The sequence below is a fragment of the Emydura macquarii genome, unplaced genomic scaffold (genome assembly GCF_026122565.2).
Source record: "Emydura macquarii macquarii isolate MOO-44397 ecotype Brisbane River unplaced genomic scaffold, CSIRO-AGI_Emac_v2 contig_3240, whole genome shotgun sequence".
NCBI lineage: Eukaryota > Metazoa > Chordata > Testudines > Chelidae > Emydura > Emydura macquarii.
The window spans coordinates 6,227,255-6,299,343 of NW_027133377.1; the positions used below are offsets into that span (position 1 = coordinate 6,227,255).

The following is a 72,089-nucleotide window of genomic DNA, read 5'->3' on the forward strand; positions in this document are numbered from 1 at the left end:
GCTCGTAATGCAAGGATGTGGAAATCAACAGCTCTAGTGCTTAATTCTATTTTGCTTCTTTTGTTCACACTGATACTGGAGTGCAACAAACTTGCACCCCCTGCTGTCTGCCCTGCCATAATAACAGCCCTTTGATGGGCCAAATTGACACTTTATCCTGTTAGTTTTTGCATTTGTTGTAACTATCAGATTACTACTGTGACAAATGGCAATTGGTTTGTGTAGACTGCATTCTGGAAGGCTTTTGTATTCACATTTCTCCTAGTTCTGCGCCAACATTCCCACGCAGAGTATTTAACAGAGATTATTTTTTATGCAAAGCAACAATATCCTATTTGCAAAGCTTGCTTCTGCAGTGATTGCTTTTGACATTATCTTACAGGCAGCTAAAGTTCAAATGAGAAACAAATTGTCTTGGGAAACAGGTGGAGGAGGAATAGAGTTCAGCAAGACAACTATAAACAAATGTTGATTAGGGGTGGGGGAGGAAACCACCATATTACACTAAGGTTATGACCTTGGTTGAAATGTTTGGATTAAATGGCTATTACATGAACAAATAACTCTACTGCAGTTAAACTAATCCTAGCTCACCAGAGTTAAATACTTTCCAAGGATTTAATCTTCATCATTCATATTGGTAAATGGTTGTAGCATATAAATATTATTACATCTGGAATCATATCTGGCTCCAGGCTGCACTTTACACAGGGTTTCAGTAACTCTGTGTGTGCCCCCTGTTTACATTATTGTCAACCGCGAGTTTTTAAAACTCATGAAACAGGGCCCAAAATTATGAGATGGGCTAAAATTCATGAGATTTGTTAAAATAATATTTGGGGTTCTTCTTACTTGCTTTGTTTGTGAGCCTTTAGCTTTCACATTTTCTCTGCAGCCATGAGCAATAGAAACTTTTTAAATAAAAACAGAGATTGTCATGTAATATCATAATTCCAGCAGCTAGGGCTTTAAGAAAAATAGTGTGACTCACAATAAAATCACAAGAGTTAGCAATACTGTGTTTAATGCTTGTTTCTAGCTCAATGTGGAATCACTGTGAGGTGCCCGGTTCAGAGCAGCTTTAAAAATATTCCAACCAAGAAGATTTAATGCAAATAAGACTTAAATCAAACGTTTCCCTGACAGCAAGTTTAAACTCAAGTCAGTGCTAATACTCACTCTAAATTTTAATGAAGGTATCATAAAAATTACCTTCCACACAGGGGTGTTTGTGAGTCTCAATGATGTCTTAAGAGCTCCCTAGAAGAGTTGTTATAAGCACTAGGTCTTATTATCCTTACTATCATTACTCAGCTTGGAACTGCTTAAATGCAGCTAGAGAAGTGTCTTCACTGAAAACTCTACAACAGTGTAGTGGCACCATTGGAGTGTTAAGTGTAGACTTGCCCTGAGTGTAGAATCGTAGTACAGATAGGGCCTGATCCCAAGCCCCTTAGATGGGATTTGGATCATGCCCTTAAAAAGGATAGTTTTAAGTGGGGAGATCTGTAAGGATATGAGTTACTGACGCCTGTGTTGCAGAACTCAGTATTAAAACATCTGTTCTATATGGGTTCTTATACCCAGGCAGGCTTCTAACAGGAATTCAGTTGTTCTTTTTAATGCTAAACAATAATTTTGGACTTTATTTGGGAGACCTGGTCTCAGGTCCTCACCCTCTAAATGTTTTCACTGTTAGCATGCACACAGCATAACTATACATAACATATGCACATAGTTTGGTAAGGACCCCTCTGCTTTTTCCAACTTGGCCAGACTTGCATAAGAAGTAGGTTTTCCACACTTTCTAATGGCTGACAGGTTTTAAAGGGACCTGTACACTATTGTTATACCAACAGCATATAGGGTACAAGTGGTATATGGATGAAAAGCCTGAAATAAATGATATTTCCAGATGAATTATGGCCTTTGGCCTGAAAGATTTGGGGAGGGCTCTCACACAAAAAATTATTTTAAGAAAAGAGATTCTGGAATAAGAAAATCTACATACCTACTCCCACACTTTTTTGAGAAAGAAAGTCAAGTGAAAACCCACGAAAAACTAGATGGGCAAATACTACACAAATATGTCTGAGTATTCATTCAAATGTAAACATGAATCTATCTTGGGCAAACTTGTATCACATAAGAGCATTTGCATGAGGAGTGATATCTTTTATATGAGATGGAACATGTTTATTGTTTCATATTGATGCTAGAATCATAGAATATTAGAGTTGGAAGGGACCTCAGGAGGTCATCTAGTCCAAGCCCCTGCGCAAAGCAGGACTAACTTCAGCTATATCATCCCAGCCAGGGCTTTGTCAAGCCTCAGCTTAAAAACCTCCAAAGATGGAGATTCCACCACCTCTCTAGGTAACCCATTCCAGTGCTTCACCCCCCTCCTAGTGAAAAACTTTTTCCCCTAATGTCCAACCTAGACCTCCCGCCCTGCAACTTGAGACCGTTGCTCCTTGTTCTGTCATCTGCCACCACCAAGAACAGCCTAGCTCCATCCTCCCTGGAACCCACTTTCAGGTAGTTAAAGGCCGCTATCAAATCCCTCCTCACTCTTCTCTTCTGCAGACTAAATAAGCCTAGTTCCCTCAGCCTCTCCTCATAAGTCATATGCTCCAGCCCCCTAATCATTTTTGTTGCCCTCCGCTGGACTCTCTGCAACTTGTCCAATCCTCTTTGTAGTGGGGGGCCCAAAACTGGACACAATATTCTAAATGCGGCCTCACCAATGCCGAATAGAGGGGAATAATCACTTCCCGCGTCCTGCTGGCAATGCCCCTCCTAATGCAGCCCAATATGCTATTAGCCTTCTTGACAACCAGGGCACACTGCTGACTCATATCCAGCTTCTTATCCACTGTTACCCCCAGGTCCTTTTCTGCAGAACTGCTGCCTAGCTCGTCGGTCCCCAGTCTATAGCTGTGCATGGGATTCTTCCTTCCTAAGTGGAGGACTCTGCACTTTTCTTTGTTGAACCTCATTAGATTTCTTTTGGCCCAATCCTCCAGTTTGTTTAGGTCACTCTGTATCCTATTCCTACCTTCCAGGGTATCTACCACTCCCCCCAGCTTAGTGTCATCCGCAAACTTGCTGAGGGTGCAATCTACCCCATCCTCCAGATCATTAATAAAGATGTTGAACAAAACCGGCCCGAGGACCGACCCCTGGGGAACTCCACTTGTGACCGGTTGCCAGCTAGACATGGAGCCATTGATCACTACTCGTTGAGCCCTATGCTCTAGCCAGTTCTCTATCTATTTTATAGTCCATTCATCCAACCCATACTTCTTTAACTTGCTGATAAGAATACTGTGAGAGACAGTATCAAAAGCTTTGCTAAACTCAAGGTATATCACATACACCGCCTTCCCTACATCCACAGAGCCAGTCACCTCATCATAGAAAGCAATCAGGTTGGTCAGGCATGACTTTCCCTTGGTGAATCCGTGTTGACTGTTCCTGATCACCCTCCTCTCTTCCAAGTGCCTTAAAATGGATTCCTTAAGGACCTGCTCCATGATTTTTCCAGGGATTGAAGTGAGGCTGACCGTCTGTAGTTCCCTGGATCCTCTTTCCTCCCTTTTTGAAGATGGGCACTATATTTGCTTTTTTTCCAGTCCTCAGGGACCTCCCCTGTTGCCACGAGCTTTCAAAGATAATAGCCAATGGCTCTGAAATCACCTCAGCCGATTCCCTCAGCACCCTCGGGTGCATTGCATCCGGCCCCATGGACTTGTGTACGTCTAATCCTTCTAAATAGTCATGGACCTGTTTCTTCAGCACTGCGGGATGTTCGCCTCCTTCCCATTCTGTGCCACCCAGTACAGCAGTCTGGGAGCTGATCTTGTCTGTGAAGACAGAGGCAAAAAAGGCATTGAGTACCTCAGCTTTCTCCACATCTTCTGTCACTAGGTTGCCTCCATGATTCTATAAGGGGCCCACACTTTCCCTAATCTTCCTCTTGTTGGCAACATGCCTGTAGAAACCCTTTTTGTTCCCCTTCATGTCCCTTGCTAGCTGCAACTCCAATTGCGCTTTGGCCTTCCTGATTTTATTCCTGCATGTTCGAGCAGTGTTTTTATAATCCTCCCTAGTCATCTGACCAAGCTTCTACTTCTTGTAAGCTTCTTTTTTGCATTTAAGTTCGCCAAAGACTTCTTTGTTAAGCCAAGCTGGACGCCTACCATATTTGCTATTCTTTCTGCACATCTATAGATTATAAAATCCTCTAAATTAGGAGCAGGTCTCCTCTTTGGTTATGGACAGTGCTTAGTTCTGTTCTGCATAGATGCCTGGAGCCTTTTCCTTCTACTTACAGTCAGAGAAGTACTGACTGAGAGTTTTGCTCTAATGAAGGAAAGCTTTTTCAAAGGAAAGGGTCAATTGAAAAAGAAAGCTCCGGCTTACAGAGAAACCATACTTATTCAATTAAAAATAGCCTGGGCCTTTCATCCAAACTGCTACCTGAGTAAGTTAAACTTATCACTAACATAACTCACATTACAGCCATTTGTAAGATTCTCTCTTTTGCTGCTGAATAAGAGTGTTTAACCAGAAATGGACACAATCAGTTTTTACAATAACTTTATCTGAAATCCTCCACTACCAGCCCTGCTGCTATAGAATGTGAAGTCATGCAATTTTCCCATTGTTTTTGCAAAAAGAGTGCCAAATATTGGATGCAGTCCTGCAGTGATTGCACAACATGGACTTCAGTGGGAGCTTTGGGCCAGAAGTATGCCTTTCCTGCCTCTTTCTGTCTTGTCTGCTGATTAATCAATTTTCTTAATCAATGTGATCCACTGTTGAATATGCAAACATTGTTTAAATTATCTTCTGGAAACACACAAAGAAAAATGGCCACAGAGGTCTGTGTTCAGGGAAGGAATGGCAATTGCCAGAGATAGCTGTTGTCTGGAGTGAGCTCTGTATTGAGAATGAAACAAAATGACAACTCAGCAATAAAAAAAATGCAGTTAAATCTAGGGTGTGTAAAAAAGAAGTTTTCTAGGAATCCCCAGTGCACAAAAAAATGCAAGCTTGCCCCAGCCCATATACTAACATGGCCAGCAAAAAGCTTCAGAGAATTAAGTGCGTAATGGGAGCTGCAAAGTCCAGGTGGAAATTCACATATAAATTCTACCTTGCTTATTACTAAAATACTTTTTATTATTAATTAAGGCTTACAAACGCAGAGAAGATCTCTACTCAGGACAAGATCATGCTTAGTACTTGAGTGTATGTGCAGCCTTCCCACCCTGCACATCCATGCAGGGGCTGGTTAGCGTATGCTGCTTACATCCTTTGAGTACCGAGGGAAGGGGGCAGACTTCCTGCTGACCCTGCTGGCTAATGTGGAAGGGAATTGACACTGTGTCCTGGAAATGGTGATGCTGTGACTGTGTTCCCTTGCACATTCCGAATTCTGGAAGGCATAGTTCCTAGGCCAGGTACAATGCCCTCTATGCTATTGTACTTTGTGCCCCGCCCGCCTCCCCCTATGCAGGGCTGTTATTCAAATGCCTCAGTTTGATTTCAGCAGGAGTTTTGCCATGGTAAAATCTGATGAAAACCTTGAGGATTTGAAGCACTGTTAAAAGTAGAACATTTAATGCCAAAAATATTGCCTGAAGCCCCTATGGTGTTTTAACTCAGTCCTCATTAGAGCAAAACTCTCAGTTAGTACTCCTCTGACTGTGCTTGAATGTAGGTACAGGGAAAAGGCTCCATCCATCTGTTGAAAAACAGGGCAAGGTACTTTCACTAAGTGGGCTGTCATTGATTTTCGTATGTTCATAGATGTTAGAGATGGAAAAGGCCTATTAAATCATCTAGTCCATGTATCCAGTGCAAGACATTTCCCTACTGGACATTTACTGGTGGTTTGTCAAATCTAATTCAGGAAATTGAGGTGAAATGTCCAGTGTAATGGATCCTGAATTTCCATTTAATATCAATTTTCTTTGACTTCCGCTTTTATATTAATGCATTGATATACTTTGTATTGACTGACTTTCCCTGGAGCAATAAGAACAAAATGCCATATATTCTTTAAGTAATTTATATCAGACGAGCTCCTACCAAGGTAATTACATAAGAGATACATTAGATAGATAAGTATAGAATGTAGATTAGATAGATAATTCTGTAAATGTCTTCATTTATTTCAAAATAATGATACAAAAGAATAAAATAACAAACTGTAGGCAAGCAATGAACAAATGTTTTACCAAGCCAAACTCCTAGGTACTACCCCATTCATTTCCATCACATCTTCCTAGAGATCTCATGTATCTTTTACACTCACAACTGTCTCCATTTAAAGATAGAAAATATTCCCAGAATCACATGAAACTCGTCAAATCTGCCATTAATCCTGAGGTTCTTACTCAGTCCTAACACAGGAAAATGTCCCACTGAAGACAGTTGGACTTTGCTTGAGGGAAGGACTGAGGGAAAACTAAAAGACCTGTTCTGCTACTCTTCCTAATATTTAGTAATACCTCATTGCTAACAGTCGCATAGATTCAGTGAAGTAAGAGAGCATGCACTGTAAGTACAGACGACAGAATTAGGTCTTGAGTAAAGACCCCAGGTTTTGGACCCTCCTAAATAAAATGCTGACATTTTAATATGAAAAATGCACTTAGTACACTACATCTGCCCAATATCATGTTCCTATAAATATATTTAGAATTTTAATGCAGTCCAACTATTCTACAAATGTTGCCAAACTGTTAATCACTGAAAAAGCTGTGTGTCTGTAGTGTGCAGATGTTGAATGGTGTATATTATAATGTAAAGCTGCCAAAATGCAGTTAAAATCATTGTGTTTTCTAAGCAACATACCATTGGAAACCTTAAAATGATAATCTAAATTCATTTTTCTAACCTGTTTTGTCAGGGGAAATCAAATTAAAATTATTACGTTGTGATAAGCCATCCCTTCCAATGGACTTTAGATATACTTATCTCTCACTTTTTGTCTAGATAGACAAGGCACTATGCACCACCAGCCATGCACCTGATAAGACAACATAAGATGCTCACATTGATTTCGGGATCTCAGATAAGGATTTAAATATTCAACCAAAGAACGTATAATTCTGTGCATAACATTTTGCATTAATAGTTGAGCACTTTCCATCTATGGGTGGAAACCAGAAAGTGTTAGGAAACTAGGGGCCAAATTCGGCTGCCATTTACATTTACACCACCCCACCCCACCCCATCCCCAACCAACACAGTGAGGCAGTAGTGTAACTGAGAGCCGAATATGGCTCTCTGGGTCCAAATGGAATTTTTCAATTGTGTTTGTGCAGAAGCCATTAGATCTAGCAAATCATGGCCTATGGTAAATTAGATTTGGCAAAAAAAAAAATATTGCATGAAAAATATGCTCAGTACAGTTTGCTAAAATTCCTCTAAGGGTATGTCTACACTGTCATAAAAAACCCGTGGCACTGAGTCTCAAAACCCAAATCAGACCTATTCCCCCGACAGGATCTCAGAGACTAGGCCCAGCCCAAGTCTAACTTTGACACTGCAATTTTCTAGCCTTGTAGCCCAAGCCCTGCAAACCCTAGTCCCCAGCTGTGTCACAAGTCTTGTACTGCAGTATAGATACATCATAACAGTTTGGATTAGAGAAAGAAGACCCTTGCTGCATGCTTTTTTATGCCATCTGACAATATTTGATCCTACAAGAAGATATAGTCGTTATTTATCATGAATTCACACAGAGACATGTTTTTCTGTTTGTACTATGCCTAGCACAATGAGGTCCTGGTCCATGACTCAGCCTCCTAGGCACTATGATAATAATATTATCATACTCTCTCTCTCTCCATGTGGTCTGCTATGTTGTATGTAACAGACCATAAGAGAGAGTTATCAGCAAAGTTCAGTTTTGCCCCAAATATCTCCATTGTGTTCCAACAAAAAAAAAAAAGCTATGAAAAATTCAGTAAAAGGGCTTTACTTTAACCCTATCATTACCAACAGATTTGTTGGTGTTATGAGCCAAATAAAGCTAACTGGAGAAGGACATCTTCACAAGGAAGCTAAAATGTGCTCATCCTGCTAGAAATAGGAATATCATCAATGTATCAGGTGAAGAACAAGAAACATTTCCCATGCCTTCTGGCTGTTTCCCTGGAAAGGTATCAAAGACTGAGCTAATGAAAATGTGGTTGTGAGCACAGCTAAGTCCCACTCACTACCTTCCAGAGATAATTACAATATTTACATATGGATGCTTTCCAGATAAAACAAATCTAACCATGCTTCCTCCATCCATCTTGCCTCATTCCAGATGTAATTCATAAATAACCTCCCAACTACCTTATATTATCATAGTAAAGCACCTTCAGCTCTCTGTACATTGAGATGGACAAATCATGTTGGGAAAGTTCAGGTATCTCTGACCATGTAGAGACCCAGCTTAGGGAGTACATAGGCTAGAATAGCAGCCTCTTCTCCCTACATGTCCTCTAAGCAGGAGGTTTTGGCATGTGCTTAGTTGCATATACAGTAGCCACCCTCTCCAGTCCCCAAGTCTAGATCCGCTCTACAATGGCTCTGAATAGGCTCTTTCCAAGGTGTGCATGGGCTGCTCCAGCCCACTACAAATATACTTTCAAGTAACTCTCACTTGCCCAAACCCATTGCAAGGTTTGTGGAAAACCTCTACCACAATGATGTTCAAACTGGACTATACATACACCTAGGGGTACGCGCACTCTCATCAGGGGGTATGCGAGAAAAATCCTGTAATGGAGGACAACACATTTTATTTAGTAAAACTTGACAATCTAATCATAGGTATTCAGGGACCCTATTTCAGATGGGGGTATGCAGTAGCCGACATTATTTGGAAAGGGGCACACAGCCTAAAAAGTTTGAAAACCACTGCTCTACCAGGTTCAGTGGTGCAGCTGGCTCTGTTCTGCCCTGTACACCAGAGTGAATTTCATTCTCAGTACAAAGGAAATGTATTATTTTTGTTCAAAGATCTTTGTACATGATTTTTTTTTCATTCTGATCACTTGTTATTGTGATTTACCTTTCAAGGGCAAAAAGTTCATTATTTAAAGTAGTTTGTTTCTTCTGCAGTAGTTGTTGCTTATTTGGTTAAGTGGCTCTTATTATATTACATCAAATGACTCCTTTGAAATGTTATCTGATGTGTGAAAATGAAATCTGTGCCTTGCATAAATACTGGTAAGTTCTCTGAAGTATGAAAAATAACAGGAAAAATAAGTAGAGATGATTTTTTAAAATTAAAAAGTTTTAAATGCCTTTGAAAAATATAAACTGCCCATGCTCCTTTTTTTTTTTTTTTTGAACAATTCTTAACTTCATACAGTAAGTCCAAAAGCAAGGGTTAGCATGGACATTTCTCTTTGAATTATAAATTAGCAATGGAGAGCAAAATGTTAGGTTATCTAGTCTGTCTCTTTGCCAATACAGGATGGTTCCCTATTATATAGTAACTAGTATTTTGTCCAGCCTAATATTATTCTGGAATATTATTCAATTATCCTTAAATTTTTTTGATTAACAATGACAATCTGTGCATCAAAGGAGTTGGAGGGCCATGTGATGGCAGAGCATCAGCAGATCAGGGAGGGGCATAGCCAGAGGATTTGCTTCTCTGGGGATCCTCTTATTTCCCTTCCCCATCCTGTGGAAAGGAGCTGTGTAAGGGACTACAGAGGCTATCTCAGCCACTGGGCTGCAAGTAGCCTTCACAAAGAGACTTCAGAATGGGTCTACAGCTTGGGAAAGAGAGTTTCTTTCTCCCTTTCTCTGAGCATGCTCAGATACTATATTTAGTATCTTCCCCTTAATGCTTTGATCCTCTGTATTCTCTGCCATGATTGGCATAATGCATAACTCAAATGTTCATATACCATTCCTTGTACAAGTTAGGCAAGTTATGCAACTCTTCCATATAACTCAGGGGCCCCCTGTCCACAAGTTGATGAATATCTAAGATAGACTTTTTACTGTTGCCAAGGTGTCCAGCCTTAGGAAGAATGTAAGAATCTGAGCAAACTGAGCTGTACAAATATAATCTCCTCTTCTAAAACCTAAGCATCAGCAGAAATGTCAGATATGTAAATTAAACCTTTCCCTGGGCTGTGGGAGTTCCCTGATAATATTCTGCACAAACTACTGGCTCATTTGGGACAGGCCTATTCATTACATCATGGAATGAATATGAAATAGAAAGTGGTTTCACAACACATAAAATAAGATGGAATACAAATCAGTGGATGGTAGGGAATGATACTTAGTCATTATTATGCAAGGGTAGAAGTGAAACAAGATAAGCAAAGATTACTAATGTGTTTGGGGATGCCATGTTAAGTAACCATTTGGCAGGCATGCATTTCATTGGAATAGGGGCCCTCTTTTGAAATATACAGGCATGTTAATATTTTTCTCATAGTTCAACTGTAACTGGATTCAGACAGGCAATAAATGGCAGCTCCTCAGACTCACTGCTGCAAAATGCGGCTCAGCATCACCTGGTTATTCACTAGCATCTCTGGAGCACTGTAAGGGGTTCTCTGAACACACTGCTGGGAATGCAACCAGGTGTTATTAGCAAATCCTGCACTTGTACATATGTCCTACTTTATTTAATTAGACACATGGATTCTATTCAGTAAAAGTTAATATTACCTGCTTTTCCATGGGTAGGGTGATTTTTAGGATAACTAGTCCTGGTGCACAGGCTAAATTCCAGCTCAAGTATTTAAATACCCTCTGTACCATACTTGCAACTGGTTAAGTTATTATTCATGTTCCCTTCAAAAACACTATTGTGTAGTGTTGTTGGAACAGAATGGCTGCATGTTTCCACCTCAGAGATGACTGCATGATAGTGGAAGATGATGTGAACTTTCTATCTGTAATCTATGAAGTACTACAGGATCTTTCTGGCTTAAAGCAGCTATATAAAAGCAAAATGTTGTTATACATTATAATAACTCTAAGGTGCCTATATGATTATATATGCATGAACTTCCCAGATCAAGACTGTCTTTTATTGTGGGTGAGGGGAGTGGGAAGTCTCCTGAATTTGAGCTTTGGTCAATGTTGCTCACTTGAGGTGCTGGACAGCGCCAGGCTACAGCCTGTGAGTTTAACCCTTGTTCCCCCTGGCTGGTGAAGGCTAGCAGGGAGCACTAGTTCCCTTGTTGTTAGGAACTGTCAGCATTTTTCCATTTAAAAAACACATGATGGGGAAAGTATTGCTAAAACTTTCGGGGGGAAGATCACAGAGATGGCTGTGGTGAAGCAACTCTGGCATTTTCTTGAGTCCACTGATTCCCTTGATGCAAGACTTTTTGACCCTCGAAAACTGGGTAATAGCTCTGGTTATGGGATAGAAACCGCACGGGCTGCATTAGCTGATAATCTCTTAACAATGGATGAAGAGAAAATGGTCATGCTGTTTTCTTTAAGATCAATAATCAGTTTTTAATACAGCCAACTGTGAGGTTTTGTAGAGGCATCTGTGGACTTCAGCTTGGGTGAATAGAGTCATTCTTTAGAGGTTCCAGTCCTATCTTTCTGAAGATGAATACAGTTGTAGTATATAGACCATTACTGGGGACAGAATGCAGTCAGCAGAAATTAAGGGGGCAGCTCACTGTAGCAAGCCCTGCACTCAGTAGTGTTTGTGAGCTCGGGGCCTTAACTTGTTATAGATTAAGGAAAAAGCTATTATCACTTTGCAGCTCTTGAATTCCTTCTATGGATTTTTTTAGATCAGTGATTCATGGAATATCTATTTTGTGCTCACATAATTATTCTTTTAAGATTCAGACCTGTTCTACCCTTAAAAGTATTGCTAGCATAGCTATGTTGGAAGTGTGAAAAAAATCACACGTCTGACTGACCTAGCTATTCCAGCAAAAATCCTGATGTGGACACAGTTATACCAGCCCAAAAGTCCTTTTGCTGGTACAGCTTATGTAGTTCAGGGAACTGGTATAATAAGCTATACTAGCAAAAGAACTATTTTGCTGGTATCAGCTGTATTTTCACTAAGAGGTTGACTGGTATAGCTATACCTGAAATCCTTTCTAGTGTAGACAAGGCGTAAATTATAAAGAACCAAATTCCACACATTCCACTCGTGATTTTCAAAGGGTTAGTAAGCACTATGTATATACCCCATTTATATCACAATGTCTTTCAACAGAAATAAAAAGAAATAGCACTAGACTGCCAACCCACTTGCCCTTGCAATATTTTTGTTGCTTAAAAAACAGAGTATGTAAAATTGTTAATGAGAGATAACAGAATAATAATAATAATTTTATTGCTAATAATTTCTCCCGGCCAAATCATTTAGCATTCTGTCTGAATAAGAAATACTCCTCCCACTGAGCTTGCTCAACAGTGTCAGATCATCGTGCTCCTCTCATCTGTTGATAGAAAACTGATCTCTCATTTTTGTCTGCTCTGTAGCAATGCACACAGAACATTTTTCCTTAAGTGGCTGCTATTCAGTCTATTCATACCAGGCAATTTAATCCATCATCTTTTTTACAATGTCAAATATTTAATTTAATTTCTTTCACCACTGCTGCTTATCCATTTTGATTTAGTATCTTCCGTCTCAGTTGTTCTATTTGAACTCCCTCCTTTCAGTTCAGTTCTAAACATATCCAACATTAGCTGAAGTGATGTTAGTGGTGGGGGTTGTCTGGTGTATCTCTTTAACCTGAAAATCTTTTAACCAGAAAGCACATGGCACCACAAACCATTTTATGAACTCCCGCACTTCTTTTTATTTTCTTTTTGTGGTTCAATGCAACACCCTTCTCTTTTTCTCGGTGAAAAGAAATGTTAGGGTGTGTAGAAGAGGTGATACATTTGGACTCTTGAGAGTGGGAGTTGGTTTAGGGTAACTAACTTTCTGCCTCTTAGCCCCACCCTGTTCTTCCTCTTGGCCCCGCACCCTTTTCATGTTCCACCTTCCCCCCAGTCACTCACTGCTCTCTCCACCTCCTTCCCTCCCTCTGCCAGCTGAGCAGGGTTCTTGGGGTGATATGGTGACGGGGGCAGGATGGGGGAGAGAGAGCCATGCTCCAGGGGCATAGGGGTGACTAGGGCAGGACGGGGGCTAGCATCTGGGGGGTGAGGCACAGATGAGGCTGAGAAAGGGGCCTGGGCAGCAAGCCCAGCCACCAGTCCCACTCCTCAAACACCACGTGCTTCAGGATCCCTCCCCCTGGGCACTGGGACCTCTCTCTGCCGGAGCTGGGCAGTTCCTGAGTGTTCCTCCAGCTCCAGCACCAGCCGCCCTTCCCAGTTCCCACCCTCCTGGCCATGGAATGGAAGCCAATTGCAGACAATTACTCAGATAACCGGACTTTTCGTGTTCAGTCACCCCTTTGACCAGACTTTCTGGTCGAAAACTGGACACCTGGCAACCCTAAGCTGGCCGCACTGCTCCTGAACAGCTAGCTATAACCTGCTGGGAAGGACAAGAATGCTGTTCAGAGTTCCTCAGCAAGTGAGACATAGTTATGGTTATAGCAGTATTTTTATCCTAATTTTTTGTGGAGCCAGGGTCCATAGCTTTGTCACAACAGAAGTCAGAGCACAGTAATAAAGCGGATGGAAAAAGCCTGGATCTTGCCAGGGCCTCTCCTCTCTACATTAAAATGTAAACACATGTTGTGACAGAGGGCAGGGAGTTAATAAGTGAAATTGCACTCTGATCATTCTGCCACCAATTAGTTCCCCAGAGAAGGCTGACTGGGATAATTTAAGTTAATTATCTAATGGTGGTTGGAGGGGGGGCTGGGTGCAATAAAGAGCCAATTAGCCCATGAACTCAAGACTGATAAGAAGGGCACAGGAAAGACTTGGAAGAGTAAGAAAAAGAATGAATGAATAGGGATTTTTTTAGTTCAGTCTTATAGAGCTCTTGGAGAAGAGAAATCTCTGCTTCTTTTAAGCTGTGGGGAAGTGGCTGAGCACAGAGGAGACTAAATAGTATTGCTGTATGGGAGTGTAAAGGTGTTGGTAGAAGGAACCTAAATAAACAGCATGGTGTGGCTATCCAACCAATGGAGGCTGAGCAGGTTTCTGTGGTGTGAAAAGGTAGGAACAGATTTGCCCTGCTATGCATGTAAAAAGAGTATGTGTCTGTTAATGTAATCTTAGGTGAATCTCATGTCCCCAGTATCGCTAACCCCAAATGTTCAAAAAATCATGTGATTGGCCTTAAAATCATGAGCCTATGTAAAAATAATAGATTTGGTGTTCTTTTTATTTGCCTTCTGCTTTTTGAGCCTTTAGTGTGCCAGGCGCCTCAAGTTGAAACTTTTTCCAGAGCCACAAGGGCTAGAAACTTGTTCTTTAATAATGAAGGCTGAAATCATCATCATCATCATCATCATCCATTTGACTCCAGGAGCTGGGGCTTTAAGGAAAACAATAATTATCATAACGAGAGTTCTGTGGCACCTTTAAAGCCTAACACATTTATTTGGGCATAAGCTTTCGTGGGTGGAAACTTTTGTTGCATTTGACGAAGTGGGTTTCTGCCCACAAAAGCTTATGCCCAAATAAATGTGTTAGTCTTTAAGGTGCTCCAGAACGCTCATTGTTTTGCTGAGAACAGACTAACACGGCTACCCCTCTGGAACTCAATAATTATCATGAGGCTCATGACAAAATCATGAGAGTTGGCAACACCCTTCACTCCTTTTCCCAGAGCTGTTAGGGATTTTTTTTTTTTTTTTTTTTTTTTTTGCAAGTTATGTGGGGAAACCTTGCTTATTGTCCCTCTTGCCCTATCTCTTGCTCCCTGTCTCATGCTGACTTTGTGTCTCTGGCACATTTTAGTTTTAACCTTATGTGCTACAAATAGACCAAAACATGGAGATTGAAAATGGAGCTTCAGGATTAATTTCAATGCCCTTTTATACCTCTTCAAAAGTGGGAGAGGAAATTAATGCTATGGAGCTACTTAAAAAGTAGTGATATAAGGCAGGGGAAAGCAGTATTTACCATATGGTCGTGTATGAAGCAAGTGGCTAAAGTCAAGAGGCTATTGGCGGAAATGTTAACTGGCTAGTCTGATAACTTGCCAAAGACAGTTACTTTAAACTCAGTAGAGATTTAAAGCGAAGATTAGATATATATAGGATAAACATTGTGTAAAATCTTCCCTATTTGATACAAAAGATGAGACTAGGTGGCCCCTAAGTCCATTCCAGTCCTGTTGTCTTTGCCTCTTTAATTGTTGTTTGTCTCTGAATTTTAGGTTACACTTATTCTTAGCTTTACTATAGTAAGAATAGTAATTAACCTATTTGTGTATGAAGAGAAATGGTGGCAGCTGAAACGATAATAAGATGTCTTTGGACGTGGAACAGTGTCTTGAGAGAAGTGATGGAAGCTCCATTAAGGCACTTGAAACTGGACCGGGCAGAAGTATACAAAAATATACCACATTTGGAGGGAAATGGACTGCAAGATAAATAAATCCTCTCAATCTCTAACTACTGTGATTGGATTTGAGGGTATTTTGCATCTCTTTTTAGCTTTTGTTTTGTGCAGGTTAAAAGGAACTGAGTCTAAGGGATTAAAAGGGAGGGGAATCCTGTGATTTACAGTAGCGCAACAAGAGATGCTGCTTATACTGCAGATATCTAGAGAATGCATGTGTGCATGGAGTGTCATCTGATTACCTTGAAATTGGAATTATTGCTTTTGAGAGCCAAGTTGTCTTTGGGTAACATTCAGCAAAATAAAAGGATTCAAGAGCGAAGCAATTACATGACCACACCAAAAACAGCATGGTGTTGCATACATTATTTTGAGTGTGGTGGATTAATAATTATGACTTGGATTTTATATATAATGTATTATGTATCTTAGGGAGATTTGAGTTTCTGTTATAAGGACTTTATGCTGAAGCTGATGCAAGTAGGACAAAAGGCATTCCTCGGATTGACTTTACTGGGCTTTGGATCAAACCCAATGGAAAGATTCCCATTGCTCTAATGGCTGCAAAACTAGGACCATAGGGCCTGATCCTGAGATGCTAAGCTTGTAGAATCATAGGACTGGAAGGCACCTCGCAAATTCATCTAGTCCAGTCCTGTGCACTTATGCAGGACTAAGTATTATCTAGACCATCCCTGACACGTGTTTGCCTAATCTGCTCTTAAAAATCTCCAATGATGGAGATTCCACAACCTCCCTAGGCAATTAATTCCAGTGCCCAAGTACTCTGGCAGTTAGGAAGTTTTTTCCTAATGTCCAACCTAAACTGCCCTTGCTACAATTTAAGCTCATTGCTTCTTGTCCTAGCCTCAAAGATTAACAAGAAAAATCTTTCTCCTTCATCTTTGTAACAACTTTTTATGTACTTGAAAACTGTTACGTTCCCTTTCAGTCTCCTCTTCTCCAGACTAAACAAACCCAATTTTTTTCAATCTTCCCTCATAGGTCATGTTTTCTAGACCTTTAATTACTTTTTTTGCTTTCCTCTGGACTTTCTTCAGTTTGTCCACATCTTTCCTGAAATGTGGCACGCAGAATTGGACACCGTACTCCAGCTGAGGCCTAATCAGCGTGGAGTAGAATGGAAGAATTGCTTCTCATGGCTTGCTTACAACACTCCTGCTAATAGATCTCAGAATGATGCTTGCTTTTTTTGCAACACTGTTACACTGTTGACTCTCATTTAGCTTGCGATCCACTATGCCCCCCAGCTCACTTTCTGCAGAATTCTTTCCTAGGAAGTAATTTCCCATTTTGCATGCGTGCAACTGATTGTTCCTTCCTAAGTCCTTTTTGTCCTTAGGAAGAAATTTAATATTTACTTCAGACCATTTGTCCAGATAATTTTGAATTTTAATCCTATCCTCCAAAGCATTTGCAACCCTTCCCAACTTGGTATCATTTGCAAAGTTTGTGTACTCTCTATGCCATTATCTAAATCCTTGATGAAAATATTGAACAGAACTGACCAGAGAGCTGATCTCTGCAGGATCCCACTCAGTATGCCCTTCCATCTTAACTGATGTTAGCCCACTGATAACTATTCTCTGGGAATGGTTTTCCAACCAGATATGCACCCACCTTTATAGTAGCTCAAACTAGGCTGTATTTTCCTAGTTTATGAGAAGATCATGTGAGACAGTATCAAAAGCCTTACTAAAGTCAAGATATACCACATTTACTGTCCCCCCGTCCCCGCCTTCCATCCACAAGGCTTGTTACCCTGTCAAAGGAAGCTATCAGGCTGTTTGACATGATTTGTTCTTGACAAATCCATACTGTTACTTATCACCTTGTTATCTTCTAGGTGTTTGCAAATTGATTGCTGAATTATTTGCCCCATTATCTTTCCAGGTACTGAAGCTAAGGTGAGTGGTCTGTAATTTCCTGGATTGTCCTTATTTTCCTTTTTATAGATTGGCACTATATTTTCCCTTTTCCGGTCCCCTGGAAATCAGAGTGCAACTCAGTGTGAGTTGCAAATGCTCAGCACCTCACTTGGACTGGTAGGCCCCCTATGCTGCAACCTACTTATGCCCCTGGTTAACTTTCTGCACCTGAATATAAAGTTAAGCACTTGTGTAAACGTTTTACATGATCAGAAACTTAAGGTAACATTTCCAAAAGCACCTAAGTCCCATTGTTCATTTCAAGTCCTTATTTTCAAGGATTTGCAAGGACTTTTTATGAAAAGTAATTCTGGGTGACAATCAACACTATACAGAAGACAAACAGCACTTAAGTGGTGCATACACCTTGTCCTAGCTTTCTGTACAGAGTGAATATCCATCTCTGAGCTGAATTGTGACACACGTTCAGGGGTACTGGAATAATTTTTATAGTGGGGGTGCTGAGAGAACCAAACTGTAAAACTGTGTATATAATGAAAACCACTTCAAGCCAGGGGAATTTTAGCACCTATTCACACGTTCTCAATCAGGGAACACATTTATTAAAAATTCTGGAGAAATTGGTTTTGTTTTTAAATTGGACAGATGCAAACTGATAGGAATTTCACATCTGCACTTATTATTCAAATACAATTTGGCAAATTAGAATGTAAGATCTAATTACTATTGGCCTTGGGGGGAGCATATCAAACCAGTTGCAGCACGGTATATACATACAATATTTTTACCATCAAATTTCTTAAACCCTTTTACTATAGGCAGTGCACATTCCATATGTGTAACTACAAAACAGAGCAGAGAGAAATGAGACCCTGATCAGACAAATGACATCCTTTTATTAAAAACAAACCCTTAATGCAGCTATCTGACTGAACACTTAAACAATCTTAATGCAAATCTTCCCGACAAACAAGGGCCCAATCCTACAAGCACATAAGAACGTGAGAAATCCTGTGCATCTGAATAGTCTCTTCTCATGCATGTTTACGGGATCAGAATAGGGAGTCTGGACAGTGCGGGAGAAGATTGCATTGCTTGTGCACATGCTAGATCTGTCCTGGGACCTATCATGTAATTCGTTTACCATCTGCCTTCTGAAGTTTATGGAGTTTGACCTGTGTGCAGATGGCATGATCTTAACAAAAGAAGTACTCAGCTTCTAGTACTGTCAGTTCCTTCAACAAGCACTAGAAGGGTTACCCCAAAACGCAGCATCCTTGGCCAGGGCAGCCTTAGATAAATACTGTAGAAAAGTGTATTTTCAATGTTTAAAATTCATTTTAAATTGGGCCTTTTTATAATTTCTAACCTATGCAAAACAATCAAGGTATAATATGTATGGATATAAAAATATGATTTTCCTTTCCTTGGTTGTTACATAGATGACTAATATTCAGAAAGTGGATTAATCATATTGTGGTGCAGTGAATACAGGTGATGCAGGAATTAAGTAAAGTTGCAGAGCTCAGTTAAGACATCTGGCTACACCCAGAGGATGGGCCAGCTCAAACTAATATTGAGTAGCCTCTGATAGAGGAGCTGGGTGGTTATAGTTTAAAAAGAGGAAGTCTCGAGCCGTAAGGGACTGAAGGATGAAAGAGAAGAATTCGTGTCTTGGAAGAAGCGGGTGGGTGCAGCGGGAGCTGATGGTGAAGGTTGTGATGGAACTGGCCAAAGCAAAGGAACCCTGATGGATAGAAGGATCATGTGAGATCCTGCGGTAAAGTGGAAAGAACCAGCTCAACCAAGGGGAGAGGCTGACCCCAAGAGCAGGAAGGTGGTCCTGCAAGAGCTCGGCAGGAGTAGGACTTGCAGGCAGAGACACCTGCAGTGGACCGCTGTTGGGAACCTGCTCATAGGAGTCCTAATATGAGGGTTGCGGTGCATTCCAAGGGCAGGCACTGGGATCTAGGGAGAATCCCTGGGAAGCATGGTTCATCACAAGAGCCTGAGGTGAGAGCCTGAAGAAAGGCTATGGTAGGAAAGAGTCCAGGAAGGCAGCAGCAAGGAGTTGGGTGGAGTGCACTTTGGCTGCTAGTTACAGGATCCCTGGACTGGAAACTGGCATAGTAGGACCCTAGGGATAAAAATCACTGGGCCAAGGATTGGATGCTGGAGACCTGATGAGGTCTTGAAATTATTCAGACTTTCTGTTATGGTGGGAGAGAGGACTAAATCATGATCTCACTGGAAGGTCAAAGTGACAAGAAGAGGCTGATACTGTGAGAGCAGAGCAACCGTCAGCAGGGGGCTCTAGACAGGAGAGCTGCTATGCCTAGCCACGAGGAGACACACTAGCCATGAATCCACTCTTCTACAATTATATATCTGCATTAACTCTGCTGGGTTGGTGTATAATATACCTACATATCTGACCAAAAATTGGCCCAGTCTTAGTCCTATTGAAATCAATGTGAAAACTCCTGGGAGCATGGGACCGGAACTGAGGGAATGAGCGCACACGCGTGCGCGCATATACAATGGAGCGATGTGGATTTATGCTATTTTAAGATTGGGCCCTATATATTTCTAAAAGGGACTCATTTTATTTTATTGGGCTCTATTTAAAATGGATTGTCCAAGCTGAAATATACTGTTCACATACTTAAAAATATTTAATGTTTCTTTTCTGTGGTTGTAAAGAATGCAATCAGTTAAAAGCATTCTTTGGTCTTAACCTTCATCAAGATAGCTGAGGGTCCAATCGATGTCTTTGACTTGACTTCATTATTAAAACAAAAATTAAGGATCTGGTTATGTAGATAGTCCCATTCAGGGTCCCTGGAAGATGCTGACTTCAGTGTGGGCCTAAACAGTTTGATGGTGTCATTTTAATGTTATATTAGCTGTTTGTATCCATTGCATAACATTAAAGCCTTCGAGAAATTGTATTTATATTTCATTTTTGGCCAGGAGCACTGAAATTATTTCTGTATGAAGCCAGAAATGTGTTACCCATCATTTAGCCATGTCCATCTGTTCTTCAGTCCTGCACCCTCAAGATAAATCTGAATTGTGTTTGAACTGCCTGACTTGCATGGGATGGAAGCAGGAAACCACATTGCTTAACTTGACTGGTCTTCCGGGGTCTGATCCAACTCCCACTGAAATCATGGGATTCTTTCAGTGACTTCAGCAGAGCTGGGTTGAAACCCTCTAACGTACAGGATATAGTAACATACACAGCACCCTTTCCAGATTCCATGAGCCAAATCACTGTTTTCTACAGACTTTTCTGATCCTGTAGAGATTTGTCTCGGATGGTTGCATTTGAATGTGTATACAGGAATAGCCTGTGTCTGGAACATTAGTGCCTGATCCAAAGCCCCTTTAAGTCAATGGAAAGTCCCAAACTCAGCTCAAGAAAGTCAATATTCTGGTTTTCTTTTTCTCTGAGAGAAGTTACAGTGAAGAGGGAAGAGAGCCAAAAGGTGGAATTAAATTCCAGTCCAAATACACAGAAGATCCTGTACTGCACAGATGCTAATTATTTGATGGCTCATGCTGATCATCATAACAGCTCATCTGCTCAGCATAGCTATTCTCAGAGGATGAGAAACAGCAAAATTTGTGTTGCATAATGATATACAATACAATATTTCATAATTCTGAGCTATTTGGTTCCCTAATTTTTCTCAGTAAAGAATATTTTAATCAAAATCTTAAGGCTATACAGTCTAATCTATGGTATTAAGTCACATTTAACTGTAATATGTAATTAAAGATTGTTTTACCATGATGGCTGCATTTTTTTAATTCCAATTGCAATAAAAAATTTTGAAAATGTGCCAGGTAAGATTTTTTCTTAACAGTTTTATACATGATATAGATAAAATAACACCACTCCATGCAATCCCTTAGATATTTGAGTTCTTTAGATGTGTCTATTTGAGATTTATACTTCTCAGTTATAACTCTCTATATAAGGTGTGTACATTCCGCAAGTAATGACTCCTGGATTTTCCTGGTAACTCCTATTTTGCTTCTGTGCAGAATGAGGTATACACTAAACTTGCAGATCCCCGAAGACCTGGACTGAGTGGGTTGTGGAGGTGTGGTGGAAATGGAAGAGGGGGTTCTGCTGGAGATGGGGCCCTGTCTGAATCTATGGCATCTGTGCAGAGGATCCTTGCCTCTACACAGGCTCCCAGCCCCTCTGCCTTCCACCAGTCCCTAGAGAGCTCCCCTAGTTGCACCTGACCCCAGAACCTCCGTCTTGATGGTTCCTAACTGTGAGGGGAAAGCAATGGCAGTTACTCTAGCAAGTGTGCTGTGATTTGCACTGGCCTCCTCTGGTTGGGGGTGGGAGGGGAAATCGAGGGGAAAATTTTCAGGCATTCTACCTACTCCCAGCTGGGAGTTTAGGTCTTATGGAGCCCTTGCAAAGTTAGGGTGAAAACAGGCAGCACTTCCTTCTTTGACATCTTCTCCACCCCCAGCAATGATCCATGGGCAGAAGTCCCCTGCACTCATGGAAACCAGGGGTGCTTGAATGCTTTAAAAAATTGATACACTTCTACCAAAGGGATTAACTGACAAATCCTTGCGTGGGTGGAATGAGAACAAATCCCACAGGACAATTAGAGGACCTGTGAATCTTTCCGATACTAATTCTGTTTAAAATTATACCTCCAAATCTTCAAAGTGTTCAGCTAACATCTGCTAAAGTAAAAGAAGATAGTATACAAAACTTTTTAAAAACACTGAGATTAAAGTTTAGACCACCATCCATTCACAAATGGGCAGAGTGTCAAGTTTGTGTTCTCTATTTTTACTGAAGTTTCCTAGTTAAAAATTAAAGCATTTCTTCATTTTGTGTTTTTCTGTTGTCTTGGACTGTTTACTAGACAGTAGTAGAAGGCTGTCCTGTGTACAATGTAATGGGGTGAGAGCTCCTGTGGAGCTGTCTAAATGAGTGCAGTTGTGTGGGTGTGCGCACTAAATGTGCACTTAGGATATCAAAGAATAAGGCTAGGCTCTGTTTCTCTTCATACACACTTTCAAAATATATAGACCCCTGCTATAGATACCAGAAGGGCTCTTACATACTTGTAATACACTATTGAGTGTGTTCCTTTTTTCAGATCAAACAGGGGAATACAAAGTGGTAATAAAAAATTATATTGGGGAGTTAACTGGAATTCTAGCTTCACTTCTTATCAGCATTCTCAATAAATAGCATTTTCATCTGCACAAACGAGGAAACAAATCATAATTCTGAACAGAACTAAGAAGGTCGTTCCATATGTCTGCTGCATACTCCCATGCTTGCCAGAAGTGAACACAAAAGCTTTGAGTGAACTTGTGCCAGTCAGACGGAAAAATTCATCAGGAGAAAACTCATGTGACAGATGAAAATGCTGGACTCCTTCTATAAGCAAATCAATCAGTGTGTAAAAAATACTGATCATGAGGCATATTATGATGTGAAACAAAGCAAAAATTTGCTCTGTAGCACGAGGCTTGGCAAATATGTAAGTGTGTGCATAAGAAATCATGAAACGTGTGACGTACGAAACTGTGGACTCTGACAAGAGACAATAGCAATCAGCATGTGGCAGACCATGAAACTCATTCTGGGCTCTGCCAATGGCTCAAGCTGTAGCTGAAAACTCAAAACATTAATACAGTTGCCAAATATTTTAAGGATTAAATTCAGCTGTATTTGAGCATTAAAACTTTACTGTTCTGGTTGTGCTGAGCCAAAACAGATATCTTATTGAGCCTAAGAATTAGATTTGGACATCTTCACTGATTGTAATCATAAAGTCCTATCATGATCAATTTAGCCTTCCAAAGCTGCTGTTAGTTGTTTACTCTATGGCAACGGTCAAGATTGTATGGCACTTTTTTGGTAAGAGTAGGGTATGCTCTGGTATTTACTGTTGGCCATAATTTGCCTTCCCCATATTGGTGTGCTGCATGCTAGATGGCTGCCATCCTCCTCCCCAGAGCTGGGGGGGGGTGTGTGTGTGTGCGTGTGTGTGTGCGTGCGTGCGTGCGCGCGCGCACACATATAAACACTGAAAGGGAATTTTACCTGACTAAAGACATATGTATATATTTTCCACAGTCTTTAGTCAGGCAAAATTCCCTTTCAGTGTTTCCTTTAACTGCAAAGTTTGGCTCATTGTTTGAAAAAAGCTTCAGGATCCTTCAGACCTATATTAATATAGCTATGTATGTATGCATCGGTGCTGGAACTGGGGGTGCTGCCACAGCCTCTGGTTTGAAGTGGTTTCCATCATATACAGGGTTTAGTTTGGTTCAATGGCTCTCAGCATCCCCACTTTACAAATTGTTTCAGCACCCCTGTCTGTATATTTTGGGCACATAGTAGATTCTACCACCACATCAGAGAACTACATTAAGCAGCATTGCTACAAGTTTGGAAAGGTCGTTGTGATTATGAAATATTAGAACTGTACCTTAATGTGATTACTACAAGATTTGAAGAGTCTTATGGTACCTTCTTGTAATTACTTCATATTTTCAATTTAACTCAACATAGTTATAGCAGTAAAACCGTGTCCATACAGGGGTTATTCTGGTAAAAGAGTGGGTTTTTTATTGTTGTTTAGCTTTATGTTTGGAAAAAGGTTTAAACTAAAAGGCAAAAAGCCATTCATATTGGCATAAGTGTGTCCTCTTAGGGTATGTCTTCATTGCAGAGTTAGCTCATATTCTTACCCTAGTGTTTCCCCTAGCTTGTCTCTCATCAATACACCAAAAATCTCTCACCCAAGTTTATTTGTGCTTTCAACCTGGGCTAGCTGGCATAGCTAGGGGTCTGGGTTCCATTTTTGCATGGGCTGTGCGGCCGCAGGCTAAATCATTTGATTGCTCATAGTTTTCCAATGTCTTCCCAAAATTCTCCAAGATTACCCAGAAAGATAAGCAAGTTCTCCTACAATTCCCTGGGAAAAAAATCAGAGAGAAGTTCAACTTATTGCAGCATAAAAGAACAACAGGATATGCCTCCAAAAGTCTTAGCAACACACATGATGGACACAGCACCACGAGGGCTCAGTAACTCAGGTATGGCTTTGCGGTGCAGCTACTCACACATGGCCTACTCTAACCTTGGTGCTCAGACCTAGTTGCCAATTACCAAGGTTAACTCTGCAGAGAAGACCTATCCAGATAGGCCCTCACCAAAGAAATCCACAATCTAAACTGATAGAGACAATACCATCCAAAGATAACTTTATACACACCTATTATATACATAGTCTGAGGTCTACAAGGACAGGCAGGGGAGAAAAGGTAGAGGAGTTGCACTGAATGTAAGAGAGAAATATGACTGCTCAGAGTATGAAACTGGAGAAAATTGAGAGTCTCTGGGTTAAGTTTAGAGGCATGAGCAATAGAGATGATGATGTGGTGTTATAGACCACCAGATCAGAAGGATGAGGTAGACGAGGCTTTCTTCAGACAACTAATGAAAGCTTCCAGAGCACCTGGTTCTCATGGGGGACTTCATGTGACCCGTCCATGCCTAGGGTAGCCACCTGAAAATGCCAAGCTCAGGGCAGGCTGTAAAAGGAGAGCAGATTCTCCCAACACTGGTGGGTGACACTGAAGTCAGACTTCCCAACCAGCCACAGACAGTGCTTCTGATTCCCCACACTGGTTATCAAGAAGCCAAAATAAAAATATACATAGCCCCCTTTACTGCATTTCAGTCTTTGGCTCCCAATCAGCTACTAGGTCCAGTAAAGAGACCAGTTATTTAAAACTCTATGCTCTTTACCAAAAAGGTTCCTCCTGACCCCAAAGGGTCAGCCAGAGTACCAGATCAATATAAGTTTGGATCTTACCCAAAATACTATGCTGCTAGCCAATCCTTTAGTAACTAAAACTAAAGGTTTATTATAAAAAGAAAGAAACAAACTATAAGAGAAGTGTTAAAGGATTAAAGCAATCAGACACATACAATTGATTTGAAAGTCCATATACATCAGGTTTCTAATAGAACTGTGGAGTTTGCAGGCTTGTATAGTCCCTCTGGTGTATATCCAGTACCTGGATGGGTCTCAGTCCTTTGTTTCACAGCTTAAGTTCAGTTCAGTGGTAAATGAGTTGATCCAGAAGTGGGTGAAGGCTGAAGACTAATGGATGTGGTACAGCTGCCTTTTATGTCCTTTGGCCTTTGCCATGCTGCTTGTGGAAATTTTCAGGAATAAGATGGAGTCCAGAGTCACATGAGTAAGTCCTGGTGACTCATCAGGTATATCCCTGGCTTCTCCCCCTGGGCCCATTGTATCTGTGAATTTCTTTAATGGGCCATTAAGCAGGCTAGTGTTGCAGCCATCCTGTCTGGGGTGTTGCCCAGACACAGCACAATTTGAAATACAGATAAAACATATCCATAACTTCCATTACACACATAACACATGAACATAAACATTATCATCTTACTTAGCACATTATAGCCTTTCCAACAGTACCTTACACAAATTATTATGATTCTGATGTATTGATGTTAAACAACATAATAAATGCCTCCCCCCGCAAATCCAGCCAGCATGACACTTCAATCATCCTGACATCTGATAGGATAGCAATACAGCAGTGCACAGACAATCCAGAAAGTTTTTGGAAAGTGTTGTGGACAATTTCCTGGTGCAAGTGCTGGAGGAACCAACTAGGGACCATGCTCCTCTTGACCCACTGCTCACAAACAGGGAAGAATTGGTACGGGAAGTAGAAGTGGGTGGTAACCTGGACAGCAGTGACCATGAGATGGTCGAGTTCAGGATCCTGATAAAAGGAAGCCTGGAGGACAGCAGAATATGGACTCTGGACTTCAGAAAAGCAGACTTTGACTCCCTAAGGGAGCTGATGGGCAGGTGTCTCACTGGTTGGATTGGGGGGGGGGGGGGAATTTAGTATATTGTGTGACATCAATATGTCAAAATCATAATAATTCATGTGAGATATGCCATGTCAGGTACTGTTAGAAAGGTTATAAAGTGCTAAGTAAGATGAGAATGTTTATATTCATGTGTTATATGTGTAATGGAAGTTATGGATATATTTGATATATCTGTATTTCAAATAGTGCTGTCTGGGTCACACCCCATGGCCCATTAAGAGATTCACAGGTGCAAGGGGCCCAGGGGGAGATGCCAGGGGTATACCTGATGAGTCACCAGAACTTGCTCTTGAGACTCTGGATTCCATTTTGGTTCCTGTGAAATTCCAGTAGCAGCAAGGGCCAGAGGTCATAAAAGGCAGATGCCTGGGATCCATTTTGTCTTCAGTCAGGTTCACCCTTCAGCCACCTATCTACCTCTGGATCAAGTCATCTGCACCTGAAGCTGTGAAACAAAGGACTGAGACCCATTCAGGTACTGGATGTATACCAGAGGGACTATACAAGCCTGCAAACTCCAGAATTCTTCTAGAAACCTGATGTATATGGACTTTCAAATCATTTGTAGGTATCTGATTGCTTTAATCCTGTAACATTTCTCTTATAGTTTGTTTTGTTTCTTTTTATAATAAATGTTTCATTTTAGTTACTAAAGGATTGGCTGGCAGCATGGTATTTTGGGTAAGATCCAAACTTATATTGATCTGGTACTGTGGCTGACCATTTGGGGTCAGGAGGAACCTTTTTGGTACAGAGAATAGAGTTTTAAAATAACTGGTCTCTTTACTGGACCTAGTAGCTGATTTGGGGCCAAAGACTGAAATGCAGTAAAGGGGGCTGTGTGTATTTGTGTACTGGCTTCTTGATAACCAGTGTGGGGAATCAGAAGCACTGTCTGTGGCTGGTTGGGAAGTCTGACTTCAGTGTCACCCACCAGTGTTGGGAGAATCTGCTCTCCTTTTACAGCCTTCCCTGAGCTTGGCATTTTCAAGTGGCTATCCTGGGCATGGACGGGTCACAGCAGGATCCCCTGGGAGGCTAGTATGAGGGGGAAAGGAGTCCAAGTGAGCTGGCTGTATTTTAAAGAAACTTTATTGAGGGTGCAGGAACAAACCATCCCAATGTGCAGAAAGAATAGCAAATATGGCAGGCTTAACAAAGAAATCTTCAGTGGTCTTAAACACAAAAAGGAAGCTTACAAGAGGTGGAAGCTTGGACAGAAGACTAGGGAGAGAGATAAAAATACTGCTTGAGCATGCAGGAGTGAAATCAGGAAGGCCAAAGCACAATTGGAGTTGCAGCTAGCAAGGGACTTGAAGGGTAACAAGAAAGGTTTCTATGGGTATGTTAGTAACAAGAAGGCCAGGGAAAGTGTGGATCCCTTGCTGAATGGGGCAGGCAACCTGGTGACAAATGATGTGGAAAAAGCTGAGATACTCAATGCTTTTTTTGCCTCAGTCTTCACAGACAAGGTCAGCTCCCAGACTACTGCACTGGGCAGCACAGATTGGAGAGCGGGAGCAGGTGAGCAGCTCTCAGTGGTGAAACAGAGTCCATGGAGACAGATACAATTCATCCAAGCATGCTGAGGGAGTTGGCTGATGTGATTGTAGAGCTATTGGCCATTATCTTTGAAAACTCATGGCGACTGGGGGAGATCCTGGATGATTGGGAAAAAGGCAAATATAGTGCCCATCTTCAAAGAAGAGAAGAAGAAGGATCCAAGGAACTACAGATTGATCAGCCTTATCTCAGTCCCTGGAAAAATCATGGATCAGGTCCTCAAGGAATCCATTTTGAGGCACTTGAAGGAGAGAAAGGTGACCAGGAACAGTCAACATGGATTCACGAAAGCCAGGACATGCTTGATCAACCTGATTGCCTTCTATGATGAGATAACTGGTTCTGTGGATGTGGAAAAGTGGTGGAGGTGATATATCTTGACTTTAGCAAAGCTTTTGATACAGTCTCGCATAGTATTCTTGTCAGAAAGTTAAAGAAGTATGGGTTGAATGAATGGACTATAAGGTGGAGAAAAAGCTGGCTAGATTGTCAGGCTCAAGGGGTAGTGTCCCAGGAGTCGGTCCTAGGGCCAGTTTTGTTCAATATCTTCATTAATGATCTGGAGAATGAAGTGGATTGCATCCTCAGCAAACTGGCAGAATTCACTAAGCTGGGGGGATTGGTAGATACTGCGCAGGGTAGAGATAGGATACAGAGTGACCTAGACAAGTTGGAGGATTGGTCCATAAGAAATCTGATGAGGTTCAACAAGGATAAGTGCAGAGTCCTGCACTTAGAACAGAAGAATCCCATGCATTGCTACAGATTGGGGACCGAATGGCTAGGCAGCAGTTCTGCAGAAAAGGATCTGGGGGTTACAGTGGACAAGAAGCTGGATATGAGTCAACAGTGTGTCCTTATTGCCAAGAAGGCTAATAGCATATTGGGCTGTATTAGTAGGAGCATTGCCAGCAGATCTAAAGAAGTGATTATTTTCCTCTATTCAGCACTGGTGAGGCCTCATTTGGAATATTATGTCCAGTTTTGGGCCCCCCACTACAGAAAGGATGTGGACAAATTGGAGAGAGTTCAGTGGAGGGTAATGAAAATTATTAGGGGGCTGGAGCATATGACTTATGAGGAGAGGCTGAGGGAACTAGGCTTATTTAGTCTGCAGAAGAGAAGAGTGAGGAGGGATTTGATAGAGGCTTTCATCTACCCGAAGGCCAGTTCCAGGGAGGATGGAGCTATCCTGTTCTCAGTGGTGGCCGATGACAGAACAAAGAGCAATGGTCTCAAGTTGCAGTGGGGGAGGTCTAGGTTAGATATTAGAGAAAAAATTTTCACTAGGAGGGTGGTGAAGCACTGGAGTGGGTTACCTAGGGAGGTGGTAGAATCTCCATCCTTAGAGGTCTTTAAGGCCTGGCGTGATAAAGCTCTGGCTGGGATGATTTAGTTGGGGTTGGTCCTGCTTTGAGCAGTGGGTTGGACTAGATGACCTCCTAAGGTCCCTTCCAACCCTAATATTCTATGATTCTACCCTTCTATGTTATACATCTTCCATACCCCCAGTTACACCTCTGCTATCATATCTTACCTCTCCTCACAGGAAGTTGTGCCTCACACTTTGGGAAACCCTTTTAGGACCTGCAGTAGGAGATTGCAGAATAATGCTTTGTGTGGTGGAAGTTGGAATAGTTAGTTGCTATTTACATTGTCACTTCTGCTCCACATTTAAAGGGGTTTATGGAGCTGGAGGTTAACAAATTATTCTTGTTTATCCCTGCTAATTTTGGATTTGCTGCTGTTCACCAACAACTGCTATCCTCTGGTTCCAAATGGAAAATATTCCCATTCAACATATGAGAACTTAGATGTACTACTTCCAAGAATTTAACTAGCAGACCCTCACCCTTGTTCAAATGTGACCCTTCTATGCTGTGGGACAACAGGAGACATAATGGTGATGGCTTTTGTCACTACAGCAACTGTGAGCATGGCAGAAGTTGTAGCTAGTTTTATATTAACGGATAATGTGCTTTCTGAAATAAAGCATAAGGGCTACATTTTAAAAATGGAAGGTCTGATGTTCATGCATGACAAGAGTTGTGGACTGTAATTTAGACTGTATACCCTTTCAGGCAGGGAATATTTTTTTTTCTGTGGGTGTAAAGCATTGCCTATAAATGATTGATAAGACATATGCGCTTACCACACCTGTATACACAGAGTGGATAATTAGAACATGGCACCTAATTAGCCACTTGTACAGTCTATTCTATTTGCATATGTAATCAAAGTGTAGGAGCAGATTTTTGATAGCCCAGAAACATGCTTAAACCATTGCCAGCAGCTGGAATACCAATTGTTATGCTTACTGCTGAAAGCAGGTAAAAAGTGGCCTTTCTGAAACCCTTAGCAAAACAAACAGAGTAGGAAGGGGAAGGTGAGTGAGCACGAGGTGTAAACATGATCCTGTGTCCTGCTGACTTGAGCTTTTTCTTTCGAAGCATGAGATTTTGCAAGATGGAAAGTCTGGCAATAGTTAACTATTGCTATGTGAAATACAGCTGGTTAATTTATGGAAATTTCCCCACCTGACAGGTTGGAATACTCCACACTTAACTTAGCCTCTGCTCAGCAGTTTGTTTCTGTTTGATGAACAAACTATGTAATACTAACAAATTGGGTATAAAAACAGGAAGTAATCTGAGCTCGATGGACACTTGAACACCTCTCAAGTTCCCCTGCAGACAGAAGGCTGACAACTAGCTGTCTACAGTTATCCACTCCAGACCTTCTTAAAACCCTGCGTTAATATGAATCTGGGGTTAATTTGGGGTGCTCTACTAACCTGTTGCGGACATGTGTAAGTGCTGGACACTAAATAAAGTAGAAGCTTTGAGTGAAAGCACTTTTGTTTGCCTGCTTGCAACAACTATCTATCAGCCGGACGGCTGTGTCCCTCTTGATTTATTTCCTGCCACCACCTTACAAAGAGTAAAGTTACCAAGATCTTTGGATTCAGCAAAACCACAGGTAACAAAAGTAATAGCACATTTTCTTTTACACAGACTTAGTGCCTCCATTTTAAAAAATGTGATCCAAATACCTCTGTCTCAAGTGCCCTTTCTGCTAATAGTTATAGTATGGTCTGATTTTTGTAGGTACTGAGCACCTGCATCTTCTCTTGATTTCAGTAGGACTTGATGTCACTCAGCATCTCTAAAAAATGACGCTAAATAGCTTCTAACATGGTAGTTACATTTGCTAGTGCAGATAAAATATTCCAAGTTTACATTTTTGTGCACAAAAATGCCTCACTTTTGGAAAATGTCTTCCCTTTTTCAAAATTATAGTTTTTAGTGAGAGAGTAGCTGCAACATAACTAAATAAAGGAATTGTACAGATAGAAGGTAATGGGAAATTGTTGTATATTTAGAGCTATACTGCAGGAAGCTTTTAAAAAAATACAGCTATTGACATAGGTACTAGAACAATGGGATGCTAGGGTAGCTGCTGCACTCCCTGACATGAAGTGGTTTCCATTATATACGGGGTTTACAGTTTGGTTCAATGGCTCTCAGCATCCCCACTATACAAACTGTTTCAGCACCCCTGACTATTGAAAACATATATGTCGGTATGTTAGGTACAGAAACAGCAGAAAAGATCTTACAAATCTGATCTTCAGCTGTCATGCCTGCCATCAATAATCCTACTAAATTGTAGAACTCTGGTATTTTTCACCTGCCTTTCTTCATTTTATTTGATTACATTTTATTTCATTCACTTTTTCCCCACTTTCCAAGACAGTGCTTTATTTGCAGACTCCACAAGGTGGCAGGCAGAGTGGAGTGGCACAAATATTCTGTCACTGGAATTCTGAAGTCTTAGTATCCACTTGTCATCTGTACACCCTGAACCTGTACACTGCAGGCCCAATAACTAAACTCCTTATGGTAGATGTGTCAGGCTTATCAACTGTAAAAGTGGTTATTTTTGTGATACAAATACTTGTACTATTCTCTTGGAAAAAGAGAATGCACTAACATGTTTTCACCTTATAATTGCTAACTCCATAACATACATACACATTGTAAAATTGCTGGAAATCATGAAGAAATATAGCAACGTGGTTAAAGGTGACTTGTAAAGGGAAAACTGGGTTTGGGCCTTATGGAAGGGCTTTTTATTATATAAAAAGAGCTGAAGGTGTGTGTGGGGGGGAATGAGGGGGGGTTCCCCTCCATGTTTCTACTTCATAAATATCAGGAATTCAAATCTGGGATTTCCTTGTTTTCTTGGAAAACCCCTTAAAGCTTTTACATGTGTATTGTGAGCTTTCCCAACTTTTTGTTTTGTTGAATTTAAAACCAAAGATTTATATTCTCTCATATGGTTCTTAGGCTTTTGTGTTAAACAGACATTAAGAAAACCAACTTTTAAAAAGTTTTAAGCAGTCTGATTGTTTCTCATTCCTTTCAATTGCTTATCTTTCAGTCTCGTGAAGTGATACCATAATCCCACTAGTCTTCAGGTCATCCCTAGAGATTCCAGCGTAACCAAGACCTGAATTTCTACAGTAAATAATCAGATGGAAAAGAAAAAGCAAGCAAGCAAAGACCAGCAAACCTTTATAACCAACTTCATACATCATTTAAAAAAAAAAAACCAAACAAACAAAAAAACCCCACCAAGGGACATAAACCTTTTTTCTCTGTCAGCTGTACAGAAGCTATAATTCATTGCAAATTCCTGGAGTCAAAGTTCTACAGGACTATATACTGGCTGGTGGAAAGTCAACAGAATTATGCTTTTCAGATTTCATTACTTTCATAATATGACATTAGGTTTGAAGGTACAGTCAAATCACTATAGTGTGGCTATATGAAGGATGGAGCATCAGCCTTAACTCCTGAATTTCCGTTAATGTGTGATTGACAGAATAGTTTTACTTTCAAGAGCTATTTAAAATGTATTCTCTTCACACATCAGATATATTAATCTTAACTTTTAGAAATGTTTATGAAAACCTGCCATGTTCTATTGACATTGCTGTCCACATGTCAGCTGAAGGCTCCGAAATGTTTTAGTCACTACTACGAGCAGAAGAAGCAGTTTCAGTGACATTGAGAAAAACACACATCTGGAGTTTATTCCAGAGATGTTCTATAACTTTTACAGTCCCAGTTGCTAAAACATTTTTGCTGACTCAAAACATGTCCATAATGATTTTTTTTACTTTGTTCACTTGCAACATTCGAACCATTTCCGTTCATGTTAAATGTCTCAGTTAAGCACACAGAGCAGCCTCCGTCATCACAAGAGGAGTGACAACCTTATAATGGATCCCAGAACGGAGAACATGCCCTTGTGGAAAAGGTCCATTAGTGAACGGAACGATTCTTTTTCAAAGCAAAAATCAAACCCAGAGAACACTACTTAGCTTTAATTAACAACATATAAAGTACATGCCCTGGGGACGTCCCCTACCCACTTACATAAAAGTAAAGGCACGCACTGAGTTTGTCCTACTTGTACCCCTTGCTTAGATCATTTTAACAATACACACGCACCGGGCAAGCCACTTGCCCCACACTTAGATTAAATTGCTGCCAGACACGCAGCACACCCGGAGCCCAGCACGCACACAGCGATGGGATGCATGGCGGGCGGGGCCATGCCGGCGGCTTCCCCTAGGCTCAGAGGGCACAGCGGGGACACGCACCGCAGAAGCATGCACCACGGGCACCCCACGCCGCGGGCGCTCGCTCAGCAGTCCGCACACGGGAAGCTATGCGCGTCCCGGGCTGAGAGCTGGGCGCACCCCGGGGACGAGGTGTCCTGGCCGCCCCGGCGCTGGGATGGATTCCGAGGAGCGGGCCCCGCAGGGCCTGGATGCGGAGGTGGGGCACCCAAACCGGGGGGGAGGGGCACGAAACCGGAGCAGGGGGCAGAGACACACGGGCTCGCGCTGGGGGGGGCCGGCCCCAGGGTCCTCGCTCCGCCGGAAACAGCTGAGCCCAGCGCCGGCCGCACGCGCGCGCGCGCTGCCCCTGCCCCGCCTTGGCCTTCGGCGGCTCGCGTCACTTCCGGCGTCGGGAGCGGGGCGGGGCGGGCGCGAGAGGAGAAGATGGCGGCGCTGGGGGAGCCCGTGCGGCTGGAGCGAGGTGAGCGCGGCCGGGGCCTTCCGCCGCCGTCTCCCCGAGGGAGGAACGGCCGCTCCCGGGCTTCCCGCACTGGGTGACGCAGCGCTCGGTGCCGGCCCGGCGGGGAGCAGCGCCGTTGGGTCTGGCGCTGGCCGAAGGGGCGGGGCGCTGCCGGGGACCCTCCCCGCACCGCCCCCCTCGCTCGCTCGCTCGCTGCCGTGGCTGCAGCCCTTCAGTGACACCCCCCCCCGCACTCCCCCCCCTCCCCTGAGCAACGGCCGCCGCCTCTGCGCCGGGGTGGAGGGGGCGAGTCCCGAGGTGTCCGCGCCCTGGGGTCCCTGCGTGCGCAGCGGGAGAGGGAGAGAGACCCGCGTTCTCTCGCTTCAGCGCCCGCCTTCGCGCTCCGGAGCCGGCTCGCCACGGGGCGTTGGGATTTTCCTAGTGCAGCGTCGGGGCGGGAAGTCCCGGCTGGGGCAGCAGAAACATTTTAAACCGCTCCTTGGATTGTTAATGTCTCTTCCCGATCTCCCTCCTTCCCCCCCCCCCACATTTCTCTGGGTTTCTCTACGCACCCCCCACCCACCCAAGCCCCTTCTCATCACACACTCAGGCTGCTGATCAAGCAGCAGGTGTAAAGCACTTCTGGGCTCCTAGACCCAGATTTTCCTTTTCATCACTGAAGGGAAAGTCTGCAGGCTCAGTCTGGGAGTTGGGTTTTCAGTGGAAAAAGAAACCTTTTTAAAAAGTTCCCCCTATAAAACTTTGTTTTTGTCAGAATTTCCCTATCAGCTCCATCCTGGACTCCCTAGCTGTGTTTTGCACACAACTTGTGGGTGAGGGCTAGACATAGTAGGAATTTTTCTATACAGAAAGCCCATCAACTGTGAGTTAAACTTGCTTGATTCCTTGTTTATTCTCATAAGTGGTGAAAGAGGCAAATAGGCAGTTATATCATTTAATGAACTGCTCTCTAGTTCCCCTTTTCCACTTTTAATTAACTCTCTTCTGTCCTCACCTTTGGTTCCTATTATTTCCACTCATCTTGACCAATCAAGCTAGGATTCAAGATGAGCATTGCAGCACATAATTTATAGGCACTCTGCTATGGAATTCATAACCCCAAATTAGATACCTAGGCTGCCTACACAGTGCATGGGGGGAGTTAAATGCCTAAGTATGGGATTCATAGAAGCCAGTAAGCTTAGCAGGAAGGAGGAGGTGGTGGTGCTACCTGTACTCAGCCTTATACTTAAATAGCCCAGTGCTTTGAGTAGGGGTTCTCTCAACAGATTTTTGGTGGCCTCTTATTGCAGTGACCAACTCTTGCTGCTGGCTGCTCTGATAAACCCATCTCTGTCCCTGCCTCCTTCGACCCTTCAGTGAGAGCTTGCCCCGGGGAAGGTGAATTGGAAACTCATTGGCTGCCTATGGAGTACCAGGCTCCTCATGCCCCGGGCTGGAGTTGGGGACCTGTCCAGGGGAGTGTCCCAGGGACCAAAAGCTGCCTCCACTGACAAGAGTTGCTTCCGGCGTCACGCACACCGGGCCCATGTATCTATAGAGGTGCTACCCGGAGTCCCCGAGGAGGCTGTGCAGTGCAAAACATTGATCTCTGCTGGTGGCACCAGTGCAAATACCAAGGTGGCACATCTAGCAGCCCTTGGTAACTGATATTCAGGAGCAACAGCTTGGAGCTGCAGGGAGGGGCTGTTGCTTTGCCACCCCCTCCCCACCTGTGCTTTGAAGCTGTTGTGGCTGCAAAAAAAAATCCACTGGTGGCCACATTTGAGAAATATTAGCTTAGAGCATAGTTTCTCAATCTGTGGTACGCGTACCTCACAGGCAGGGAGTACCTGGGGAAAAACAGTGAAGGGGAGGCCGGTGGCAGCAGCCCACTTCCCGCCTGGTTACAGCTCTCAGCTGGGAGGCAGCTGCTATAGTCTTGGGAAGTCAGGCTGCTGCCACCCGCTTCCCGCCTGATCCCAGCTCCCAGTTGGGAGGTGGGCGGCAGCCCTTAGCTTCTGTGGAAGGCAGGTGGCAGCCCCCTGCTTCCCGCTCGGTCACAGCTCCCCGCTGGGAGGCGGGCAGCAGCACCCGACTTCCCGCTGGGTCCCAGCTCCCAGGTGGGAAGCCCATGGCAGCCTCCTGCATCTTGTGAGCTGGGCTCGCAGCTGGGTGGCAGCCACCCATGCCCCAGCTCCAAGTTGAGGGACAGCCTCCAGTGCCCTGGCTTGAAGATGGGCAGCAGCCACCTGCTTACATCCCTGGTTCCCAGCCGGCGCAGAAGCCTCCTCTGCCCCAGCTCGGATTGGGTGGTAGTTGCCCACCTCCCAGGCTGGCAGCCAGGTGGCAGCCACCTGCAACTTGCCTAGGTGGCAGCCCCTGTCCCTGGCTGAAAGCCCAATGCCCAGAAAAAGTGTCAATTAGAGCTGTGAAATTGACAGCTATGACAGCCCCAGATTTCACCAGTTACCCTCTTTTCCTGTCTCTCTCTCACCCCTTCCTTCTCTCAAATCTATGGCAAAAAATTTGGCGTGGCACTTTATATTCCCCAGCATTGGCATGCTGCTCAAAGCCTCTTAGCTTTGGCCAACATCATCTCTAGCCCAGGTACATACTTGAGTTGCGCACCCCTGATGTAAAAGTGGTAACCCTACCCACACTAGATCTGATACCTGTCATATCATGGCCTTATATACTCAGCCCTTCTTCCAACATATGGCTCACATTAGTCTGTAAATATAAAATCCCGTGGAAAATTGAGTGTTGAGGTACTTATTAAAATTTTCAGAAGTTAGGGGGTACTTGCTACTTAAAAGGTTGAGAAACACTGGCTTAGAGTACTCACTCAGGATGTGGGACACCTGGTTAAAAGCTCCATTCTGCCCAAGTCAGAGCATGGGCTTAACCCCCATGTCTCAGGATGAAAGTGGGGATACAGTGGAATTTGGGTGATGGAAATAAGGTAGTTAAGGTTGAGAAAAGGAAATGAGTGGGAGTGTGGATAAGGGTGTTAGTTAATTTAATTACTTATTGCCTTGCTTTTTACCAGTTTACATTTATGGTATACACAGTCTTAACTCAAAGTTAATATGTTAATAAGTGTATATGTGTGTGAGTAAATGCATGTATTGTTAATTCAAATGTGTTATCCAGCTGAGAATGCAGCTCTTGAAACTTTCTGATGATTTTCCTTCTTCTCCATCCTCCTTGTTCCACAAATATTTTATTTGTAGTGTGAAGGAGAAGGTCTGTAAATAGAGACATATGTAAGAGCATTGTTGTTTCCTACTCCACAGCTCTGCATTTCCCCTCCCCCAAAGCTTGTTAATGAGAGCAGCTGCTTTTGCTGTGGGATTAGCTGCTCTTGGTAAAACCTGGGGCAGCATCCTTCTCTACCTCATTACCCTGCCATTGTTCTCTATCCATGAAAACAAACAAATCTGGGCAGAGTTACTTAGTAGGAATCAGTGGAACAAAGGAACTATTTTAAGTTTTCTTGCATATTGATCTTGCCTCTTAAGAAAAGGGGAAAAAAATGTACAGTAGTGTATATATATGATGTATCTACTGAAAGGGAGTGCTATTTTCAGAAGTAATCAATCTCTGTTAATTGTGGTAGTGTTGACTTTGGAAAATTACATAATATAGGTATTAGGCTAAGGAAATAAACTGATCACAGAGAGTTGGTCTATAACCTAGGAAAAGAGGAAAATGTTTACAAATTTTACCACACACTTTTAGCAACAGGACTAAATCTGCTAACGAGGCAAATATTAGAGAGACAAGATGGGTGAGGTAATATCCTTTATTAGACCAATTTCTGTTGGTGAGAGAGATAAGCTTCAGGACCTGAAAAAGCTCTGTGTAAGTTCCAAAGCTTGCATCTGTCTCCAACAGAAGTTGGTTCAATCACCCACCTTGTCTCTATAATGTCCTGCCACCAACACGGATACAATATTGCATACAGAGGCAAATACAGAAGAAATCCCTTCTCTTTGCTTGTATCATAACCAACATCCTTTTAGCAATTTCACTGGAGGCCAAAGATGAGGGACTAACCTCTCACACCTTAAGGTTATGTTTTAGGCCTGGTCTACACTAGAGAGTTTTGTCAACAAAACAGTGCTGGTGTACACACTACAATCACTTCTCCCCCCTCCCCAACAAAACTGCCATTTTTTTTGACAAAATAAAACCACTTCAATGAGAGGTGTTGGGCAGAGCTAGGGCGATGCAGTGCAGTGTTGACACTACATCCCCTTAAAGCTGTGGAGGGGCTGTCATACTTGTTCAAGAAAGCCAGAGTGGCTGGTTCCCGCTCCCAGCTTGGAGCAGGCTGAGAAGCCCCCTTGCTGCAAGCTTGGGGCAGCTGGTTCCTGGCTCCCACCTGTGACCTCGGACTAGGCAAGTCCCAGATGGCTGCCGCCTGGCTCCCCACTGCGCAGCAGGACGCAGGTGGCTGCCGCCCAGCTCCCCACTCTGGGGTGGGACATGGGTGGCTGTCACCTGGCTCCCGGAAAACCTGCTTGGTGCAAATAAAATCCATATTTTAAATAATATGGTGTGGGTTTGGTGTCACGTTGATTTTATTATATTGTTTTAATTTACTGTCTTTAATGGTGTTATCTCCAAGTGTTTGGGGTTTTTTTGTTTTTTTGTTTTGTTTTTTCTTGAAGCCCCTCTCGAGTCAATTCAGTATCCAGTTTACTCTCTTGCTATTTTGAATAATGGGCCAAATTGTGGCCTACTTAGTATGGCAGTACAAGGGGGCACAAAGTGCCCAGTTAACCACATTATGGGTAGCAGTGCAGGAAGGAGGAACAGGCTTCATAGAACTGTTGTATTCACCCCCATTCCCTGCACCTGATGCAAGTGGGTGGAAGTGAATGGGGGCAGAATAGGGCAGAGGATTTGAGTGGAGGAGGCATAGCTGCACTAGGGAAGGAGTACTGTTCCAGTTACAGACCTAGCCCAGTTTACTCCCTCTTCAGAGCACCCGGAGAATCTGGAGAGAGATTGGGACTCTGAGGCCTTGTCTATATACAAGTTGTACTGCATTAACTATCAGTATGAAAAAAGATATGCCAGCATATTGGAATAACAGCATCTGCCCTATGGGTACCCCCGAACTGTGTCCAAAAGGCTAATCCTTTGATGCATAAACATGGGAATCTCAAGTAGGAAGAGAGAGGTTATTTTACCCCCTATTTGGCAATGGTGTGATCCGTGCTGGAATACTGTGTCCAGTTCTGGTGTCCACAAGTGTAGAATGATGTTAAACTTGAGAGGGTTCAGAGAAGAACCACGAGAATGATTAAAGGACTTGAAAACATTCCTTGTAGTGCTAGACACAAGGAGAAAGTTAAGGGGTGATTTGATTAGTTTGTAAGTAGATTAATTACCTACCTGAGAAGCTGGAATGTGATGATAGAGGACTCTTCAGTCTAGCCAACAAAGGTATAACACGATCTAATGGCTGGAAATTGAAGCTAGACAAATTCAAACCATTAAAACAGTTTACCAAGGGTTGTGTATTTTCCATCACTGGCAATTTTTAAATCAAAATTGGATGTTTTTCTAAAAGATATGCACTTAGAATTATTTTGGGGAAGTTCTATAGCCTGCGTTATAATCAGACTAGATGATCACAATGGTCCCTTCAGGCCTTAGAATCTATGAGTTCATGAAATAATTATAATGTTACAAAACCTGTGCATCAACCAGGCCTGAGCTGCTTCTGGGCCAGTACAGTTATGTATTGCCCCTTACTCTGTATTTGTGTAAAAGCTACAATTGATCTCAAAATTAGTGTTTTAGGATCTGAGCATTCTACAGACATCAATTAAATCCTACTCCACCTTATATAATGGAGTGTGTGGCATCCCCACTCCTGTGGGGACTTACAACCAAAAGAACATCACATCAGTGCTCTGTACCTTATATTGGCTCCCTATGTGCCTCCTGAGTTTAATCTTTAAAACTCTATATAGACTGGGCCAGAGTCCTTCAGAGATTGCCTTTTTATGACTGATCAACACAATTACTTTCAGAGGGATATGGAAATTGAGTTCCTAAAATGAAATTTCTTGGAGTTGGAGGCAGGGCAGTCTTAGTTCCAGTTCCTAGACGCAGGTAAAGTATTCCACAGAAGATGAAAATTAACTGTAGTCTGTCTTCTGAGCTCTTTGCAAAACAAAATCAACCTTTCAGCAAGTTTCAGTATCCAGTAGTAGAAACTGAAGTATGAAGATGAAGTGGCCAAACCCTAACATGACATCCATTTGGCAAAAAAAAAAATTGATTCAAAATATTGTATTTGGCATCCAGATACTAGTAATCAGCAGATTATAAATACTTTAGATGAGCTGGATAGTTCTCAGTCTTGTTCAGCATAAAGTGCAAATAATGGAAGACTTGCTACAGAAAGGAATGTTAGGCTCCATGGCATATGTAATTGATTCTTATGTTGTTTTAAGAGAATAGTACTGCTGTGGTTGTATAATGAAATTATTTATGCAGCATTTAATTTTGGTGGGAAATTTTTTATTGCATCAGAGCAACATGTAAACAGAACCTGATTCGAGATTGAAAAAAAAATAAACCTAGTCAATTTTGCATTTAAAGAAAAGGTATTTCCAGGCATTTTAAGACTGGGTTTGCAACATCAAACATGGCCTAAAAGAGCATCACACTGTCTGGAGTGGTTGCGGCCATGAGTGCCAGCCTCAGGGCAGACTGCCAGAAAGCGGGGCAGACAACCCAAATTGGTTGTGTGTTCTATAATTGGATTTCATCAACCCAGGAACCAATGTGAACCTCTAAAGCACTATAACAATCTTACCATGGAGTCACAGACAGTCCCCTGGGACACTTCAGTTTATCTTGCCACCCAGGCAAGCTGGATTTAGTTATGATTGCCATACACCAAAGATTACAAAAGATTCCGGTTGCTTCCAGTCCCAAGAGATGAGTCACTTATCCCAGGTTAATTTTTACCTTAGATATCACATCAAATACAACTTTTGTAGCCAATCCTAATGTAAACTAACTAAGGATTTATTAACCAGGAAAAATAAATGAGAATTATTTATAGGTTAAAGAAAGCAAACATATATACACAAATGAGTTACAGTCTATGGTTCCAAAAGATGATAGAGTTGTAGCAATCTGTCAGCATGAATATCTTTTAGGGTTAACCCAGGTTGACTCTGGGGGATCTCTGTATCTGTTTCCTAGCTTCAGCCCTGTGAGAGACCAAACAGCAAAGAGATGAGAAATTTTCCTGTTCACTATCTTTTTTTCCTTCTTCCGGAATTCAAGATGATGGGACAAGCCCTTTTGCACATAGCCTGTGCAGGGACAATTAGCAAAGTCTTTGTATTGTGATGTTCCATTACGACCCATTTAGTTTTGATAGTCCTTTCAGATGGGCAAGAGATAATACCTTTCATAAGGATTTAGCACTAGATAAAGTTTTTTCTTGTTTGATGGGTTATATAGCTGTAAAGTGTTTGTTCTGAACTATGTAGCAAACACTTAAGAATTACCATATAGCATGGGATACAGACATTATAAATAGGGTTTAATACATGTAGCAACTTTTCATAAAGTCTGTGAAATGCTTGTAAATTGCTACATGTATTAATCCTACTTATGATGTCTGTATCCTATGCTATATGGTAATACTTTAGTTTGCTGTATAGTTCAGAACACAGTTATAAGTCCTCATAAGTACTCATCATAACCATACTTACACACAGGTGAGCTGGACTGGTTTCCAGCAATGACTTTGTCAGTGCTCAGCTGCCACCTAAAGCCTTGTCAGGAGCTGGCATCTGGTCTGCCAGCGTCACAAGGACAATAATCTAACTTCAGGTACTCTTTCATACTATGTTGTTTAAGCTTTATGTGGAAGAAATGAAGCTACCAAGTCTGTCCTTAAAAATAATTTTTATCATTCTCTGCCTAATTTCTCCCTATAATTGTAAGATTCTCTTTGCCGCTGTGACTGTCTCACAGCCTTAATGATCTAGTCAAGTAGTGGGGGAGGCTTGTACAAAGTTGCCTGACAAGTGGAACTTGAAGTTCTGCTTTGCAGGTAGTCTCTCCATCTAGCAAAGCCATGGTGGTTTGTCACAGGGGATCCCAGATCTGCCAGACAGGAACTCCCATTGTCAGTATTTAACATGGACGAAGTGGATGGGTGTGACATACCAGGGTACAGTCCAGACTAATGAGCAGCTTTGTCACCCCTGCTCTGCGACCTTGGGTGCCTTACAGTGCCTTGGTGAAGTAGCTCCCACCTGCGCTGCTCACAAACAGCTTTCAAGCCACACCCTGAGCATTTACATGTAACTGTAGCCCGCAAGCCACACTTGGGTTACACTCTGGCTCACCTCAGCCTTGCTTATACTGCAGGTTCTAACACACCCCCATCTCCGATTTCCTCCAGAAATATATGTCCTGGAGTGCCCAGCCCTTTCCCAGACAGTACAAAATATTTTAAGTCCATCATTCCTTTAAGGGAATAATATTCACATAACTTGTCACCCCAAATGGAGTTACTCGCACAGTTCATTTTGAACATACTGAATTACATAAAACAAGTTTATTAACTACAAAGAGTGAGATTTTAAGTGAGTACAAGTAATGAGGCATAAAAGTCAGAAATGGTTGCAAGAAAAAAAACACAAGATTTTTACTAATACCTAACTTTGTTTCAATCTGATATAGTTTTTTTCTCACCATGTGCTTTCAGCAGTCTAAGGCCTTGTCTACACTTAAAAATAAGTCGACCGTATTTTATTAAATATAAGTCGACTGTAATTACAGAGGTGCCTAATGTCCATGCTGCCCTCCTTGGGTCGGTGGAATGCACCCTTATCAGGAGCACTTTCACCGACCTAAGGGGCAGTGTGGGGAACTGAGAGCCCATCTCTTAGCTTCTTGCTGGGAGCCTGGAGAAGCCACCAGGGACTTCTCCCCCCCCTTCCTGGGAGCCAGGGGAAGCCACGTTCTGTTTCCCACTCTCCTCTGGTGAGAAGCCCAGACTGCTGGTCTCCACTGTTGGCTGGGAGCTGGAACCAGAAGTCTGGGAGCTGAGAAATTGACATGGCTGGCTTTATAGCCAGGAGGGGAATCAGGGGCCCAGGCTTGCAGCATCCCAGACTTGGGCTTTCTTGTCATTTTCTTTAGGCTGTTACCCAGTGTACCCACACCAGCTCTTCTACTCAGTTCCCTCTTTTCTGCCCTGTCTAGTCCCCTTCCTCATTCCGTGTGTGAATGCTGATATTGATCAATGTTGATTTTAAACAAAGTAGAATGGAGAACAGGACAGGGATCATAAAAGGCACACATTGATGGGGCATGGAAAGGTATAGGCAACCAGAAAAGGGTTCAAAGGATCAGAGAGACAAGTAGGTCAGCGTGAGGATCTTGAAGGTGAGATATGCAAGAAATCAGTGAAGGAGGGAGAGCTTGGATGTTGATGCATTAACTGGTGTCTTCTCCTTAGTATTTTTTGATTGTATTAAAGGAAATGCATTTAAGTATTCTTTATTCTGACTTACAAAGTGGGTGTGTGTGAGTACACGTGAACGCACTCAAAGAAAATTCTCTGAATAAAAGTTAGTTGTTTATCATTATCAATATTTTATCTTTCCGCAGACATCTGCAGAGCTATTGAGTTGCTGGAAAAATTACAAAGGAGTGGAGAAGTACCACCGCAAAAACTGCAGGCTTTGCAAAGGGTCCTTCAAAGTGAGTTCTGTAATGCTGTGAGGGAGGTAAGTTATCCTGGCATAAACAAATAGCAACAAAAATACCAGGTATATGCCTGCATCTAACATACAAGCAGGAACAAAGCTAACTGTTACAAGAGTTCATTTTGAATTACTTTTTAATTTGACTTCAAATATATTGTCTGCAAACTATGGGGCTTAATTCTTTATAAAAAAAAAAAGATTTATTTAATAAACAATTGTCTCAATATACTTAGATTTAAATTTTGCCGCAAAGTAACCTAGATAAGAATATCTTAGTTTAAGTTACAGAAAGCCAAGTAACAACTCACATCTTTCTTGGAGAGAAAACTTTTGAGGGTCTGACTTTCCTGTCAGCTTACAGGCATTCTGCACCCTAAAGTGCAAGTGGGCTTATCTTCACCACAAAAAAGGGAAAAAAAAAAAAAGATTTTTTACCTCAGGGTAACTAATATGTGAGCTATGGCAAGCTAAAGACACAATAAAGACAAGACACTTCAGTTTTACTGCAAGGTAAACTCACCAGAGTTTGATCTGAGTGAGTTTACCTTGCAGTAAAACTAAAGTGTCTTCTCTTCACTCTATTTTTGTCTTGGAATAGCTCATGCGCATTACCCTGAGGTAAAAAATGCAGCTTTTTTAAGTAGTGAAGACAAGGTCAGTACAAATTTGTGCGCCCTTCTGTGTCTGCCTTATGATTAACACTCTGCTTCAGCACTAATTAGCATCTCCCCAAGGCTCTGACTCCCTTACCTGCACTCGAAATGGTTCTTCCAGGTGTGTGAGCGTGGGTGGGAACAGCAGCAGATCCAACTATTACTTTCGATTTCAGTGATAGCAATGCTATTTTGTTTTAATGGTGATATTCATTAGGCCCGGGTAAGGTGTGACTTAGTATCACAGGCCTGTCTCGGGGTGGCTTTCCAATAGGGCAGATTCATTCTCTCTCAGGTATGTATCCCTTCTCTCTGTAAATTAGGAAATGCAATTTTGAGAATAGTAGCAGAAGTATTGATCTCTTGTCACACATTTAACATAGTAGATTATTTGTCTCAACATCTAAGCAGAAAACCTATGTATTTATTTTTTCCCATTAAATTATGTACCTAAATAACTTTGTCCTAAAGGTATATGAGCACGTATATGAAACTGTGGACATCAGCAGTAGTCCAGAAGTGAGAGCTAATGCTACAGCAAAGGTAAGTCTTATTATAACTAGAATAGAACGTAATGGTTTGTCACAAAAAAGGTGTTATAGTTACCTAGATGTCTTCTCCTGATATGACCTGTTAATGTCAGTTGTATGAACAAGATACAAAAGACTTGTTACTTTAAATGACATTCATTTTTATTTAATTCAAAATGCCTCTTAGTTTTTGTATTCTGATGTTGGTACCTAGGATATAAACGCATTATTTCATAGTCTGTCTCAAAGTAGCTAGTAAGGCCTTTTCAAATGCTTATCACCTCTGACCATAAGAGACTTTCTAAGGGTCTTATTTTAAGAAAAATTAAATAGTTTTGTTTCTTACAGGCCACCGTTGCCGCATTTGCTGCCAGCGAAGGCCATTCCCATCCCAGAGTTGTTGAATTGCCAAAAACAGAAGAAGGTCTTGGATTCAACATTATGGGAGGCAAAGAGCAAAACTCTCCAATCTATATCTCTCGAATTATCCCAGGCGGTATAGCTGATAGACATGGGGGACTGAAACGAGGAGATCAGCTTCTTTCTGTAAACGGAGTGGTAGGGATTGGCTTTAACTTTCAGTTGTAATAGCTACTTGTGTCCACTTGAGGGTGCATAGAGACTAGTCTGAATAAGCCTGGTGCCTCTTTTTTTTTCTTTTTTTTAGCCATGGCAGTGATAGAAATCTGCTTTTTGCGGTTGATTCATAATTAACAAGATTAGTATGTTGGACAAATCTTGAGTATGAGAAGAGTTCTTGGACTATGCTTTGATATTGTACATGAGTTCACTAAATAGTAATAAAAGTGTGCCATTACATGAGGCAATATTTCAGAGCCTGAGAAGGATAAATAAGGCCAAAGGTTAAGTACTTTATCTTGAAGTAAACTGTATTATTGACTTGTGAAATAGTTTTACAGTTACAGACAAATAATACATTTCCTGAAAAATGCTGTTTTGGTGTAACCAAAACTGTTTGCGAATTGGGGTCAAATTCAGGGAATAATTTTAGTTGAATAAAAATTTTTAAAAAAATTTAAAAAGTCAAATTTTACGTTTTCAAAACGAACTGTTTGAAATCAATCTTTGCCATTTCAAATGCAGTTTTGAACTGACCCACCAGGATTTTTTGCTTTTTCATTTCAGCAAGAAAAACCAGGAGGGGGCAGGGAATCAATTTCAGTTTGAATTTTTTTTTGGTTTGGCCACCAACCCTCAAAACAAGTATTCATTCAGCTCTAGTTACCGTGTAGTTAAGGTGGTTCTGCTACATGTGTGCCTGATGATGCAGACTATTAATGATGTGAATTTTTGCATCTTGTAAGATAAATATCAAAACCATTCAGTCTTAGGCAAGATAATGTGAGGGTCCTTTGATGTTGTCATTGTCCTGATGAAAATGCTGCTCGAGACTGAAAACCATGAGAAGGTGCAAGCTATAAAGTAATTTTGTCAGGGTCTGTGATTTCTGCATTTAAGTGTTGAGATTTTAAAAACCATCTCTCCAGTTTTTTATAAAGAGGAGCATATATTTTAAACTCAGTCACTGATTTTTTTTAATTCAGCATCCATTGAGGCTGACGATGCATAAAAGGCACAACACAAAATACCAACCTGTGGCTTTCTGGGTGATGAGAAAAAGGAGACTGCTAAAAGGTTTTTACATTATTTTGGTGTCTATTTTTATAGAGCAATTCTTGCTCCTCAGGTACTGTCAGACAGCTCTGAGTGAACTACATAAGTTGTTGATTGTACTTTCAAAAACTCTTAATTTACATGTACTGGTTAAAATTCATGCTCTAATACAGGGGTGGGCAAACTACAGCCTGTCTAAGCTTTTCATCAGGCCTTCCAGCTCAACCAGTGGTTTGCAAGCTCCATTCAGGTGGTCCACGTAAGGTTGCACAACAAACAGTGCGGTGTGGCGGTGGCCGCACTCCTTCCCAACCCTGCACCTGCCTCCTGCCCCTTTCCCACTATGTGGACTCAGCAGTGCCCTGGCTGGAGCACGGCAGCCACTCCCCCCTCCTGGCCTCACCCCTTCCCCCGCTCCCTCCCGCCGTTCTCTCACCACATGGGCCCAGCGGCACCCTGGCTGGAGCCTCATCCAGAGCATTAATTGCCTGCCATACAATTTCTATACCCAGATGTGGCCCACAGGCCAAAAAGTTTGCCCACCTCCGCTCTAATAACTACTTGTACATAGACTGACCTTATTTTAAAACTCAGGATTTAATTCAATTCTGTAGTCTGTAACCAGAGCCATTCTTGTGATGCAAAGGAACTGGGGAATTACTGGATGTCCCCCCTGTGGGGAAGTTCCCAGTAGGCATAGTAATCTCTTAAGCCCCCTGGTTCTGCAGCCCCCAGCATATGCAATGGGAAGAGGTCATGGCTAGAGTGATACAGCTGTTCTTTGCTGGTACCAAGGTTCCTTGGGCTAGCCAGTTTTTCTTTATAGAAATTCCCAAATTGCTCTAAAATATGCTGTGGCTAACATAAAACTGGTCCCAGAATCCATGAGCCTCAGCTGGCTTTCTTTTGCCTTCTTCACCCACTGACCCTCCAAAAAGGAAACCTGCTCAGCAGACAGTGGGCATAATGAGAATCTGGCCCTTAAACTTAAATGTATATATATGTAAAAATAAATAAAACTGGGTAAGAGGAAAGTACATACACACCCAAGATACATTGGTTTTATGTTACCAATCTTAAATGAAGAAATATCCTCCTATGAGCACATCCCTAATATCTTAATATATATATATGCAACAGACTTGTTCTTAATAACTTATTGAATTAACTTATTGTCACAGTTTCAGGAGTAATTGCACTTGTATTCTCTCTCTGTGATCCCGCGAGGGTGCCCACTTACTGTTTCAGACTCCTACCTGTCACCTCTCTTGGGTGCAGACTCGTGTCTCTTGCCCTTCTAACTGGGAGTTTTAGGCTGCACAGCTGCCTGCTTTACACTGTGATAGTTCTAACAAGCTAGTCTGCCTAAAGGCTCTGCCCTGTGCATTGCTTTCTCTCTGGATAATTGCAGTGTGGGGTTTTTTTTAACCAGTGACCACACAGCAAAATATATTCATATTTAGGGCAAAAGCATTACAGAAACATAAAAAACCCTTCCAACTATAAATAGATTTAAACCCACATTAAGCCTGTCAGTCTTACGGGGTTCCAGTAGACCAAAGTCTTTCCAGCCTTTCAGCAGGGATTCAGGTCTCTCTTAGATCCAAGTTCTTGCTTTTTATTGAATAAAAAAAAAAAAGACCCCAAGTTAATTCAAGCTCATCCATTTATACTAACGGGTCGTTCTTTGTTTCCTAGTCTCTGGAAAACCCAGCCTGGGTCAGTATATGCAAGCCATCCTAGGGGCTGGTATTTCTCATGAGCTGTTTACTATCTCAGGAACTGTAGTAATCGCCCACCACTACCACATATTGCTTTTAGTCCATGAAGGAGCTGTGGTAACCCTCTCCCCATGGAGTTGCATACAGTCTCTGGCCCACAATGATACATAAACTTTAATACATTTAATACAATATGCTCCTCAAAGATACTGCTTGTGGCTGCAATATCTGTCACACTTGGCACTTACAAGCTTCAGTGTATTATTGCAAAGGCTTTAATATTGTTTATGCCTTCACCAGAATCTAGCTAATAGAGAATATTTTGAAAATTAGATTTTTGTCCATTAAAATATTTTAACTGTCTTTCCAGAATTTTTTATATTAGTAGTATTTAGTATATCCTTTGTTTTTAACAGAATTCAACGATATTTGTATATGCATTGCTTACAGTTCCTAAACTATCTGATGCCTTATTCTGCAATTGGTTTTTTTCAAATCTCTTACTGACAACATTGATCCTTACAAGATTCTCATCCCATTTTTAAAAGACAACAATTTGTGCATCCAACTGAATAACAAAAAGTGAAAATATCCAAGCACATTTTCTAAATCTGAGAGAAAAGAAATAACTTGGTTTTTTTTTTAACTGTTGTCTTTCTTTCTGTAAGTAACTTTATAGTAACGGGGAAACCCTCCAATCAACAGGTACGCCACCTGCCTTCTAGCTTCTAATAGCAGCAGTGGGAGGTAGGCTTGGGATAGTAATGTCATTGTGTTTGATAACTATAATAAAGTTGGGAGAAATAACTTTTGCTGACTCATGATAACACATATGATGCCTGGATCTTAAAACGGATGCAGTGGTGGGGAGAAGTTGCTAAATACAACATGTCTGGAGGGCAAATTTTAATTCTATTAAATGTAGACTTTCAAACCTAAAGGACCATGTTTTAAAATGTTTCTGTTATTGTACTTATTGTTTGTGTAAAATATAAAATCTAGTGACTCCCAGTATGTCTGCTCTTTCCCTGTCTCCCATGATGAAATGAGTGCCAAGCAACAAATTTCACATTGGTTTTTTTTACGCTAATTAGAAAAGAAAATGCGAAGTCTTCCATCACCATTTGTTTGGTGACTTGTTGAAGCTTCATATCTTGAAGTAGATGATAGTGCTCTTTCAATTACAGTTTCATACCTGGCATACTTTTAGTTTTTCTATTATAATGGAAGTTTTTTGAATAACACAGCAGCTAAAGAATCTTCTGCAACACTTGTATTCTTTGCTAATGTGATATTTCATGGTTTATGCTTTACAGAGCGTTGAAGGAGAACACCATGAAAAAGCAGTAGAACTGCTGAAAGCAGCTCAAGGAAAGGTTAAGTTAGTTGTGCGTTACACACCAAAGGTACTGGAAGAGATGGAGTCACGATTCGAAAAAATGAGATCGGCAAAACGCAGGCAACAGAACTAATATTGTACATTATAATTTATGGAGAAAATTATATTCCATTTTACCATTACCAGTTTGATTTGTGACCTAACAACAGATGAACTACCCTGCACTATCAACAATGTTGTCCTTTTAAAAAAATAAATAATCTGTTTGTAGTTTTATAAATGCCTTCACTATTCACATCACTTAGTTCTAAAACACCCAAATGCTTCTTGAAAAAAGAGTTTACATGAGCATTTCTATACAGTTGTTCTTACAGATCTTTTGCAAATAACATTTTTAACTGTCAAGACAAATTTATAGACTTTTTTAAATGCATTTTTAATAAAATGTACTTCTACATTTCTAACCATCCTTTTTTCTAAAGATTTTCACTTGGCATTACTTTTAAATTGATGAAAGTCTTCAACTTTTTTTTTGTGCTTATTGATTTGAAAGCAAAGACTTTTTTACCTATGAAGCTTTTGGCACTTTTCTTCTTAAAGGCATACTGTATATCAGCTACATAAAGCTAATCATGATCTATTGCGTAGCTGGTAATAGGTACTGGATTTTGTAATTTTTGATGAGTGCATTGTTTTTACATATGTGCTAAGTCATAACTCAGTATGATAAATGTTAACTTGGAAATTTTGTTACCTCTTCTGTAAATAATTTACAATGAACATTCACTTAAGTGATTTTTTTAATAACTAACATCTAAAAATATGGAACAATCATTCCTATAATTTATATTTTATACTAATTTTGGAGCAGCTAGAGAAAAAGTTGTAATTTGATTGCTGTTCATCTTGATTGATTGTATCTCTGTCTATTTGTATTCAGAAAAAAGAACAATATCTTTAATGTAATGCAGAAAGAATTTCATGTGTATTTCCCTTACTTTTCTACTTCTTGTTTTAAAAAGTATTTGTCCTAACTGGGATTTGAATTTGTCCAATTGCAATCCTATCATTTACAGAGATAAACTACACAGGATTGGGGGCAGTTAGTACCTAAATTAAAACAAATTATCACTTTTCTGAGAGTAAAAAATTGTGTGTGATATCCTGGTTGTCACAGCTACAGTGACCTTCAAAAGTTAACAGACATCACAAAGTTGTCTGTAAGATTCCAAAAGAAGAAAAATACCAATAGCATTTTATTTTAACAAAACATGATTTATCATTAGCTACTTCTAATCTGGAGAAATCTGATTCTTCTGGTTCCTAATCCAGAATGAACAGCATCATAACATACCATGAATAGAGAATGTGGTTTTAACCACTTTGGAGTTGGAACCAGGAGACCTGCAGATCAGATACCTCCTGATGTGAAGTGGCCTAATGCCTCTGTCAGTTGTGGTGCAGTGTTGTTTTTAACACAGTTGAGACAATTACCTTTTTTAACTGCTATATACTTCTTGCAATCTACCAAATTCTGGATTGTGCTCTTTTTTGGTAACAACTTCACTGTTTAGTATACATTTAGAGTTAGCTTGACAGTACACTGGGTGTCTCTGTTAAATTGAAAGGCAGCTATAAGTGCATCCTACTGACTGTAAACAAGTTAATTCTTAGAGGCTTAAACTGAAAAGTGCAGTTTTGATTGTCTTGCTCTTCTCTAATCTGTGTTCACATGGAACAACATGAAGTCAATTGTAAACTGAATTCCACTGTATGAAAGATGGTAAAAGATTAAAGATTTAAATAATGACAGCATGAAGCTTATACTTAGCTGACCCAGAGATTACTACAAGCAAGTTAGAAATGTGAACCCTTTGTGGATGTTTGTAAGCATTGTAAAATGGTAAAGATAATTCAATACTTTAAAGATTTTTGAGAATAGAGTCTGAAATGTAATATGAATATTTATCAATTAGATGATATTGAGCACTGAATTGCATGGTTGAGTATCTGTTGTTAGCCTTTTTCAGAAGGCTTCTTGTTACTGGTAGGACCATGTTGTTGAACTGTATATTTTTATAGAATGATTAATGTTTAAAATATTGAGACCAAAATGAGTAGTTAGGCCAGTTATGGAAATGTTTTAATTTAATTGTAAAATAGTAGAGAATTGTTTTTAGAGCTTTATATATTAAAGAGAGGTATGGGTACAAGTAAAGACAGTAATATGTATTATAAAACTCTTATACTTTGTGTTACTGGGTAAAGCAATGTGTTTTGTTACCCTAAAGATATATTTACTTTAGTGTAGCTAGAGCTGCTATATAAGGTGCATTAGCATTTCCATTATAAACTATGGCTTTTGAGTTCAGTGTATCAACTGTTCCAAAACTCTTTGGGTTAAAGCTTGGAATACAAACTCTTGTGTTGGGGAGATGGGTTAATTAAAAAAAGAAACAGTAGGAATTACCTGTCTTTTTCTTGTAAAATAGCATTTATTACATCAGCAGTCTGTCCTCTTGAATGGTCTGAAAGCTCTTTGAAATTTTTAAAGTAAGGATGTGTTAAAAGTCACCAAGAAACTTACATTCTTAACTACTATTGAGCAGGTGCAATGGCTTCACTGTGTTAGTACACAGTCCCTACACACGTGCAATACTTGGGCACACCAACGTGAGTTAAGGACAGATATCATGTGATGACCTTATGCACTTGTTGCTGTTGAGGGACCTTTGATTTTCAAAACACAGAAAATAAAGAGGTGGAATTTCACATTTGTGTTTGTGTAGTTTTGTTTGTTTCCTCATTTGCTACTCTACTTCCAGTGAGCCCCTTACCAAAGAGTATGTTGTGACTAGCTATTCAAAATCTCATGAACTGAGACTGGTAATTCAGAATCACTTAGGGAGCTGTGATTATTCATGGCAGATGCGCATGGCTATTCACATTAAAATGCATGTGTGGAAATTAATCCTATCAAGTTTATTTTTTGGTCTGCTCTCTTACCAGCTGATTGGGTTGCTTGAGGGTCTCACTTTTTTTTCTGTATTTTGCAGTCTGTCTGGCGTTAGTAGAAAGACTAGGGGAAAAATCTTGTGATTATGGAAGTACTGCTGCTATCTGTCTCAGATGAGTACCTGAATTCCTATAACTACCTTGCAAGGTTATCATTATCTTATCCCAAGCCAGTCATATTTTATCAAATGAGGTAGTTGAAATAGTCACTATAACACTTCAGTACTGAACAAAATGCTGATTTTAGTGACCAAGCTTATGTATTAAACAAATAATGGTTTTTACTAGATTGTGTATTCAAGTAAATATTTTACACAAGTCCTTAATTTCCACTTCTTGTGTCATTGGCATTCAAGCCTTTAATAGAGAAGATGTCTTCATCTGAACTGCAAAATATGGGTTCATGAATCGGGCATAGATTAGCACAGTTACAAGGAGAAAATGGGGAAAGATTACTGTAAGATCGAAAGTATTCTGTAATCAATTGTACTGCCTGAATAAACATTTCCTTATCGCTTTTTTCCTGTTGAGTCATGGTTTAGTCATGCATTTTATAATCTGAAAAACAGATTTAAATTGTTAAAATAGCTTCTCTCAAAGCCCTACATTTGTGAATTGTCATAACATTCTAGAAGTGGTGTTAAATAAATGTTCACAGATCTAGCTACTATCCATTACTATCTCAGTGATCCGTAATAGAATGTGTACAGGAGATGCTTTAGTTTCTATTTACAGACCAAGACTGAAAATAATCCTTCAGTTTAATGTAAATTAGGTTACTTATTAAAGTAACATCCTAATTCATAGTAAAATGTTTGTTTTATGGATATTCTAGGATAACAAATTCTGAAAGCATGCCTCTTACAAGACAGGAATAATTCATATGGAGCTAAATGGGTTCTACAGTATGTCTTGAAAACAGCATAAACAGGTTTGTATCTCCTTGAATTCTTGACCTAATGTGTATTCCAGTTTTGCTGTAGTGGAAAATTACATTCCCAAATATGATGCAGACTCATAAACCGGGAGACTTCTAAATGTGACCACACCCCACCTTTAGCAAACAAAACAAAACAATTAGCTATACAAAACTATAGCAACTGATTCAAGGTCCATTGACTTCACTGGAGATTGAATTGGACCTGTAACAGATATGTTCTCTCTTTATAAAAACCTAAATTAATGCATATTAAGTTTGGGAATATAAACAAGATACAGTGGACCCCTTAGATTAAAATACCCTTATCCTGTTGTCTGACTTGCAGAATGCACCCTTATTAAGCAGAATTTTTGTTTAACTCCTAACTAAGCAGAATTCAGAGCCATTCACTATCACTAGGCTACTTTGGTTCCCTGAGATCTATCTTGGGTTGGCTGGGCTGATTTGAGTATTTGTGTAATTCTCTCCTAATTTCAAGATTTGTTAGTTGCTCACATGCACACACTAATTTGGAGATCTTTAAAATACTTAATGGACCAAAGTTGTATAGTTAATATTTATTTAAAACTTATTGAAAGCACAAGGGACCTCTACAGTGTCTGCTGAAAATGATACTTATTTTTGCCTGAGCTCTGTTTAAGACTGAATTTAAAAAAAAAAAAAATACAGTGCAACCCACAAATACTTCATGGGCATCATATGCCACAATTTGAGCTGGAACAAGGAGTGCTAAATTCAGGAAGCGTGGTTGTTTGAATCATGGTCTTTGTGCCCCATCCATGGGATGGAGAAACGAAGGAACATAATTTCTGTACTATGCTCCTTGGCCATATTGATGCATGGCAGATAATTGTTAAACTCTGACTTGGGCCTCTCTTCTGGATCAGCCTCATGTGGAGCAGTGCTGATTTTCACAACTTCTGCATGCCCTGATGGATAGATGAAGGAAGTAATAATGGTTTAATAAGGCTAGCATATACACGAATAAGCCTTAATATTTGGTCTACAGCCCTGCTAAGCCCATGCATCTGTGTCCTGATATAAGTAATTATACCTTTTCAATTATGCCATCATAACTTGTATTGATGCTAACCTGCTTCAAATATTTTTATAATTACCAATAAAACCTCACAAAAGTTAATATATACTGTGGTCTACTTGCTGGATATACAAGCCAGTCCACACCTCTGCTTTAATGCTTAAAGTTACAAGGAAACTTTTTCAAATATTGATCTTCAAAACAAAATGGTATTTGTTTTCCTCAGTTCAGAAGTTGAGCAGTGTATTTGATAAAAATAAATTCTTGAGGTAAGCACTGTATTTTACAATAAAATTATCACTGGCACTTCTAAGCCTGCTCTTTAAAAAAAAGTCTGCTATTTCACACTCATGATAGTCTAGCAGTCCAATGAAAGGCTGGTTCAATTGATCATAAACAAGATTTATACTACTGTAAAACAGCACTCATCCTGGGTCTGCATGTCCTTGACAATCTTGTAAAATACACAGTTTAAATATCAGACTCCTCCAACCCTTCCTGCCTGCTATTATTTCCTAAACATTAGTTTGATGAGCAGCAAAATGTAAACAAAATCTAAACCCTGCAACAGTGCTGTCCCCTCCCTACTGTCCAGCCTCTCAAATCTCCCTCCCCTCCAAAAAAAAAAAAAAAGAAAAAGTAAGGGGAGGAGAGAATATGGGCTTTGCAGCTTACCTGCAAGGACAGCAAACAGGCTATAAATTCCAAAAATAAAGGGCTCCAATGAGCAGTGTCCTCCAAGCAGCCCTTTATACGTATACCTTTATATACCTGCGTAACTATAACTATAACTAAAGCCCTACTTAATTTGCAATATTGCAGAAATTGCAGATCCAACCATTTTAGGCTTCCACTGCAATTTTGACAGCGAGGACTCCTGCTGTCAGCCCTAGGTGGCTGACAGCAGAGGCTCCCACTGTCAGCTTTTCCAGATTACCACATATAATTAAGGTCCATTATTTTCCAAGATTTTCCAGGTCTTGTCTGCAACTCAGCCATAATTATTTGACAATCATCCTGCAATTCAAAGTAGGGCCTTAAGTATAACCAGTAAACCTTTGCCAGGTAGACAAACCCGCAGTGTTAACATAAAAGCAGCAGCAAAGCTGATTTTTTTTCTCAATATTACTGAACTTTCATACTCACAAAATCTCACTTGGTAGTGAAATGACCTGCAGCCAGTAGAATGCTGAAATGTTATTTTAATTTTATTTTTTGGTGTTAATTCTCTCCTTTGTTTAGACTAACTTTCCTAGTAGTAGCTTTCTCCTCAAACTAGCAGGTTCAGTTTGATAAAGTAGAAGGCAAAGGCATCTGTCCAAAAGGTGTGGGGACCATCATTCTTCGAGTGCTTGCTCGCGTCGATTCTATGTTAGATGTATGCGCACCCTCACACATGGCTGTTGGAGATTTTTTTTGCCTCAGTGGTATCTGTAGGGCTGGCTCTGGTGCCCCCTGCAGGCCTGTGCTCATGCAGTGGTATATGAGGTGCCGCGCCCCCTCAGTTCCTTCTTTCTGCCAGTGATGGTTATTGGAAGGGCTTTCTCTCTTGTATTCACAGGTGCTTAGTGGTTCTTCATATATAGTTGTTAATAGTTTAGTTTGTTAGTTGATTAGTTAGTAAGTTAGGGAGAATGGTCCCACTGGGGACATTTGTCCAGTCCTCACGCTTCAACTGTTCTGTTTGCCGCAAGTCCTTCCCACTTAATGACCCTCATGACAGTTGTTTAAAGTGTTTCAGGGAAACACAAGTGAGGGATAATTGCAAGATTTGCAAAGGGTTCAGGCCACGGACTAAGACAAACCAGGACATTCGCCTGAAACCCATGTTAATTGAAGAGGCACTCAGAAAGGCCTCAGAACCCTCCCACTCAGACTTAGCACCGATTACTTCAGCATCAGTGCAGAGTGCCTTCTCGATGCCATTTGCCTTTGCCAGTGCTGAAGAAGAAGCAGCGTGCCAATCGAGGCTGTTCCCCCATGCTGAAGTCCTTTGAAAGTCTGAGGCTGAAAGTCCTTTGGGAGAGCCAACCCCGACTACTGGAAGGTGGAAGGGGGCCCCTCCACCTAACAGTGCCCTCAATGCCAGAGGCCTTTCAAGCAGCCAGAGACCTGTTGGCCCTCCCACTCAGTTGGCCTTACCCACAGCACTGGTGCCAGTAAAGGCACCTGTCTCCAGGGGTAAACCCGCCATAGGGCTGCCACAGTGGTCAGTCGACCAGCACCATTCTCCATCTCAGCACTGGTCCACTACACCTCAGCCAAGCTCTCCAGTGCCATGATGAAGGTCTCCGCCGTCTCGACCCTGGTCCCTGGCACTGCGCTCCCGGTCTCTAACCCAGAGGAGAGACTCACTGGATACGTATCGCCGATCTCTGTCTCCCTGGTACCCGTCATCACCATCATGGCACTGGTCACCAGTAACATGGCAACAGTCATTGGACCCCCAACACCGATCCCCAGCACCATGTGGCTTGATGTCTCGTCACACGCCTCTCCAATGTGGTACCGCTCAGGGGAATCCCATCACTGGTCACCATCTTCCCAGCACCGGTCCCCGATTCCACACTGCAGCTGACAGTAGGAGCCACCATTGGCTCCACCATGGTTCACGAGAAAGGAACTGTTCTCCTCGGAGTCAGAGCGAGAGCCCAGTCACCAGCTTCAAAAACACAAGTCAGCAGGCATACCACCTTTCAGTGCCAGCCCAACAGTGGGTGCCTGGCCTCAAAGACAATGGCCATATTGGAACCCATGGGGGATCCTGGTGGCACCAGGACCCTACTTGCTCCAGTCTTCCGTAGCCGTGTCTGGAAAATGATCCGCAGCACCAACTGGCCCAGTGCAGGACTCAGACTCGGGATCTGACATCAGCACTGAACCGCGGGACCCAGAGGTAGAGATGCCAGCTCTCCTTGAGGAGGAGGAGGTGCCACCACTTCCCCAGCATTACCATCATCCTCCTTGTCCCCGGAGTAGTGGCCATCCTTGCTCCTCCAGAATCACTAGATGATTTTCGAGCCAACCAAGAACTCTTTAAAAATCCAACCTGGGATTGGAGGCTGAAGAGCTCACAGAGCCTACTGACTGCCTCTTTGACATCCTGGCAGCTGCAGCATCAGCTAAAGTCGCATTGCCAGTGCACATAGGGGTGCTGAAGGTTGTCAAAGCACTTTGGCCAACCCCAGCCTCCCTCCCACCAATATCCAAAAGGGCCGAGAAGAAATATTATGTTCTGGCCAAGGGATATGAATGTCTGTTCTCCCACTCATCCCCTGGATCCCTGGTGATGGCAGCAGCAAACAAGCAGGACAGGCAGGGTCAAGCAAGTTTGATGCCCAAGAACAAGGATGCTAAGAAGCTGGACTTGTTTGGAAGAAGGATTTATTCCACAGCCAGTCTTCAATTCAGAATCTCCAACCAGCAGGCATTGCTGAGGAGCAACAATTATAACATTTAATTATACAATTATAACATTTGGGACTCTGTAGCCAAATTTAAGGACACTCTACCACAGGACACCTGGCAGGAGTTTGTGTCCATCTTGGAGGAGGGCAAGATGGTGACTAGAGCCTCCCTCCAAAGGGCACGGGACGCTGCTGATTCTGCGGCCAGATCAGTGGCCTCAGCAGTATCCATGCGGCAATGTTCCTGGTTGCAATCCAAAGGGTTGTCTCAGGAGGTGCAGCAATCTATACAGGACCTCCTATTTGAGGGGAACACTCTATTTTTGTAGCAGATTAACATCATGTTTCATGGCCTGAAAGACTCCAGGGCCACTTTATGATTCCTTGGCCTGTATACACCACAGGTCTACACTCCCAGCAGGCACACTCTGGACCTTGTGGTCACAATACCACTGCATGGTCATCCCTAACTTGGTGGATGAACCCTCACTCAGTATTACAGGGAGTGCCCTTCGAAGGGCTTTCCCCCTCAATGACGCTGGTCTCTGATGCTTCAGATCTGGGCTGGGGAGCCCACTTCAACAACCTCAGCACACAGGGACTCTGGATGCAGGAGGATCGCTCCCTCCACATAAATGCCTGGCTTGTCAGATGTTCTTTCCCTACCTGGCTGGCAAGGTAGTCCAAATTCTGACAGACAATACTGCCACGATGTTTTACATCAACAAGCAAGGCGGTGCTCAGTCACGCCTGTGCCAAGAGACTATCCGCTTATGGGACTTCTGCATGAAGAATGCCACCCACATTGTAGCTTCACATCTCCCATGTACTAGGAATCACTAGTGAACCTCCTCAGCAGGTCCTTTTCTCTCATCATGAGTGGTCACTCCACTCAGAGATTGTCAGCATGATTATCCAGAGGTGGGGGATTCCCCGAGTGTATCTGTTCGCATCCAGTCAGAACAGAAAGTGCCACCAAGTTCTGCTCCATCTGTGAGCTCACCAGAGGCTCTCTGTCAGATGCCTTCCTGCTCTCCTGGGCAGCAATGTTGCTGTATGCCTTCCCACCAGTACCACTAGTCAACAGGATCCTGTTCAAGATCAAGCAGGACAGAGCAAAGGTGATACTGATAGCCCTGGTGTGGCTGTGATAGCACTGGTTTGGCAGCTGCTGTAACTCAGAACAGCAACTCTACTGGAGCTGCCACTTTGACCAGACCTTCTCTCCCAGGGCCACATCCATCTGTTGCCTCTGGACCTAGCATCGCTGCAGCTGAAAGCGTGGCTGCTGCATGGGTGAATGTAAAGGAGCAGGCTTTCTCAGTGCAAGTTCAGCAGGTTCTCATGGGCAGCAGAAAGCCTTCTACCCGACCAACATTCCTGGCCAAATGGAAGACGTTTTCCTGTTGGGTCTCAGAGCAGAACCTTTCTCCTCACCGAACCTCAATATAGTCCATATTGGAATACCAGTTACATCTCAAGCATCAAGACCTAGACCTTTCGTCACTCAAAGTTCACCTGGTGGCTATTTCCGCCTTCCATCTTCCGGTCCAGGGGAGATCAGTTTTCTCCCATGACATGACAATCAGGTTCTTAAAAAGCCTGGAGAGATTTTACCCATAAGTCCAAGATCCTATTCCTTCTTGGGACCTGGATCTAGTCCTTTCAAAGCTTATGGGCCCCCCTTCAAGCCATTAGTGTCCTGCTCTCTGCTGCTCCTCTCTTGGAAGGTTTCCTTCCTGGTGACAATCACCTCAGCACGTAGGGTTTCCGAGATGGGAACTCTCACCTCAGAATCGCCATACACAGTGTTCTGTAAAGGCACAGTCCAGCTGCAACCCCACCCAATCTTCTTACCAAAGGTGGTGTCACAGTTCCACAATAACCAGGATATATTCCTGCCTATATTCTACCCCAAACCGCACAGATCCTGTGAGAAGTGTAGGCTGCACGCCCTAGATCAGTGGTTCCCAACCCATGGCCCGGGAGCCAAAAGTGGCCCTCGCGGGATCTTTCAAGTGGCCCGCAGCTCCCCTCCCACTGGCTGCAAAAGGGAGCCACTGCCTAAGTACCCAGGTGGAGTGCATTGCCAATGCAGGTTCCTTGCTGCAGCCAAGGGGATGGGAGATCAGCGCTCCCCTCCCCCTGGCTGTAGCAGGGAGCACAGCAAAGCACTCCACCTGGGTCCCTAGGCTCTGGGGTCCCTGATCCCAGGTGGAGTGCACAGTTTCCCTGCTGCAGCCAGGGAGACGGGAAATCCTCCTCACTGAAATCCTTCCCTCTGGCTGCAACAGGGTGGGGAGGCTGCTGGCGGAGACTGGTGGCCCTTCAGGGTTTTAAAAATTATATTTGTGGCCCTCGAGCCAAAATGATTGGGAACCACTATCGTAGATGTTAGACGGGCCTTGGCCTTCTACATTGAAAAGACTGAATCCTTCCGAAGGCTGACGCAGCTCTTCGTTGCAGTGGCAGAAAGGATGAAAGGTCTTCCAGTCTCCTTCCAGAGGTTCTCCTCGTGGATAAATGCCTACATCAAGTTCTGCTATGAACAACCAAAAGTGCCTCCTCCAGCAACTGTAACAGCTCATTCGACCAGGGCACAAGCCTCATCAGCAGCCTTCCTGGTGCAGGAGCTGTTCCAAGACATCTGCAAAGCTGCGACATGGTCTTCAGTTCATTCTTTTGTGTTCCATTATGCTATCACCCAGCAGGCCAGGGATGATGCCAGCTTCGGCAGAGCAGTATTGTAAGTGGCACATCCATAAACTCCAAGCCCTAACATGGAATCGACATGAACAAGCACTCAAAGAAGAAAAAATGGTTACTAACCTTCTGTAAATGTTGTTCTTCAAGACATGTTGCTCATGTCCATCCTCTGTCAACCCTCCCTCCACCCTCACCATTGGAGTTGACGGCAAGAAGGAACTGAGGTGGCACAGGGCTGCGGCACCTCATATACTGGTGCATGAGCACAGGGCTCCAGAGGGCACCAGAACCGGCCCAAAAGATACCACTAAGGAAAAAAAATTTCCGACAGCCATGAATGAGGGCACGCACACACCTAACATGGAATTGACATGAGCAACACATCTCAAAGAATAATAGTTACAAAAGGTTAGTAACTGGGGTTTTTTCCTCCTTTTCTGTAAAATTACATGCTAACTCTTGATGTGTTTGTCCTTTGTGTGACCTTTATCCATAACCGTAGCTCTCTGCCATGGGTTCTTCCTTGTGTTGATTCCAGCATCTTCCACTTGATGAAATGGAGTAAGGGGAAGGGGGGGAATCAACTTGCTAAACATCCTTAATTGGTGTACTCTAAATGGCAAGCAAAACCACCTGTGTACACCTCTTATCTAATCACAGCTCAGGTTCGTCTCTGCATGAGCAATACAGTAGTATATTCTGAATAAAATCTAATCTGTGTAGGAGACGGGATTGCTGGGGGTTGGTAGTGAGTCACTGAGCCTTTCACCTAGTTAAAGTGGTGGATAAAAGGCGCTAGGGATTTATTATATTATTTGTATTTGCGGTAGCACCTAAGAGTCCTAGTCATGGACCAGGATCCTATTGTACTGTGCACTGTAAAACAGAACAAAAAGTCAGTTCTTGCCCTCAAAAAGCTTAAATCTGTGACAAGGGAATCACAGATACTAATATTTGGGTTCTTAGTAAGATGGGTGTTTCTGAGAACATCAAAAAATAAATTTAGTAAATGAGCACTAGATTGTCCCCTTACGGAGTTTTCTCCCAATCCCATCACAGTCCCAGTAATTTCCCTCCCCTCTCCTCCACCTTTCCCCCCTCCCCTAAAAAATGAGTGAGTGTTTTGGGCTCCTCAGCATGCATAGACTGCCTGAGATACAGGCGCAAAGCTAGTGCTTTTATCTTTCTTTCCTGCAGCTCTCCCTTACCTTGTAGAGTACAGATTTGGTAGAGCTTTACTAAGAGCTTCCCACAACAGCCACTCCCTTCAGAGCCCTCTCTGTGATGTAGAAGGGAGCCCACAAGAAAGGTTATACACTTTGGCAGATTTATTGTAGAGGCCCAATGTACCTAACAAATAATTGGGCCACTTCTGCCAACAAAGGGAATTTGACACCTGTGTTTTAATTGCTTGCGGCTTTAGATAGAAAGTGATGAATTCCTATTCAACTGAAATGGCAGGGGTAATTTTAAGTAGGTAAGTAGAATGCAACTAGTCAAGTCAGAAGGGGGCAGAACAGGGCCACAATCCTACCTTATGAAAAGTGATGTGTTAATCATTACAAGAGGTCAGGAGAAAAGATGATCCCTTCTGTAGCACAGTGCATCCTAATCCCATGTTGAGTGAGCACTGACTCAAAAGGAAGATTGTCACCTATGATCTCTTTTTCTGAAGATGTATGGAAGACCCATAAACTATTGACCTTGCTTAGATTGTGGTTCTAATGGATACACTAAGGGCTTGTCTACACTTAAAAAGCTACAGCTGCACCACTGTAGTGCTTCAATGAAGACACTATATATGTTATCTGGAGGGGTTAGATCAGTTTAACTGCATCATTCAGGAGTGTGAACTTTTAACATCCCCCAGTGATGTAGTCTTACCAACCTAATTTCCTAGTGTAGACCAGCAGCCGCCCAGCTCTGAAGGTGACAGCAACAGCGCAGAAGTGAGGGTGGCATGGTATGGTATTGCCATCTGCGCTGCAGCCTTCAGTGCTGGGTGGCTGGAGAGTGACAGCTGCTGGCTGGGAGCCCAGCTCAAAGGCTGCACTCCTGCTTATACCAGTGTGTAGCCAATTTTGGTATGTTACTGGATTAAATTATATCACTGTAAATTGCATGTTGAGCCTTCGTCGTGTCTTTGTTAGGGATTTGCAATGGTGTGACTATACAGATGTAATTACAACAGTTTGAATTTCTTAGTGTAGACAGGGCTTAAATAAGGGCAAGATTGTTTAACATGCTGTCACCCCAGAACCTATTTTAATTAAGAGGTCTTGCCTGTTCATTGAGTTGTGCACTCGTTTTCGTCAAAGCTCTATTTTATGCTATGCTTTTCATCTCTGTCTGATATAATTGTGCAAAAGATTATTCTATATTATTTTGAACCTCAGCATAGCTAGGAATAAGTTTATTCATCGTTTACTAAACTGCTTTAGGTCACATATGCCATAAGAGTGATTTTAACCTTGATGGTTTTGTTGTTAAGGTGAAATTCACCTCTGTGCACCACTTAGGTTCCAATTTAAATCCTCAAAATAGTGCTTAATTAGGATTTAAGTGCTACATAATTCTGAGGTCATATCATGTCAACCCTCTGTGCAGAGGTGGATTTCGTCCTTACAACATCATCTGGATTTTAAATTCTCAGTGTAGTTTCACTGTGGAGGCCCTTGACTTCACAAAGTCAAGCCAAAAGGCTTGGCATCTCTTCTGCGCCCTTGGTGGAGCGGCATCTTCAGCCTGTAAACTCCCACAGGTAAACCCAGATGCCATACTTGGGCAACTAATTGCCAACTCAAAAGTCCCGCTCGACAAAAGCACCAGGCATAAAGTCCATAAAGAACTCTATAATGCCTTCAAATGATGCCAACCATTTCCCCAATTTTCTGTGCTCTACTCAGTGGAGATGGAGGACAGTGGCACCGCCCAAATAAAGCACGGAAAAGCAGCAGGCCTTGATGGCATATTCCCTGAATTCCTAAAGCATTTGGATCCAAGAGCGAGAAAATGGCTAGCTGCTCTCTTTGCAAACATTCACCCCTCAGGGAGACTACTGAAAGAATTGAAAGCAGCAAAAATGATAGTAATTCTCAAACCAGGAAAAGAGGTAACCGACGCGAAAAGTTATCAACCTATAGCACTTCTTAGTGGGTGCTATCAGCTACTGGAATGACTTCTACTTTGCGGAATGAAGCCACTGTTGGAGGAACTAGTCCCTAAAGAAAAGCTGCCTTCAGAATAGGCAGAAACTGTTGTGACCAAGTTCTTGCATTGATAGACACTGGCTACCAATGCCAACTTAAAATAGCAACAGTGTTTATTGATCTTAGTTCAGCTTATGATGCAGTATGATGGAAAGGACTTTTATTGAAACTTGCAATTGCCATGCCTGTTGCCCTTATTAGGCTATTGTGGAAATGCTGAGCAACCACAGATTCATGGTGCATCTCAGTGAGGCTGTCAGCAGCCTGGGAAGACTGAACAATGGACTCCCACAAGGATCCATTCTAGCTCCAGCACTTTTCAATCTATATATCAGTGAAAATCCACCAACATCCTCCCACAAGTTCATGTACGTAAATGACATCTCGCGTCCTCATTTGAAACATCAGAAAAGGTTCTAGAACAGAACCTAAAAACAGTAGAAACCTATTTCAAGGCATAGTGGTTAAAGCCAAATGCCTCAAATAGTGGTCTCAGCTTTTCATTTGAATATTAGCCAGGCCAAGATGATATTAAACATCCATTTCTGTGGGGTCACCTTTGATGCATGATCATAATCCGTCTGGGGATTATCTGGGGATAATCCTGGTCCGCACGCTCAGCTTCCGTCGCCATCTTGAGAAAAACAAAAGGAAAACGTAGGCCAAGGTCAACACCATACAGAAGCTTCCAGGAATATCTTGGAGAAGTGACACTCATACACTCCGAATATTGACACTAGCTCTGGTCCATTCCACAGTGGAATACTGTGCCCCAGTTTGGAGTGGAAGCCTACACACCATTTTAATGAACACTGAAATTAATGCCGCTCTTCACATAATTAGCGGCACCCTCACATCAACGCCTCTTCCATGGCTATGAGTGTTGGCTAACATTGCGCCAGCAAATATCTGACTAGACATAGTTAGGTAATACATAAAGATCATGGCAAATACCACCCTACCACTCCATCATGACCTAGAACACCTCCCTTGTCACCGACTGAAATCAAGAAAACCCTTCTGATCTCATGCCACAGCCCTCCTTGCAGAAGATAAGGATGGTCTGAAGCCTGGGCAACTTCTGACAAACCAAATACAAATCTAATTGAAGACCCAACTCTACAAGTGCCAGGCTTCTCCTCCCATAGCACACATGGAAAGCTCGAAACCATATCCGCACCCAACATGGAAGATGTGCACGCTTACTCATAGACTCTAAGGTCAGAAGGGACCAATATGATCATCTAGTCTGACCTCCTGCACAATGCAGGCCACAGAACCTCAGCCACCCATTCTTGTAATAAACCTCTAACCTATGACTAAGTTATTGAAGTCCTCAAATCATGGTTTAAAGACTTTAAGGTACAGAGAATCCACCAGCAAGTGAGCCGTGCCTCATATTACAGAGAAAGGCAAAAACGCCCAAAGCCTTTGCCAATCTGCCCTGGGGGAAAATTCCTTCCCGACCCCAAATATGGTGATCAGTTAAACCCTGATCATGTGGGCAAGACTCATCAGCCAAACACCCAAGAAGGAATTCTCTGTAATAACTCAGAACCCACCCCTATCAAATGTCCCATCATAGGCCATTGGCATATCTACCACCAGTAGTGAAAGATCAGTCAATTGTCAAACTAGGCTGTCCCATCATACCATCCCGTCCATAAATTTATCAAGCTCAGGTTTGAAGCCAGCTAGGTGTTTTTTGCCCCAATTGCTCCCCTTGGAAGGCTATTCCAGAAATTCACTCCTCTGATGGTTAGAACTCTGCATCTAATTTTAAGTCTAAACTTCCTAATGTCCAGTTTATATCCATTAGTTCTTGTGTCCACATTGGCGCTGAACTTAAATAATTCCTCTCCCTTCCTGGTATTTATCCCTCTGATGTATTTGTAGAGTGCAATCATATCTCCTCTCAACCTTCTTTTGGGTTAGGCTAAACAAGCCAAGCTCTTTGAGTCTCCTCTCATAAGGCAGGTTTTCCATTCTGCGGAGAGATGGAAAGTGAAGAAATTGCCAAACTGTGACTGTGGCATGATGCAAATTGTCAGACATATCACAGATGATTGCCCAATTTATGCGCATCCTGGAGGTGTCACAGCCATTCATGTGGCTACCCCCTCTGCTCTGGACTGGATAAGAGACTTTAAGATCCAACTGTAGTCACGCCATTGCTTTCACTGTTCTACTATCACCATAAAAAAGAACGGCAATTTCTTGTCTTAATTACTAGACCGATCTATGCTACAGTGCATCAACTGCTAGAACAAAGGATAAAACCAAGTTGGTTAATTTCATAAACAAGTAAAATCTTTTCTTATTAAAAACAAAAACAAAACTTTGAGGATCTTGCAAGAAGAGTATTTATTGGCAAAGCAACAGTTCATTCAGAACAAATTATATCCCCAAAACATATGCAATCTTTTCTGTTACCTTTTCTGTTACATATGTTACCACTAGGTGTTGCCAAAGTGCTACAGTGTAGATGTTTTCAAAGGCTGCAAGTAGTAATATGGTTGTTAATAATGAATGCTGACAATGCTTATAGAATTACTTATTATTTTGTCATTCTCATTGGTCTCTTACTCCTGCCCCTGCTGTATTTTTTTCAGATAAGAGTCTATTTCTATCTTTTGTGAGTTAAATAGGTTTCAAATCGTATGGCTATACAAAAGTACATAAAATATATTAATTGCTCTAGAACACTGAGAAAGAAAAAGAACAGGCAGCTTTTGTGTTACCATGCTTTATTGTTATAGGTGCTTGCTTTCCACTGATGATAGCACTGAGCCCTCTAATCCCTTCCATCTCTCAGCACTGGTAGCTAGGTTTTCATTGATTAACTACTAACCTTCTGTAACAACAAAAGATTCTTTCCTTTTTGGCTATCATGTTATTTTTGTCTCCCCTATTGATTGGTTTCATGCTGGAATTTATACATAAAATCTTTTCCATTTATTGTTTAGAAGTAAGTTCTCCTTTAAAAGAAAAAAAAAAAGAATTCTTTAATAACATAGCTAGTTAAGTATACATTACAGATATTTTCAGCATGGACCATCCCTGTTCATTTTAAACCTCTGCAACACCATAAGAAAGATCAGCAAAAACCTCTCAAGACAAATTGAGCATAATAGTTTGCACACCATGTGCAAAGGAAGACAGGAGTAAAGATGACTTAGTGCTGCACAAAAATAGGATGTTACTGACTAAACATCATGAAAATTGTATATTTCTTCAAAGTCAAATTGTAACAGATGATGTAGCTGCTGACAGCAACTGTTTTTTCCTCTGAAGTTTCAACAAAAGGTGCAGCAGGGCCTACTAAATGCACAGGATAAGCCAAAATCCTAAAAAGATGATGTGTGTTAACTGTCCATCGCAAGGTATAGAACCAGTATAGAAACAATTTGCTACCTATATGAAGGAAATAATTTACCATCAAAGTGATGCATGGAACCGAGTATTAACCCTTGAATACAAGAGATCTAAAGAACTACAGACCAGTCATTTTATTGTCAGTGTTCCTAGAGAGCTCCACTGTTACAAAAGCACCAGTAACTAGACAGTGGGGGTTTCTGTACTTGTGATCAGATTTTTAGAATTGATTCATCTCACAGTCACTTCTCTGGAAGTTCCAGGGGAATGAGGTGATTTCAAAGAAATTTCATTTTGAAAGAAGAAAATTGAAATGAGACATTTTGATAAGATTGAAGCATTCCATCTGACCCTTATCAGAATGAAATGTTTGTTTCAATTTATTGTATAGAAATGATTTTTCATTTCCACACAAAAAATTCAAACAAACATTTCATTCTGACGAGGTCGAAATGTTTCAACCTCATCGGAATGCTTTGTTTTGATTTTTGTTTTTGTATGGTAATTGTTTTGAAATTAATTATTCAATTTTATATTCTGTAAAATATAAAATAAAAAACTCAATATTAAAAAGTCAAAACTGAAACTAAACAATTATTTCAAAATGAAACATTTTGATTGACCTGAACATTTTTGGGTGGAAATTTCATGTGATGGGGAATTTCAAAATTTTGAATTCTTGGTCTGATTTGGAACAAAAAATGTTTTGAAATGTTGGAATTTCATGCAGACCAGGCATTTTGAGTTTCAAACCTTTGTAGTTAGTCTTGCCCAGACCTTTCAGTTCTTGCCTGTAGTAGAAGATCTTCTGAAACTTTGAATAATAATGAGCGCATTACTAAAGACAGTTTGTCTCCTTTTAGATTGGCAATAGCATTTGTCACTTTTCTGAAACATCTAAAGACCCTGAAGAAACACTAAGATACCCGAACATAAACAGTAAAGAATTCAGAAACAATAGTCAGAAGACTAAAAATCATGATCATTGCAAGGATGAAAGAAGAAAAGTTCACTGTGAGGAAAATAACTGAGATCTGATAAGGATTTATGCCCAGCATGGCTAATATTTTATCTGAAACCAGGAAAGCCAGCTGAAGAGAAGGCTTATGGTCCTATCACAAACTGTTTGCAGGCATAAAGAGCAAGCTATTGTCCAGAAGGATTTGACATCTAATATAGGGCCAGTTGCAATGTGTACAGCAGGAGGTAGAAAGAGGAACAATGGTCAAGAAGATGTAGTAGAAGTTAAAAACTGCACAGTGAAATATGGACACATACATGATTGATATTATGTTGAGACAAAGGTGAACAAGTGAGTGAGGATGAAAGCAAACAGGATTACTGCAGTGGATACTGCTAAATGCATTTCTCATACACATCCTACAAAGACGCTTCTGTCTTTTTTCTTTTTAAAATACATTGTCAGATACTTTCCCCATTTTTGTCCAGTACTAAAGCCGTATTTCCCCCTTTCTTCCGCTCCATGCTGTCTTCAAACTATTGTTCTCACTGATTTTTCTTGAAAGGGTCAGTATCCTTGCTGATCTCTGGCATCCTTTCCTGTATCGTATTGAAAAGGTTTAAAAATATGCATTGGCATTGATTTCTTTCTGTATTCTCTGTTCTTAGGCCATTTTTCATTCTTCCAACAGAGCTCTATATATGTTGTTTCTTCAATCTAGCCATTTTATGTAAGGTTTCAAATGTGTCTCAATTTCATCTTTGGATCAGAATTTAGATCTCATGCCTTACAAAGTACTGAATTAGTGTCAAGCTTCTCTCATGAGCTATTCACTTTTCTTTACACGATTTCCAGATCCACTTTAGTTGTGTATAAGTTGTAGCCTTTTTTCTGGGTGTTCCAGTTGGTGCATGTTTTTGTTATTTGCTGGTCACTTCCCATACTTGCATTCGAGAACATGACTGTGTGATCAAAAAGAGCCATGCTAATGGTGTCTATAATGTACACTTAATTGACCGTCTTTCAGAGGGCATTTAAAAAATTTTAAACGACAACTTGTTTCATCAGTACAAATATACTAGACTTCATCCTTTCCTCCCCAGTCAGGCCCCAAATGGAAAGTGCTAATGAATTTCTTGGCAGCATGTGACTCAAATGGCCTTCCAGATTCTGTACAGCAACTTTTGGACAAATTGCATTTCCTATTGTTAGACAGACCTCTATGTAGCCTAATTTAACGTTCTGCTAAAAAAAATTCAATAAAGTTTAATGGCTCATTAAGAAGAGTGATCCAATGTAAACTGAATGGGGAAGGGGATTATGGAACTTCATCTATTAAATTACTGGTTCTATTCCAGCCTAAATCTGTAAAGACCAAAAACCTGATCCTTGGTACCAAGTGTTCAGTTCCCTTTAGGCTATTCTGAAAAGTGCTGAAAAGGGACCTAAAAATGGTATACAGACATTGTAGCCAGCTCTGGACCATCCAAACCCCTTGTTCCATTTTCCGGGGGGATGGCCAGGCTATGCTGCACTCTGGTAATTTCCCAGCCAGCTGAAAAAATTAAACCTGGAATCAAAGCAGTCCCCCATCAGCCTCTGGATAAAGGGGAGCAGTATATGGCCTACAATCACTTTTCCCCTCGCTCCATGCTGAACACAGATCAACTGGACCTGGGGATTTGCACCTGAAAATTGTTTCTATATGAAGTCTGTTTATTGGCCTGTGTGAAATGGGCGATGGTCTTAGAGGTGGGTATTTACAACCCAAAAGCAGCACCTGTGTGTAGAGGCTTTCCAGAACTGTCTATCTAGCACCTTTCATGAAGCTACAAAATTGAAGAACATTAAGAATTTGCATTATTCTGACAGCAACCATTAAATCTATGCATCTTTCATTATGCTAACCAGAAATATTATATATTATATAATATTATATATTATTGGTGTGATGTCTGTACAACACATATTCCATAATGTCTCATGTTTGTTGACAAACGATGAGAAAGAAACCTGCCAGGGCAGAGCAATTTTTGTTAGTGTAGGCCCTACAGTATCCTGTCCTGCCTTTATCAGACCATTCCAATTCTGAGGAATGTTATGGCTATTATCAAAGTCTAGATTGCTTTATATTTTTACTTCTTTGCTTCATGACTTTATTTTGCCTATCACTTGACTTCAGACTCCCACCAAATCCAACTGAAATTGCTTTTTTTAAGATGAATTTTAGCGTAGTCCAGGAAGCGGGTTTGTTGCCATACAGTTTTGTGGTAGGGGAAGGGGAAAAATATCCCCTATCCAGATTTTTGTAATTTTTTCCTTAATTTTCCATTGCTTCAAAATTCTCTCTAATGCCTTCTCAGCCACCTCGTGGCAAATGCTTCATAGGCACATTCTTTACACATTGGATTCTAAATTGGAGAGATCTCATTTGTACAGAGGCAGATTTATGCTGCTTTCTGATAGTTTCAGGAAAGTGATCAGGGTGCCCCTCGAGGATTTGTAACCTGCCCAGTCGGTCATTCTAGGTAATGCCAGCCTCTTAGCAGTTAATGCAGTATTATTTCCCTCAACTGGCTTATCAACTCATTTGTCTCTGTCCCTCTTTCCTCCTTCTTTGTAGGCGTGGTGTTTGCTGCTCCATGCTTTGCTTCCAAAAATGCACCTCAGAATTCTGTCTGTCTATCGCACCAAGTCTTTGAGGAGTGTCTTAAATGACCATTTTTGCAGCTGTCTTTTCAAAGCCTATGGGTACAATTTTCAGCTGCTTAACAAGCCAACTGCTAAACTGCATCTATACATTTTATTGTTGAAAAAAAAACCACCTTACGATGCAGACCTTCTAACTCCATATATCACCTTTATAGCAAACACAAAGGTTTCTGCTCTGCTGCTTTTGAAGGGAAAATGAGACCAGATGGCTGCTTAAGAACAAAAAGGAGAGATAGGCGACTGAGTGGGTTGTTGATGTGGGAAGGGAAGAATGGGGACTGGATCTACAATACTAATGGAGGGGGACTGTTGATGAAATATGGCAAGAGGGAACTCATGATGTGTTGCTGAGATGAGTAGTAAGAAGAGAAAAGGGAGGGAATAGCATCAAACCCACTGTCGGGGTAGTGAGATTAGGTTGGGTTGGGTGGAAGGGACAAGATGACCTGAGGAAGTTTGCTGAGTTGAGGAAGAAAAGAAAGGGATGGCTCTGGAATAATGTTGGAAGAAGTAACTGAAATGGGTTGCTTATATGGAGAGGAAAGATTTAAAAAGTTGCAAAAGGAAGGGATATGAAAGTAAAGAAAAGGAGGAATTAATGTAGTTTCTAAAATAAAGGATGAAAGTTGGGTATGTTTTATTTTGCTTTTGCTAGTAATATTTAATTGACATTTTTCAGATGAATAATTCTGCAGGTATTGTAAGTGAAAGACGCACTGCAATACAAAGAATATATTACAATACTGTTGAGCTTCAGAACACTGTACAGCTGTTAAGGGCCTTATTCCCTTATGCATGGTGAGTAAGGTGGGACCACTTGCAGAGTAAGGGGCTGCTCATCATGAGTATAGCTGGTTGAAAAGTGGTAGAGTTTTCACACCAAAAAATTAAAAATTAGTGAAATATTTGTTGTTCCAAAAAGGTTTCAAAAAGGAGCCATTTTTCATTTATGTGATTATTATTATTTTGTTTTGCAAAAATGTTTAGGTTTTATTCTCTCCCTACCCTATCCACACTTTTTTTTTTCATTTTGCCACAGGAAGTGGGAGGTGGGGAGAAATCGGACAACCCAC

General features: G+C 41.6%; 1 protein-coding gene across 3 annotated transcripts; it reads left to right on the top strand.

Annotated features, from left to right (window-relative positions):
• Positions 1–33,975: 33,975 nt before the first annotated feature.
• On the top strand, positions 33,976–52,424 carry LIN7C (lin-7 homolog C, crumbs cell polarity complex component). 3 transcript variants are annotated; one of them, XR_010916976.1, is made up of 7 exons: positions 33,976–34,028; positions 43,677–43,795; positions 44,899–44,970; positions 45,306–45,515; positions 46,523–46,613; positions 48,982–49,060; positions 49,630–49,764. XR_010916976.1 is itself a non-coding variant. In XM_067532065.1 (6 exons), the coding sequence occupies exons 1-6, from the start codon at positions 33,992–33,994 to the stop codon at positions 48,990–48,992; spliced, it is 540 nt and encodes a 179-aa protein (XP_067388166.1). In that variant the 5' UTR covers positions 33,976–33,991; the 3' UTR covers positions 48,993–49,766. The 3 variants fall into 3 exon arrangements, 2 of the variants coding, with proteins under 2 accessions (XP_067388166.1, XP_067388165.1); XM_067532065.1 differs by having other exon boundaries at positions 48,982–49,766; XM_067532064.1 differs by lacking the exons at positions 46,523–46,613; positions 48,982–49,060 and having other exon boundaries at positions 49,630–52,424.
• Positions 52,425–72,089: the final 19,665 nt, after the last annotated feature.

Bases quoted from the DNA above. Each gene is read 5' to 3' on its own strand.
- LIN7C (XM_067532064.1), top strand. From the start codon at position 33,992: ATGGCGGCGCTGGGGGAGCCCGTGCGGCTGGAGCGAG. The intron at 43,796-44,898 runs GTAAGTTATCCT...TTTGTCCTAAAG, and splicing joins TCTGTAATGCTGTGAGGGAG to GTATATGAGCACGTATATGA. The intron at 44,971-45,305 runs GTAAGTCTTATT...TGTTTCTTACAG, and splicing joins GAGCTAATGCTACAGCAAAG to GCCACCGTTGCCGCATTTGC.